The sequence below is a fragment of the Thermobia domestica genome, chromosome 10, assembly GCF_964235325.1.
Source record: "Thermobia domestica chromosome 10, izTheDome1.hap1.1, whole genome shotgun sequence".
Classification (NCBI taxonomy): domain Eukaryota; kingdom Metazoa; phylum Arthropoda; class Insecta; order Zygentoma; family Lepismatidae; genus Thermobia; species Thermobia domestica.
Window position 1 is genome coordinate 59,503,732 of NC_137463.1, and position 72,089 is coordinate 59,575,820.

Consider the following 72,089-nt stretch of genomic DNA (forward strand, 5'->3'; position numbering starts at 1 on the left):
GTCAGATGATAGTGGTGGCAGGAGATGTCACCGTAACGAGAAATTACTCTCCCCGGAAAGGTCTGTCGCAAGAAAACTATCTGATTCCGTCTGTATGCGATGTCGCTCCATCTTGTAGAAACCACAATTGGTCTATATCCACAATGAAAATCCGTAATTGGGAGCAGCAAGGTTTTGAAGCATCCTTAGATAGCGTTTACTGGTAATAGTTACAGCTGCACCTGTATTGTTCAAAAAAAAAAAAAAAAAAAAAAAGACCAATAATCCCAAAGGAAGCAACACCACACCACGCTCTGACGCGAGAGCTGTGCAAGGGCTTGATGTGCAGTTCATGCAGGTTTACATCACACAAGTGCTCTTTATTCACAGAACCACATCTCGAAATGCGCTTATCTGACATCATTATGGTGTACAACATTTCTGGATTTTCACGAAGATCATGCACAGTTACGTAAAACTGTTCTCTTGAAAGTCAATCACGAGGCTTAATATCATGAACAATTTGCAGCTTATAAATGTGAAGATGGAGAGATCTTTGTGGAATATTCTTCTGAATAAGCGAATGGACCCGTGTAACGTGGGTTCCTGTCACCACGGCATGGCGCGTCCTCAGGTTGCGGATCGAGGAGAAGGCCTCTAGATATAGAGGTTAGCTGCGAATATACTGAATAAGCAGTCGCGGACAGACGACTAGGAGTGGTCCTCCAGTTTGGGGGTTTGGGTAAGGCTAACACCCTCATCCTGTAAAAAAAGGTACTTGTTCAGAAACTTTCACAAAAGCCTCGGACAAGGACTGATAACTTGGCACGACATCAGCAAAAGAAAATGGACATGAGATTTGGAACATGGAATATTAGAAGTCTTTATAGGGCAGGCGCGTTAAAATCTGTTACGAGTGAGTTAGAGAAATACAGGATGGACCTAGTAGGAGTTCAGGAAGTTAGGTGGGAAGGAAATGGAACTGAGAATTCCGGAAATTTTACGTTCTTTTACGGGGAAGGAAATAAAAATCACCAGTTAGGAACAGGGTTTTTCGTTCACAAACGAATATTACCAGCAATTAAACGGGTTGAATTTGTTACTGACAGACTTTCTTTTATTACTCTTAAGGGACGGTGGTGTGATATTATTGTTTTAAATGTACATGCTCCAACTGAAGATAAGGGTGACGATATAAAAGATAGTTTTTACGAAGAAGTGGAACGGATATTTGACCAACTCCCGCGATACCATATGAAGATTCTATTAGGGGATTTCAATGCGAAGGTAGGACGAGAGGATATTTTCAAACCGATTATAGGGAACGAAAGTTTACATAAGGAAAGTAATGACAACGGTGTTAGACTCGTGAACTTTGCAACATCCAAAAACCTAATCGTGAAGAGTACAAAATTCCCACATCGCGACGTTCATAAATACACTTGGACATCACCAGACGGAAAAACACATAATCAAATTGATCACGTTTTAGTAGATAGAAGAAGACAATCTAGCATAATTGACGTCCGGTCGTTTAGAGGGGCTGATTGTGACACTGATCACTACCTGGTAGCAGCGATAATACGGGAGAGATTATCGTTGAATAAATGTAATACTCAATGTCCGAAAACGGAGAGATTTAATTTAAAGAAATTAGAAGAGAGCCAGGTAAGAGAGGAATACCAGATTGAAGTTTCTAATAAATTCTCGGTTTTAGAAGACTCGGAGTGCACTAGTGTTGAGGATACTTGGATTGAAATTAGAGATAGCATTAAAAGTTCAGCAATAGAAAAATTGGGACACGCGGAAATACGTAGGAACAAACCATGGTTCGACCAAGAATGCATTAAACTAGTAGAGAAGAGAAAACAGGCAAAATTACGGTGGCTACAAAATCCGAATGAAATAACTACACACAATTTCGCAGATATCAGGCGGGAAACTTCCAAAACTTTTAGAACAAAGAAACGAGACTTTTTGAAAGCTAAAATTAAGGAACTTGAAGATAATAGTAAAAATAAAAATATTCGGGACATGTATAAGGGGATCAGCGAATTTAAGAAAGGCTATCAACCTCGTGCTTATATATTAAAGAAATCTGACGGAACAGTTCTCACTGATACGGATAGCCTCTTAAATAGATGGAAAGATTTCTTTGACGATCTGCTGAACACGCAGCCAAAAACTAATGTGCGTGGAGAAAAGGAGATACACACCGCAGAACCGTATATTCCAGAACCCAATCGAATAGAAGTGGAAGCCGCTATAAAGAAATTAAAGAAACACAAATCTCCGGGTGTAGATGAAATTCCGGCTGAGTTAATTTTAGCTGGAGGCGAAAAATTGTGGAACAAGATACACAAACTCATTATCCTTATCTGGAACAAGGAAGAATTGCCACAAGAGTGGAAAGAGTCAATCATTGTTCCAATTCACAAGAAAGGCGACAAAACTGACTGTAATAATTATCAAGGCATTTCTCTTCTGTCAACATCCTATAAAATCCTTTCAAATATTCTGTTAGCAAGATTGACCCCATACGCAGATGAAATTATTGGAGATTATCAGTGCGGATTTAGACGAAATCGATCAACTATCGACCAAATATTTACCATTCGCCAAATACTCGAAAAGAAGTGGGAATACAATACCCCGGTACATCAACTATTTATTGATTTTAGAAAGGCTTACGACTCGGTTAGGAGAGAAACATTATACAACGTTCTTACAGAGCTTGGAATACCGAGAAAGCTAATTAGATTAATTAAGATATGTTTAAGTGAATCCCAAAGTAAAGTCCGGGTAGGAAAATTTTTGTCCACGAGCTTCCACGTCGAAAATGGCCTGAAACAAGGAGATGCGTTGTCGCCATTATTATTTAACTTTGTGCTGGAATACGCCATAAGGAAAATCAAAGATAGCAACCAGGGCCTAGAGTTGAACGGCATTCACCAGGTTATGGCATATGCTGATGATGTAAATTTAATAGGGGATGATAGGAGAACAGTAGAAATAAATGCAGAGATATTATTAAACGCTTGTAGGGACATGGGTTTAGAAGTAAATGCAGAGAAAACTAAATACATGGAAGTGCGTCGGGACCGTAATACGGCAAATTGTGGAGGCGTTAAAATATTAAATAATACTTTTGATAAAGTGAATACTTTCAAATATTTAGGATCAATATTAACAGACGAAAATCATATTCACGAAGAAATTAAATGTCGACTAAAAGCAGGGAATTCGTGTTACTATTCGGTTCAAAATCTCTTGTCGTCGCGAATTCTGTCGAGGAATTTGAAGCTTAAAATATATAAAACGATAATCATGCCTGTTGTTCTGTATGGTTGCGAAACATGGTCGCTTACTCTGAGGGAAGAACATAGACTGAAAGTATTTGAGAACAGGATCCTGAGAAGAATATTCGGACCCAAGAGGAACGAGAATGGGGAATGGCGGAAGCTTCATAACGAGGAACTACATAGTTTATACGGTTTACCCAACATTGTTAGGGTCGTCAAGTCTAGGAGGCTTAGGTGGGCAGGTCATGTAGCTAGAATGGAAGAAAGTAGAAACGCTTTCAAAGTCTTGACTGGTAGACCCATAGGAAAACGACCATTAGGAAGACCTAGGCGCAGATGGGAGGATAATATTAAGATGGATCTCGCAGAGATAGGAATACAAAGTAGAAACTGGATCCAATTAGCTATGGATAGAAGTCAGTGGAGAGCTTTTGTGAACGCGGCACTGAACCTCCGGGTTCCATAGGCCATAGAGTTAGTTAGTTAGTTAGTTAGTTATAAGCGAATGGACATGTGTAAACATTGGGAATGACGACGAGTAGATCTTTGCAGCATAAACATTTGTCAATGACTTCTGGTGTCCGCATAGTTCTTTCGCTTCTTCCTGGTTTGCGATTGCAAGCAGAAGCTATTAATCGAAATGAACGAACCCACTTAACAATGGTTCATCCATCTAGAATTTACCCATGATGCCTCACGTTGAAATGTTGCCCGAATAGACGCTGGGCAACAACTACAGAATTATTATTCTTGACGTGTCACAAAGACACGTTGCTCTGCACTCCACCGATCCATGTCGAACTAACAACCGAAATGGTAGCTCAGTAGTACACGAACGCTATACGAGATGGCGCGTATTCATACATTACGTCATTATATTATGCGAGTCACATTACGCTATGTACACTGTCGCACCTTGTATATATAAGTATATGCACAGATTATCCCCTAAATATTTGTTTAACTTGCCCTTGGACAAACTTTTTTGAATTTTCCTCTATTGAATTTGATTGAATTGTATTAAATATTTTCGCTCTCTACAAAATACATTGAAAAAAAAAAGAGGTACACGTGCTGCCATCTAGTAGTAAAGAATAATCAGACCTTTACATTTACCTCCGGAACACTTAGCTAGTGGGGATTCCGGTTTGCTCCAAAATTTTTTAAAAAGAAAAAGACATTAAAGGAAGGATTTTGAACAAAAAGGATTTCATATTAAATATTCGATCTTTTTTTACTACAGTCCAGTCCACTAAAACATGTTCTGTTGTTCTGTAAGTTTGACACTAAACACTTTGGAGTAAACAAAAGAAAGAACGTAAACAAGTCTGGTTCAACCAGTTCTTGATATTATGTACTGTATAAGTAATCAACGAAAACACGTATATCTACATCAATATGGAATATTTTACTCCAATGATTAGTATTAATAGTTTTCATTTTTTCCCCACATTTTATTTTATTTTGATAACCTGTTTCTTCGCCCACGTAACATCATTCATAATTACTTTTCTTAAGTTTTATTTTTCTAACTTTTTTTCTGTATATGTCGCTATGTGATTACTAGAGACCGGATGTTAGGCAAAATGCCTATTCTTTAATATTAAAGATATGATCAAAAATAACATTTTAAAGTTTATATAGGGGGTTATAGTTTTGATTTAAGCCAATTTTATTTTGCCTATTTTGCCTATTTCGACCTTTACTGCCTAAATAATTGCTTTAGTGCCTAATGTTACCTATTCTATGCATTTTCTTCAAAATAAGCCTTCATTGGAAAAATATATAATTTATATAACATAAATAATACATACATATGTACGTATATTAGGTGTTTGTAAACACAAGCACGTGGTACGTTACAATATATACACAGGGTGAACTTCAAAGATGTGCACATACTTCCGAGGTGATGAATATCAAAAGAAGACAAAAAGTTCTCTTGTAGTTTGTCGAATTTTGTGTCGTGTGCGAGTGATAATGATGCCAACTTGGAATCGAAAATCGAATATTGACAATTGGACTGGAACAGATCAGGGGTGGACTGGCCATAATCAAGTACCGGCCCGATGGCCGCTGCGCCCTCCTCACATCAGTGCCTTTGCGCCCTCCTTGGGAGGGGCTAAGACCCGTCTTAGCCTCGGGAAGGCGCACAGTTTCCTCTCTGAACACAATTTTAAAAAAACGCTACATAGGCCTAATTATTTTATAAATTCGCTAGCCTTTGGCCAACTAGGGCTCCATCCCAGACTCCGGTATTTGCTCGGCCTGCAGCCTCGCTTTTTCTGTTTTTGGCTTTGAGAATCATTATAATGATCTTAGGGACCCTGAAATTTATAGATTTGACTCTAATATCAATCATTTTGGATGATTTTTATATATCAACCCTACCACCTCCACTGCTCCGCCCCCAGATCCAGTCTTTACTCGGCCTACGGCCTTGCCCTTTGGCCGAGTTTGGGTGTTTATATATCTTTCTTTGGGCTTCTCCAGGAAATTTAGATATTTTTGAAAGAATCCCAGAAACGACTTGAGGTGTACTTGGAGCAAAGCCCAAGCGTTCGTCTTGAGGCTATTGGGATAACTCGATGAAGAAGTAAAAGCAACGCTGCTGTAAAAATATTTGGACACTTTCATTACTGGGCACCCGAATCAAAGGATGCCAGACCAAGAAAATCAAAACCAGTATATGTGGAACTCGTAGCAGCTTTAAGTGTGATTGGCAACTCGCAAGAATTCAACTCCAAAGTCAGACATGATACAATGTCTCTCATTCAAAACTTGTGCTCCTTTGAGACTATCATTGTGGCTATGATGTTTTTATTGATTTTTCAGCATACCGCACCTTTATCAGACTACTTGGAAACAGAAAACTTAGACTATGTCCAAGCATGGCGCCTGATATCCTCAACTCAAAATAAGTTGAAAGAAGCTAGGGACCAGTTTCATAAAGTCTACAAAGCAGCAGAACACTTTGCAACAGAAATGTCAAATAGTATTGAAGGACTCATTACAGATGTTCCTAGTCTAGAACAAGTTATTATAGAAACAGAATTGCCTGAGGTAAGATGTAGAAAAAAAAAGAAAATGGCAGGGGGAATCAGATTTTGATGAAGTAATTGAAGACAGTAAATACGGATTTGAAGTAACAGTTTTCATCTGTGTTCTAGACCAAATTTCTAACAGCATGCAGGAACGATTTGCTGAAAGTCAAAGCTTATACTTAGATTTAGAGTGTTTTGATTCTAAGAAGTTCAAGAGTTTAAGTCTGGCTTCGTTGTCACTGAAAAGAATCACTGAATTAATTCCTGGTTGTGAAGAGGGAAAACTTAAAGAAGAGCTTCTTTCGTTTTCATCAATGTGGGAAGAGTTTTCAAAATCCCCTTATGAGAACCAAGAAAAGAATCAAGAAGCTGTTGAGGTTCGTACGATTGAAGATTTGATTGAAGAGGACAAGTTTTCTGAATATTTCATGGAGGATGAGGAGGAATGTTTGGGACCAACTGACGATATTGTGGATTTAAGGTCTATAAAATGTGATGGAGTGAAGTGCAATTCTTGCTTTAAGTGCGCCTTCGATGTGATTCTGCAGTACAATATGTACACAACACTCTACACAGAATTATTATTTAAAGTTTATAAATATCTCCTTACATTACCGGCAACACAAGTGTCCTGTGAGCGAGCATTTTCAAAGCTCAGATACATAAAAACAAGACTCCGTTCAAGACTTACAGATGAACATCTGGAATCATTGTTCTTGATGAACTCAGAAAGAGACATTCTGACCAAAATAGACAACAATCTTATTATTGACAAAAATGTGTGAGAAAAGCAAGGAGATGCGAAGGCTCCTTCAAGCATAAAGCAGTGACTTTACTTTTATTTTCCAGTTTTGTTTTTGAATTTCTTTTTTCACTAGGTAGGTATATAATTCTAAATTTACTTTTGTTAATTTGTAGTAAATGTTTCATGTATACTTTTTAGCAAAAGTTTTAAAAATAGATGAAAAATAAGTTAATGTTATGATGAACATAGCTTTAAAAGGACGGAAGTATGAAAAATAGCATAAGCCCCAAACTTAACTCAAATCTTCAGTTATAATTAGGCTGTTAACAAATGTAGCCGAAGAATTTAAACAACTGGTGCGATTTTTGTAGCCTCAGTTAAAGTGTGCAGATTTATATAGGCCTAATATATTTAATACTCAAAGTCTCTTTGTTTGTTTATGAAAATATTGAATTTGTATAATTCTATCGTGATTAACTGCAATAGCTACTTAATCTTTTGTTGTTTTTTGTGTACTAATTTTCCGGAGGAAGCCCCCCGGGACTTCCTTTTATTAGGAGGGGGTATTCCATACAAGCGAAAACGTCGGATGGACGGCGCCCTCCCAGAGTATGTGACCGCGCCCTTTTTACATAGCCAGTCCACCTCTGGAACAGATAGATGTGCACATACGTTGGGAGGTGATTCGTGACATGAAAAGAAGACAAAAAATCCTGTTGCATGTGGAATTCCGCATCGTGTACGATTGACAGGGGTGCCAACTTGGAATCGAAAATCGAATCCTGACAATTGGAACGGAACAGATAGATGTGCACATACGTTAGGAGATGATTCGTGACATGAAAAGAAGACAAAAAGTCCTCTTGAATGTCACGAATCACCTCCCAAAGTATGTACACACTTTTATATCTCGCTCCAATTGTCAGGATTCGATTTTCGATTCCAAGTTGGCCCCCCTTTCACTCGTATACGACGCGGAATTCCACAACATGCAAGAGGATTTTGTATTCTTTTGGTGTCACGAATCACCTCCCGAAGTATGTGCACATCTTCCAGGTTCACCCAGTATATATGGAATGCATAGCAAGCTTCGTTTTTATATATGCAATAAAAGAAGATATTGACAAAGAAGTATGTTTCTATATTCTTTGAGCATTATTTATGACTTGAATCTATTTTTTAATGGTATTGAGTATTTATCTTCATTATTTCGAGCTACATTTTAGTGCCTATTTTACTGCCTATTTTTTAAATTTTTAGTGCCTATTTGCCTGCCTATTTTCTAGGTTTTTAGTGCCTAAACATCCGGTCTCTAGTGATTACTTATCCGTAGAGCAAAACAAAATGGAAATAAAAAAAATGAGTAAATTAATCCCTTGAAGCAAGTGTATTCGATTGCCACATTCACACACAAAAGTTTGTTTCTTAATCTACGTATGTACTGTATTATAATTAATGTGTATATGTCACTTTTAAAAGGTTTTCTCACACGTTCGTTTTCTGCCCACACGTTCATTTCTAGATGATTATTACGCTGTCTTATATACAGTATGGTAAATAAGGTGAGGTGAGCTGATTTTGAGTTTAACGTCCCGTTCAGCAGCGAGGCTGTGAGACGTGGACCTACTGATTAACGTGGAATCCGAACCATATGAGCTCCCGCCGGGAATCGAACACGGGTCTCCCACGCCAAAGGTGAGTATGGTAAATAAGTACAGTAAATTCAAATAATAATATATTAGCGTCGAGCGAAAAAAAATCTCTAAGAATAAAATATATAGACACGAAAAGTTTTGAGCTGAACGTCCCACGTTTATGCCCGTTAAGCTAATAGAAGACGATGATTACAAGCGAGTGAATGATAATGGAAGAATTGGTGAAATGAGAAAGAGGAAGGAAACGGGAGTACCCTGAGAAAACCCACGAGAACGATATTGTCCACCACAAACTTACTTGGCCGGGGATCGAACTATGGACTCCACGCACCTGAGGTAAGCACTCTACTATTGAGCCACTGTGCCCCCATATAGATTCGAATCAACACATATTGAGGTGACCAAAATAATATGCATAACTTTAAAAAAAACATGCGTAAATTTCGAGAAAAATGTGGAAAATGCAATTAATTTGTAAAATGTTAAAATTGACGTTGTACGAGAATGACGTCACTTATTGAGGTAAAACTGATATTGAAACATACCCTTATTAGCTACTTCATTATGCCACTAGCAAGACGACAGCAACCAATGTCTGTTCTATTTTATATACGTATAAAATGAAAGGGGCAATGTTTGTGATTTAATAACTCTTCAACCAGCCGCCCGATCTCGATCAAATTTTCAACATAGATGAGGTTCAAACCTGAGATAGATTTTATGAGTTCACTTTGACGATGCAACTTACAGGAGGGGGAGGGAAAGAGGAGATATATAAAAACGATCGGAAATGACCGATATTAGTATGGAATCCATAGTTTTCAGGGTCTCTGAGACGAACAGTGATAGTGTTGCCACTGGACGGGACGAGGTGACTGGTGAAACTTTAGGCTGTCTCGTGTCATGCAAAGCATGTCTCGTCTCGATGTCCTTGTCTCGTGTCTCGTCTCGAAAAGATGTCATTGTCTCGTGTCTCGTCTCGAAAAGATGTGCTTGTTTCGTGTCTCATCTCGTCTCGTGGCAACACTAACTTTGTTTCACAAACATGAGTTTTCTTTTTTTTCTTTCTTTTTGTTACAAAAATTTCTTGATACAGTAAACCTTAAGTTGAAAATGGCATAGGTATTCACGCAACAATTTTTCTAGAGGGAGTTTGGCTACGGGCATATAACTTGAAGTACTCACCAACTACCTCTATAAAAATTGTTGCGGGAGTACCACAGGATTCTGAAACATGGATATTTGGATAGAGCACATATTAGTTTCCTAAGTGAAGTCTTGACCCGACTACAATAGGACCCATAGTTTTGAAGCTATGGACCTTTAAAGTTCAGTTTTTGAAGTTTTCATCAGCCTATAACTCCGAAAGGAAGCATTTGTGCACCCAAGTTGGTCTATACTTTTTGTCTTATCTTGGTGTGAGGAATCACCTCCGAAACGTTGTCGGTGTTGTTTTGAAACGCCCTATATATATATATATATATATATATATATATATATGATCACCATGCTATCTTCTCTCTTTTCATCGTTCGAAACTAAAAGAGAAACATGATGTAGAGGAGCCGTGCTATTTCAAATAAACAAATATCTCTTCATATTCTTTTTCTGTGTGCATATTAAGGGAATTCTATCAATATACTTTGAGATTATATATTTATTCAAAATAAAACCGTGAAAGGAGAATTCTGTGTCTGGAACATCGGAAACCCGCTAAGATCAGAGTCATAAAACGCAAAGGTAGAAGCAGTTAAAACGAAGTTATGCCTTGGTAACAGTGGGATATGAGAAGTTACATTATTGTAGGATCAATAGCGCACTACACGTGTCTATGAGTCTGTGGGCTATATTTGCTACCGAAGAATAGATTTAACTTTTTCCCCTAATATTTAGAACAATTCTTTCTGGCCAATTTCAGGGTATTTTTTAAAAATAAAAACAAAAGCTGACAACTCATCTGTTTTAAGTTTATAGGAGAAATTCTTTTCGAATATAGGTAAGGTTTTAATATATTTTCGGTTAGTTTCGTCTTAGTTTCGGCCAACTGAGTCATGTAGATATATCAATATAAAGTAATTCCAGGATTATTTTATATTCAACGAAATTGAAAAAGCAATGAAAGTAGAAGGCGTTCTAAAGTCTCTTATAAAGCCTGAACTTTATATAAAGTTTAGATTCGTTTTCTATTCTGTATGTAAATTATCATTATATTTTTCTATACAGGGTGTTACAAAAAATGTCACAGTATTATGGGAATCGATTTCTGACATCAAAATAAGAAAAAAAGCTCATATGAACCTGTTGTGGTTGTCGGAAGTGCGTAGTTTCGTAATGAACTTTAAAAGCCCATAGTTTCACTACTATAGGACTGATCGTAGTCGGGTCAAGACACCACTGAGAAACAAGTATGTGAACTATTCAAATATTCATCTTTCAGAATCTCTGGTACTTGCACAGTCATTTTTACAGAGGCTGTTTGGGCGTACTTGATCACTTTCCACGTACCTCTCTAAAAATTGGTGTACAAGTATCGGAGCATTCTTGAACATAAACATTTGGATAGTTCACATACCAGTTCTTCAGCGATGTCTTGAGCGACTACGATAGGTCCCATGGTAGTGGAGTTATGAACTTGTAAGTTTCACTTGTTTCACGTTTTCGGCACCCTATAACTCCTAAACCATCCACTTTTAAGCACACGTCCATATTAACTTTTTATCTTATTTTGATACTAGGAACATGTTCCCAAAATATTGTGTGACCCATATTTGTAACACCCTGTTTTTAAGAAATAACCAACTTGACAATTTCTTGAACTTAAGTTCATAGATATCAACAGTGGCGTATTTACGATTTTGTTTCGGGAGGGGCTTTTCCTCTTTGCCTGAAAATGTGAAAATTCTGCAAGTTATTTCATATACTTTACTATAGGAAGATTTCGGGGGGATTAAGCCCGGAAGCCCCCCTAAATACGCCACTGGATATCAAAAATATTGCTAAAAATGCTGGTACGAACTTTTCGTCCATTCTGGTTTATTTTACAACAGCATTATGATCAGAGTGATATTTATTCTATCTCAAGGTGAGAAGAAAGAATATAAGGTATAATCGTTGTCAGAGATCAAAATAAAATGAAATATTTCAGTTTTACGTGCCGCGATTATGTCGGCTAGGCTAAAGGAGACGGTGATGATGAGAAATTAATGAAATGAAAAAAGTGTGAGGAAATGGGAGAACGCCGAGAAAACACATACACACAATGTTTGTCCATCACAAAGTTCATTTGGCGCGAACTGGAATAGAACCAGGGACTTCATGCATCAGAGGTGAACTCTCAACCACTAAGGAAATCAAGATAAATCAATAATAATAATAATAAACATTGCCTTGTAAATATATTTTTAAAATAAGTACCGGTAATTCTTATAATATGTTTTGCCTGAATGTCACCCGAATGCAGGATTCAGCCCAGTTTTTTCAGTCTCTTTCATGGCGGACAGCATAATGTCCCTGGGTTTCCTCGGGATACTTCTGTTTCCTCCTATATTATCATTCCACCAATTCTTCCATCATCATTCACTTGCCTTAATCATTCGTCTCCGTTAGTCTAATGGCCATAAACGTGGGACGTTAAACTAAAAAAATTTCATTTTTGGATCAGAAGACCCAATATCAAGAAATTTCTTGTACGCCTTATATCTGGAAAACTACATATCGTGTAGCTAAACCCAAACTATTACTTAACTCAGTATGATGATCCTATTCCGTTAAAAAAAAAAAAAAAATAAATAAATAAATAAAACTCGATTTAAGGACAGTTCAAAAATTTTGTTGCCATTGATCCAAAAAGTAGTTATTCGCCAAGATCACAATCTTTTGATGCATTTCTTTTATCTTTCCTAAAATTTTTGGGCAAGATCTCAATCTTTTGATCCATTTTTTTTTAAAACTTAGATTACATCGTCGTGCGTTAATTTGTATATTTTCCAAGAATGCAGTATGTAGAATATGTATGTTTACTAATGATGGGGTAAAATCCTCTAATGATTTTTTTTTTTGTATAGGCTTAAATTACATATTATATACACATAACATTGGCGATAATTCTGTAATATACTGTTTACATTTGCCATCTAGTTTTCTTCATTCTTTTTTTAGTTTTTAGTTTCTTTTATGTGTCATTCTTTACACTGGTAGCCGACCTACACAACGTTGTCTGCAAATGGAAAACCATTGTCAACCGCCTTGTATCCTGCCTTTGCGCTTGAATATCGTGTGAATTTATTGCTCCCATTATGAGAATCTCAACCTAGTTTTTTTTCTTTCTTTTGTTTTATGTCTTCTGTCTGTTGACATGTATTCGTTCCTGTATATGTCACTTGAAGTGGGAAATACATTGTAATAACAACAACAATAAAAAAGGGACAAAAATGAATAATATTTTGTCGATATTATGTTCCTTTGTTTAGTTTCTGTGAAATAAGTATATATTCTCTATAGTACATTTATGGCACAACATATATGTATTAAATGTAATGTCATCTCTAATTCTTTTCTTCTTTACGAAATTACATTTCAGAACAATTCTGTAAAGCGTTGGTACATGTCAGTACATGTTATTACTTTCATAATATTTATTAGTAATGAATAAAATATTTTTTTTCTCTTTGCTATACTAACATTCAAAAATAGTTTGAACACGCAGGTAATTGAACAAACACTTTCAAAACATGTAATAAGCCACCAGTAGTGACTTGACGCCTCAAAAAGCAGCGGTTACATAAAAGGCACATGTGCACAATGTGGACGCACTCTCTGCTCTGCTGGTTGCTTCAATGTCTGTATTATTATAAATATGTTAATAATTTATCTGCAACGTCGTAACTTAGATTTTTTTCTGGGAGGCAAGCATTAATACGCGTATTTAGGCCCCCTAGAAAAAGTTTTTCCCAATTCTTGGGCCCCCTCTTTCCATCTTTCTCTTACTCTTTATGGACCCCTTGGAGCCTGTGGGCCCTTCCGCACATCAAGGTCTGCAGGGCCGTTAGTTACTCCCCTGGGACCGTTCCATACATGACAAATTAATTAAAGGAACAATATTGACAAATCTCAAAGCCATACGATAAATATTATTTCTAGGGCCCCTAATATATATCGAAATGGGCCCATGGTTCATTTTTGTTTTATTTGCCTTTTGTTTGCTGTTTTGTTTATGTAATGTAGTGAACCTGTTTGATGCTTCATTTATGATTTCGTGTTCGTATCGTATATACAGTAAGAACATTTTGTCTTAAAATGGGCCCCCTCGAATGGCGGGAAGCTTTCCTGGGGGCAGTTGTCCCTCTGCCCCCCACAAGTTATGACCCCGTTTATCTGCTAAATAAATGAATGACTCCTACTGATATATGGATGGTATGGTAATAAGAAACAATGCTCTAATTTGCGTTTGTCTGATGCAATATGCTGTAGCTAATTTAGTCCCCTTTAAATTTGTGTTATATTTTAGAGGACTATAGATTTATTTTTACAGATGGGTCCGCCTATAGTTGTCGTCGCTATGCCAATGCTGGAAAGAACTACAATAATTACTGGACATTCCAACAAAATACGTAAGAGAATTATCTTATTACTTGACAAATAATCAAGACTGTGTCAAGAATAAACATTTCTTTTTTCCTGTGGGGTAGGAATTTAGAGAAGTTGCAGGTAGAATTTCAAAGAAGTTATTCCTCTGAAACGAAAGGGAACATTTTAAGCGAAGTTACAATAATTTAGCTCACATATGTTAAACCGGTAGAAAGTCTGGTAGAAAGTCTGAAATATTGTATAGAAATGAATATACTGTAGGTAGGATCCTCAAGAGACTGCTGAAGACCAGTGCAATTAATAATTATTTTAAAAGAAATGAAAATAAAGACCCTTGCAAGGAACTGCCCTCCATCAGAGATTATATTTCAGGACGTATACGGGGTTTTGTCATGTTAGAAGAGGTAAATAGTCGATTATCATTTTTATACAAATATTACGATCATTAGTTGAACTATGCATACGTTTCTTTCTTCAGTAGCATACTTCTAAATCTGTCATTTTTAAATTTGTTTTTGCAAAACAGCAAAATAACTTAAATCGAGAGTTGGAATATACGAATCTAAAGTGTAACCGTATCTAGTATGTCAAAATGTTAGCTTTTAAAACTTATTTAAATTAAATTTGGTGCTTTTGATTAAGTGACACCTGACAGGCAAAATTTGAATTCTAGAAAGAAAAAAAAATCCTTGAGTAGGACGCAATACATTGTATGTACGTATAAAAAGTTCCAACGAAATTATAAAGATTTGATCCTTTTCTGTCTCGGCTTGTCTTGTAGGTAATCCTAACTATTGACATGTTTTGAATCAATAAAACTAACCAATAGCGTCAAAGATAAAACGTAATGTGTAAATGATGGTTATTTTACAAACCACTGTACACGAATACACAATATATGGCCATTTTTGATACACACAATGCGAATATACCATCCATTTGCATTAATTTAATACAGAGGCCACAATCGGTAATATTTTCATTAAAAAAAAACAAAAACATATAGGCATATGCATCTTGACATGGTAAAATTCTCATCCTCACGAACCTTGATATATGGGAACATTTCTATTCCCAATAAACTTGATATATGGAGACTCCCATACTTAAAAAAACATGAATGGAAACATTTCTATACCCACGAAATTTGATATGTGATGACTTTCCTATCCTCACAAAAGCTGATGAATGGGGACATTTTCATATCCACGAAACTTGATATATGCTGACTTTCCTATCCTCACAAAAGCTGATGAATGGAGACATTTCCATACCAACAAAACATGACATATATGGCGAATTTACCATACTTACAAAACAAGATGAATGTTGAGAATATTTCCATACCAACGAATCTTGATGTGTGGCAACTTTCCCATATTCACAAAACAAGATGAATGGGGACATTTCCATCCCACGAAACTTGCTATGTGGTAACTTTTCAATATTTACGAAACTTGATTTATAGTGATTTTTTCGAACACCACTTTCACTTACACAAATGTTAGAAATTTCATTCCAAAATGGTGGTGAACTGAGAGAAATTTAATATGGAGTACACAGGGGAAAAGAAAGAATATTTTAACCGATAGTTGAACTTGAAGGTATAAACTCGGGTGCATGCAGGCTTTTTGGTACCACAGAATGAAGAAATCTGATTCATTGCAGGGATTTTTGGGTACATCATCTCTCGGGATAGAAGACATATGTAAGACAAATATATGAGAAGCGATCAGGTTACTCACACTCAAACATACAGAGTGGCACTAAGTTAGCATTACAAAAATAACTAAATGAAAAAATAAATAAATAAATAAATAAATAAAATGAACAGCTTTCACTTTAGAACCAGCAGAAAATTTCTGCCCGGGCAGGTCGTTTTTCAAATGTTTGACCAAACGGAAGTCCCTGTGGGGAAAATCTGTGGAATAGAGGATGGGGCACCAGTTGAAATGATGCATGTGAGGATGCGTAAGGTGTGAACAATTGTATTGTCTTGGTGTAATTGCACACCACTGTGGTAGGAGCTGGTACCACACGTTCTCGGTGTGGGATCTGGCAACACTCCTAGCCACGTGCTGTCTACTACCTATAAAGTGCAGTCCAAGCATGACTCGCCCTTCTTCTTCGTCTTGGTTCGAGTCCGGCAGGCAGCAGCGGAGGAGGCGGCGCATAGAAGATCCTAGTTTGGAATGTGTTATTGCAAAGTGGCAGTGCTGAACTTGTGTGTGAAAATGTTACAACCAACAAAGCGAAAGTGGACTATTAACCTAGCAGTTTCCGAAAGTTAAGTAGCTGACTATTATTTTTTTCTTTTCCTTTTTTCAGAATATCATTCCTTAACTTTGTAAATGTATAATTCGCAAATATATTCTCGAAAGTCGAACGAAGTGTTTCGTTTCCAATTGCATCCCTGGATTTCATCATCTACTTTCATCAGAATATTTTGTAGGTAAAAGACGCGGGTGCTCCTCTCGTTACCAGGCAATGTGCTCGTTGAACGGCCTTGTACGTTGGACGGCCACATGTTAAGATTATGAGACTTAGTGTTCGTGTTCTTTTCTTGCTTAGTGATGCAAGTGGTTGATGGAATCTCGTGGGCGACGAATGAATTGGGATGCCCGACTTTGTGTACGCGTGACTCTTTGTTCCAGTATAACGGTGCGTCGCATGGTATAGTTGGTGCCTTGCACTTAAAAGTTTACTGAGAAAAAGGTGTGGGCCCTTGCATGGATCGTGAAGCTTGTATCTTCATATCATTTTCTTTGAACGCGGAAATATTAATATGCACGCGGCAATGGAGTTTTATTTTGTATTCAGTACCGACCACTAGAGGTTTACTATGGGAATTACTCTATTATTCGCGGTAAAATTAAATCAAGTCTCCTGCGCTCGCGATTACCTATTCTGTGGTTTGCAGGCATGTAATTTTACAGGTGTTGTAGATATTTTTGCTTCATTTTATTTGTGTGTAGATATACCATAGTAAAGTATTATCCGTAAACTCGTCTAAATATTAAATTGTTTTCTCTGTCTTTATATGAGTCGTAATTCAATTGTTTTTTTTTCTTTGTGCAACGCAGGATTTGCTACAGTATATACGAGTTTTCGGATTATTACATTACTATTTGTGTATTTAGAATATTCTTTAGTTAACCTGTGCCCACTTATATTAGATATATTTGGTTATGTTTGTTTACATGGTTATTGTAATTTATGTGTCTTTTGGTTAGTTTTTTTAATAGTGCCTATATGTCGTTTAGAGACTATGCATATTCATTATTTGTTGTTTATAGAAACTAGATTTGCTATCATCTAACCGTGTAAGTTTTTTATGTGAGTCTTGCGCGCCATTGTATATACATCGTCCCCTTTCTATACGTACTAGTTTATGCGTTTACATAGCGGTAGAGATACAAGCAACATGGATTCTGCTGCTCTAACCAGTATCTTAGACGCTTTCAAAGAAGAAATTCTAACTGCTCAGCGTGCAGAGCAAGAAAAATTGTCACAGAAGTTTGAAGCACAATTCACGGGTGTTTCCGAGCAAATATCATCAGTTCGAGAAACGCTAGATAGTAATGCACAGGCATTAAGTAGTGCACAAGAAACAATTAAGAAGGAGATTAGCGTCATTCGTGGAATTGTGCAAGAGCAGGTTGCTGCCCATGATAGTTTAAAGAGTCAAGTGCAGGAATTAAACAGTAGGGTAGAGCGTGAGAGCGAAGCACAAAAAAATGAGGCACAGAAATTCCGAGAATCTTTGTGCGAAATTCGAGATTGTGCGAAGCAATTTTCAATGAAAGCCATGCACTATTCAAGAACAACGGCGAATGAGGCTGGGCAGTACGTAGATGCGGCTTTGTGTGATGTAAGGACTCAGGTTGAGAGTATTCAACTGAGTCACGATGATTTGCACTCTAATCTGGTCGAGACAAACCGTCGGATGCGTGCTTTGCAAGAAATTGTCTCCCAGGTTGTGGCTAACCCCATTAATCCTAATGGATGGAATCGACCGTCAGAACAGTCGGGACAATTACACTCACACTCTACCGCTAGCATTTCCGGAAGTACTGCCCTGCCAACGTCTGAACGTGCACAGCCCGATTCCCGGCCCAGCCGTTCGTATTCACCTCCGCAGCTGATAAAGGCCCAGCATTCTGTGGAGGACGAGGTACATAATAGTGTGATTTCAGAACATGACAATGAGGAGAGAGTTCGTTCTCAGCGTCCCCCCCGCCTGAGTTTGTCAGATTTAAAATCTCTCTCAAAATTTTCAGGCTCCCCCTCGGACGTTTTGCCGTCTATATTTTTGCAGAAATTTGAGCGGGAAATGCAGTTTTTAAGCATCCATTCGTCTCAATACTTAGAAATGGTCGAATTTGTGTTAGAATCGGATGCGCTGAGATGGTTTATGCTAAACAAAGAGAAATTTGTGACATTTGCACAATTTCATTATCAGAATACATTTGTTGTCGCGAATAAGTTAACCAACCTGCGAACTGAGAAATTTTCTTCTGGAAAACATCAATCCGTCGAATCATTCATTATGAGTAGGTTTCAAGAAATGAAAGCCTTATCCCCATCCATCTCTGAGGTAGAAATCATTTCATCGTTGATTCCACTTTTGCCAGTGAGATTTCAAAATTACTTAGTCGCGTCTCATCATGAAAAATTCTCAGACTTCGCAGCATGCATTCAGCGACTAGAGTCATTGTCTGTGCATTCTACGGATAATCGACAGTCACATGTCCAGAATCAGCCTTACAGATCGCGTTGGCAAGGTGAACGTCAGGTGGAACGGCGTACCGCCAATATTCGTACAGATAATTCCCAAACAGAATCGCGCAATCGAACTCGTCGGAGGAACCGGAACCGGGATCGCAACCAGTCACGACGGAGTTCCGATTCTTTGGGGTCTGATCGTTCCAACTCACCTGATCCTGACACGCAACACTCTCGTACGAACGAAACATCCACTAACACAAATCAACGAACTCAAAATTCTTATCGCAATGATAATTTAAACTAGTAAATGGCTCGGGTAAGAGGGTTACCGCGGGTCCAGCATTTTCAAGTCAGAACAATCCCTCATCTTCTGAAATACAAGAAAGTGTGAATTCAGTTACTTATAAGGTAAGGGCTGCACTATTGTGTCAGCGTGCAGATATCTCTTACTATGAAGATGACGTGAGTGATGAGCAGCAGAGTAGAAATGGTGAACAGACTTTGGAGTTTTTACGGCGTGACGCTTCAGCTCGTATTAAAATGCGTGTTTTGCTGAAAGAGTATATTGCATTATTAGACACGAGGTCCGATGCGTCACTGATAAAGGAAAGGGTTTGGAAAAGTGTTAGTTCATTTGTTTCCTCGCCACGGCTCACACCAGCACCTAACGTCACTCTTGTCGATTTTTCAGGCCGAAAGAAAAGTATTGTCAAGGGACGAGTTCTTTTACCTATTCATTTGGGTGAGATTGAGCTATTCGCACACTTTCTTGTAGTGACGGACTTGTCAGAAGATATTATTCTGGAGTTAGACGTAATGTCTTAGTTACGCTCAATACTTAATTTTCGTGATCAGACTGTACAATTTTCCACTGCTGAATTTGAAGCTATTTGTAGGCTTCTACCTGTGGCTGACCCTCAGAGGCCAGTGAATAAGATATGCATACAAAGGGTTGAAACATCCCCTCCTGTGGAAATCGTCAATGACAATATGGATTCTTTAAACAAGGAACCATTAAGCGACGAAAGTGATCCTTCCTACTATGAAGAAGTTTTGAGTGTAGATCGCGAAACTATTTGCAATATTTCTGTGTCGCGTTTTGTTAATGAAAGTAGTGCGAAAGAAAATCAGGGTGGAAGCATTTTCAATGGTAGAGGCGTGGATTTTCATGCGTGCCCTGAATTACTTGCATCTGATGAGGAGATTTTTGAAACGGTAGCCCGGTCTCAACTGGCTACCGGAAGTGACAGGAAGCGTCTTTTAGATATTTTGATGACGCACAGGGAAGTGTTTCCTAAATTCCCAGGACAGTGTGTTAATTTCGAGTATGATCTTGGTATTCAAGCCACAGGGCCTATCGTTCGACGCCCATACCCCATATCTCATAAATATAGGGATGCGGTAAGAGAGGAAATATCCAGATTAAAATCATTGGGTATTTTGGAACCTAGTAAGTCTTGTCATTTGAATCCTTTACATGTTGTTCCAAAAAAGCCTCCCCCTGGCTCCGATAGTATATCTTGTAGGCTTGTAGTGGATCTAAGGGCACCAAATGAAGTAACACCGTTACAGCATGTTAGGTCAGAGCGTATGGAAGATCTATTAGCTCGTTTCCATGGTAACGTAGTCTTCTCTTCGTTTGATTCCTATTTACAACTACGTCTTACTGAAAACTCCCGCCCTTTCACCGCGTTTTTATTTGAGGGAGAATTGCTACAATACATTTCGTTGCCTTTTGGTCAGAAAAATGGTTCTAGCGCCTTAAACATGTGTTTGCAGCAGGTTCTAGGAGAAAGTTTAATGTGCAGTATAATTCGTTATATTGATGATGTCTGTTTAGTGAGTCAGTCGACAGACGATCACTTGAGTGCATTGGACACTCTCCTTGAAAAGATAAAAGTAGCTGGCATGACTCTCAACATTGCAAAATGTTAATTTTTTGTGTCTGATCTTAAATTCCTTAGTTTTATTGTTTCCCCTAGTGGATACAGGAAAGACTCGGATGCAGTGCAATGTATCAACGCTCTTCCCAAACCCACTAATCTTAAGGAGCTTAGGCACATATTAGGCATATTCTCGTGGCATTCTCGCTTTATAGAAGGATTCGCAATCATTGCTTCTCCTTTGTATGATCTTCTCAAAGCAAAGAAGAAATGGCTGTGGACTAGTGCTCACGATGAATCTTTTGCACAGCTTAAAGACGCCGTCATCAAAGATGTAATGTTATCATATCCGGATTTCAAGAAACGCTTCTACTTGCAAAGTGATGCAAATTTACGGGCGATTGCTGCAGTGCTCTATCAGTATGAAGGAGAAGACAAACGAGTGATTGCTTACGTCAGTAGGCTATTAACTGACTGTGAATCCCATTATTCGATCTCTGAACTCGAATGCCTTAGTATCATATACGCAGTAAAAAAGTGGGAATCGTATTTGGACGGACACCCGTTTACAATCCGCTGTGATCACAAAAGCTTACTGTATCTGCAGAAAAAAATGGAATAATCGTTTGTTGCGTTGGTCTCTGCAGTTATAGAAATTCCATTTTGACGTCGAATTCATCCCAGGTAGGCTGAATGATAACCCAGACGCTCTTACGCGCGTGTTGCCAACCCCCGAACAGAAAATAGTTCGCGCACTCGCCCTTCAAGTTTTAAGAGAGGACGTCATCAACGTATCTACGCAACAATTAATTGAAATGCAGCGCGAAGACCCAGCGTACGCGGATAAAATTTCTTTCCTTACGCCGAGTCAGAAGAGTGAAAAAAGTTGTGTCCCCACTGCTGCTAGCAGGCGAAAATGGAAAGACCAATATAAGTTGGAACGTGGTGTATTACTCATAAGAGATTTCCATTTCCCGGGACGCTGGAGAATTTGTCTTTCTCGTGCTCTTGTCAGCAAAGTAATCGAATGTTACCATAACAATGGATATTTTGGTCGAGATAGATGTTTCAGCCTGATTTCAAAAGCGTTTCACTGGCCCTTCATGAGTCGAGATATTCGTAATTATGTGAGGGATTGTGTGATCTGCATGCGCACCAAATCTTATAAAATTCCAGTTGCTCTGCCTATGCAATCCATTACACCTTCTCGCAAAGGTGAATTGGTCTCGTGTGATTGGTATGGCCCTCTCCCTCGTGGACCCAGAGGCGAAAAATATCTGTTGACTGTGTTAGATGTTTATACAAGATATTTGCAAGCATACTGTCTCAAGTCTGCCACTAGTGTTTCAATTGCCAATCATTTGGAGTCGTTTTATTTCACTCATCTCGGAACCCCTGAAATTATTTTGACCGATAATGGAGCACAGTTTACGTCGAAACGTTTTCTTGAGATCATGCAGAAACATTGTGTCAAAATAAAACACTGTTCCCCCTACCATCCTCAAAGTAGTCCGGTAGAGAGGGAACACTCGAACATTTCCCGTTTATTCCGTTTGTTTTGCTCAGACACACGAAAAATAGCCAGACTATGTTGCACAAATCGTAATGCTGCTTAACAATTCAGTATCAGCATCCTTGGGAATTTCCCCCGCCGAACTGCACCTTAATCAGGATCCCGTGTGGGATGTTGAGAAATATTTTAAAGTCCCACTGAATAACCACAGTCCAAAGGATGAAACAGAAACATGGGATCGCAAGCTACTTCTTGCAGACTTTAGAAGAAGAGATCGCAAGCGCAGGCGAAATGAACGGATCAATGCCACAGAAGACATTAAACGGAAAGTTGAAACATTCGATCTAGTCTTTCTCCGTCAGCACCCGACGAGTAGTTTTCTTGACCTAAAAATTTCGAAGTTTTTCGATCTGTTTCGGGGACCGTATCTTTGTTTCAGAGAAGTAGGCACCAAAGTATTCGAGCTCTGCGACGCGCTTACAGGGAAATCAATAGGAACTCATAGCGTGCACAACATGAAGTTGTGGCTCCCATTACCTTCAACCAAGTTGGCTTGGTTGAAACTCGCTGCAAAATGCGTGAAAGGGGACACACTTCGACAACTTGAGAAGAAGATGGCGAATATACAAAATGTACCCTGAAACTTCCTCTACTTCTGTCTCCTTGCACAATTTCCTGCCGTCTTTCCACTTCCCAAAAGTTATTGTCAGCTACCATAAGGAAGTTTGTTAATGCAAATTAGAGTATTTGAAAATTGGATGGAATTTCTAACAGTATGAAGCGCCCAGACGTGAATTGGACACCCCCAAAGTGTCAAGTTTTCTGTGAACTTGTTATCGACAAAAAAATCTATGGGTTACATACGCTTCCTAACATTAAGCAGAATTTGTGTCAGTGACAGTAAAAAAAAAGTGTTAGATAGTTTAAACAGAATTCGTGAGTTTCAGTGTCAAAAAAAAAAAAAAAAAAAAAAAACAAACTTGAGACCTTACCTTTAAATATATAAGATACGACGGACAAAATAGAAGGAACTGTGGAATAGTGTGTGTTCAATTTTACTATTATAATCCTTTGTTAAAAAAAATTACGTTCAACTGTGAAAATGTACTGACTGTGTATATACAGTGTGTGTATCAAAATTGCTAAATGTTGTGTTTTAAACAAATTTTTCACAGAGCTTAACCGTGAGTTCTCGCCATGTCCAGTGGATGGCGTCCTCTGGGAGCACCATCGTGTGGTAGGAGCTGGTACCACACGTTCTCGGCGTGGGATCTGGCAACACTCCTAGCCACGTGCTGTCTACTACCTATAAAGTGCAGTCCAAGCATGACTCGCCCTTCTTCTTCGTCTTGGTTCGAGTCCGGCAGGCAGCAGCGGAGGAGGCGGCCCATAGAAGATCTTAGTCTGGAATGTGTTATTGCAAAGTGGCAGTGCTGAACTTGTGTGTGAAAATGTTACAACCAACAAAGTGAAAGTGGACTATTAACCCAGCAGTTTCCGAAACTTAAGTAGCTGGACAGTGCTGAACTTGTGCATGAAAATGTTATAACCAACAAAGCGAAAGTGGACTATTAACCCAGCAGTTTCCGAAAGTTAAGTAGCTGACTATTATTTTTTTCTTTTCCTTTTTTCAGAATATCATTCCTTAACTTTGTAAATGTATAATTCGCAAATATATTCTCGAGAGTCGAACGAAGTGTTTCGTTTCCAATTGCATCCCTGGATTTCATCATCTACTTTCATCAGAATATTTTGTAGGTAAAAGACGCGGGTGCTCCTCTCGTTACCAGGCAATGTGGTCGTTGAACGGCCTTGTACGTTGAACGACCACACCACAAGTCAAAATCTCTTTTTAATAATGGACTGACGTAATTTCTTGATTAGATCACTATAATAGATGTCCCTGATGGATGACCTCTGTAGATAGTTCACAAGAATAATATCCTTGCAGTTCCAGGCCATCACTTTCTTAGCTGATGATTGCACCTTGAAGTTTTTGGTGGTGGAGAATGGGGATATTTCCAATACATGCTTTGTGTTTTAATCTCTGGATCAAAGTGATGCACCAAAGTTTCATCTATAGTGAGAAACAGGGAAGGAAATCGTCTGTTACCACAAAACTTGTCAAGGAGGTCGGAACTGATGAACACTCGGGTACTCTTCCGATATGCGGTGAGGTTTCAAAAAATCTTTTTGAATATATATATTTTCTTTTAATTTGAAGACCTGGGAAACCGTGTTTTGCACACTGCCGAACCGTGTTTTGCCACGCATCTCAGCGACATAATGAATAGTGACTTGATGATCGTGCAGCACAATGTCGTTAACTTTGATGATATCTGCCTCGTAGCGGTTTTTGGTGCTTCACCGACCTGCATGTTGATCCTAAGACAACTCCCTATCACTTTCGAACTCATGACACCACCTCTTCACCACAATATATGATAAACAAGAGCCTCCAAGTGTCTCTACTAAGTCCCCATGAATTTTGAATATAGGCCACTCCTACTTCACAAAATATTTTATGATTGCTTTCGCCTCATTCTTCTTAATTCTGGCACGTTGTTATAAATTCACTCAGTTAAACCTCTGAAAAATAAAACGGGACATTACTCATATTTAAAATTCACAATGGAAGGATACAAAGGATCACTAAACAATAATAATATAAAAAACTCATTCATAAAATACTTTTATGTTATGATCTGCCAAGCCTGATTTCACCTCATATATAGGGCTAAAAGGGCTAAAGATATTCGTTTATGCGTCATGTTGTCCATTGTAAAGTATATTCAAGTGTCATAAGTAGTATTTATGTAAATTGGGATCTTAAGAAAGTCATGGTCCCTATAGTTCCCAATAAGACCGCATCCAGTAGCGTACGCAGGAATTTATTTCGAGAGAGGCCCAAACTCAATATGAGGGTATTTTATATTAAAATTCCTAAAATTGCTCCTAAAATTAGGCTAAATTAACACAAAAGTCGAAATTTTTTTTGGGGGGGTCCGAACACCCAGGACCCGCCCCTTGCGTACGTCCCTGACCGTATCTGTGTGTATACAGAGGTTGCTTTGTGTATATGTGAACAAATAGCTACGTAAATCCATACTCACGAAGAACAGCAGTGTCTGATGGGAGCCCCCTGGTTCTGAACGATAGTCCGCCCCAAAGTCCTTTTAAACAATTCAAATACACTGAAGTACATTATCGGTACGACACTTTACAGGTATATCGTTAAGCATTCCAGTAGCCTCCTTCATACCCTGGTAGAACGCAAGAGACGATCTTGAGATGTGTGATGAAGCTTTGTCTTGATGGATGGGAGCCTGGTGATCTCGTTTCCGTACATTTCTGGTAGCTCCTGCTCGTAGATCAGCTTCAGGATCTCCTCCTGGTAGTACTGCGAGTTGATTTTGAGTTCTTCATCCTGTGGATCTACAATTTCTTCAGTAATAGTTAACAATAATCACCATGAATCCTGCCCGGAAAGCCTTTTTTTATTATTCCCTCCACAAATTAACAAGCCTATATACACCTCGCTGAGATGCTCAGTCTTAGCTTAGCAACAGTTTGTAATGGAGCTCCCGCTTGACAATACCGCCAAATACGAATTTCACGCAGTTATTCGGTTTTGTATCATGTAACGTTCACATTTATAGGCATTCTGGATGAGCTAAAATTTATTTTTAAAATCTAAAATTTTGGGAATATGCATGTGTCGTGAAATCGCCGGTTGGGAAAGCCTGGTGTGTGAGCTAAGTCAATAAAACTAAGGTTGTGACGTGACATTTCCATGTGGTAAAGAAGTGTGACTAAGCAATGCACTACAACACAAACAAGTGAATAGGTGGCAGATATCTCGTGGCAACAGTGCAGCCCTTTGCTTGTAAACAATGTAGGAAACTCAAAGTGTCATCCATAGCTCACACCAGTGACGTTCGCAAGAGAGCTTCAGGGTTAAATCCCTTCTTGAGCAAGGTATTATAGAAAAATAAAATGTACTATATATACACAATAATGACACCTGTTCTAAAAAGTAGAATAATGAGATTGAGTGCTTCAACCCCATTAATGAAATTCTGCGTACACTACTGTGACGAAACACATTGCAACATCCTTTCGTATTAAATATTGGACACAGGGCTGTAACTTGTGGGGGGCAGGGGGCAACTGCCCGCAGGGAAGCTCCCTGTCGTTCGAGGGGGTCCCACTTTAAGACAAATTGTTTTACTCCATATACGGTACGAACATTAAATGAAATGAAATGAAATCTTTAAGTTTTACGCCCCACGGTTATGCCGGTTAGGCTAAAGGAGACGGTGATGATGAGAGATGAGTGAAATGGTGGAATGAAGAAGGTGGGAGGAAACGGGAGTACCCCGAGAAAACCCACGAGCACGGTGTTTGTCCACCACAAAGTTCACTTGGCGGGGGCTAGGATCGAACCCGGGACCCCAAGCAGCAGAGGTGAACGCTCTACCACTGAGCCACCGCGCCCCCCAGTACGAACATTAAATTATAAATGAAGCATCAAATAGGTTCACTACATTACATACACAAAACAGTACACAAAAGGTAAATAAAACAAAAATGAGTCGTAGGCCCATTTCAGTAAAAAGTATCTACTATTAGGGCCTCCAGAAATAATATATATTCGTATGGCTTTGGAAATTGTCAATATTGTCCTCAATTAATTTGTCATGTATGGAATGGGCTCAGGGGGCGTAACTAACGGCCCCGCTGACCTTACCGTGCGGCAGGGGCCCATAAAGAGTAAGAGAAAGATGAAAAGAGGGGCCCAAAAAGTAGAAAAACAACTTTTTGTAGGGGCCCAAATACGCGTATTAATGCTTTCCCTTAAAAAAAAAAAAACCTAAGTTAAGGCTCTGATTGGACAAAATGGCTAAATGATTAGCATACTCTTTACTGGATACTAGAGTTCGATTTTTCTTAAGAGATATCATCTTTAAGGCATTACTGCTGTATAGCCGGACCAATTTGAAAATGGAAAAAAAGTGCCAAAATGTACTGCATTCGGTTATATTTGGTTGGTTATATTAAGTTACGTTAGATTACGTTATTAGGTGTGCAGGTTTACTATACGGATCCATAGTATAAGAAGTAGTAGTAGTAGTAATAGTAATAGTAGGAACGGGTTAGAAGCCCCGCAGGGGTTGGTTGGGTTCTGTTCTCGACATGAAATGGGCAAATTAAAGACTTGCCCAAATTTTTCTCTACATTTTACAATCTATTGATCCGTATAGTAAAACAAATTTACCTCTCCGCGAAATAGTCCATCCGCTTCCACATATAGTGCCGCTTACAATATCAAAACAATCGGCAAATACAACCACTTTCTTAACTTTTACTGTTTCCCTTACCTGACTTTCACTCAATCATCCTCCTTTAAGTTCTCCAATTGACCCGGTAAATTTCCTAAAATTGGTCCGACGATACAGCAGTTAAACCATCTTTAAGATCTCAGACTTCATATAAGCCTACTCTCTGCATTGGAAAGGGGTTCCTTTTTCATTCTATGGTTGCTAGATGGTGTACTAGCAATAGAAATATTAAGCAGGAAATTATTTCTTTTAGAAGCTCTACAATCTTACATGTAAATACATGTGCTTATGGCGTAGAATTCTTTTCTTCCTTCACTTTGTTGCAGTCTTTTGCTTGATAACCAAAAGTATCAATGATCCTCGTACTTTTTGGCACTTGCGGCTGTACAATTTTCTTTTCGAAGGATAAGGACAATCTTACGCACACAGTAAAATTCAATCTGTATCATCCCTTTCGGTATATAATAAAGCCCTTTGATACAAAAGTTGAATATAATTTATTTGAAAGGAATACGTACAATTATACTTTTAATATGTCGTCGAATTGGGAGTTTTACGTTTCGTTTAGCACCTGGGCTTTATGGCACTTGGACATACAGCTTAACGTAGCATTTGAAGTATACGATCTCCCTCTGAGAATCTTAAAATAAATTATCCCTGAAGAGGCCCTCTGGTGCATGGGATCCCTGGTTCGATCTTAGTTCGCCCCAAATGGACTTTGTGGTGGACAAAGACCGTGTGCGTGGATTTTCTCGGGATTCTCCCATTTTCTCTCCCTTCCTTCCATCATTTCATTCATTTCTCATCATCACCGTCTCTTTTACCCCAGGCGACATAACCGTGGGGCTTAAAACTGAAAAATTTAATTTAATTTGATCTAATTATCTCTAAAAGTTTACGTTCCTACTTGTGCCCTGTAGGCGAAAGAAACGGATGATCAATAAAGGTGAATGATCATGAAACATAATCGGTAGAATGAGAATGTGGAAGGACACGTGTGAATCCCTTGAAAACTCATGAATACGATGTTCTCCACCACATGAGCTGGGATCGATCTTAGAATCCACGTACCAGGGATGAGGATTGTTCCACTGATCCACACTGTCCTCTCCCACAGGAAATCAAAGATATGGGTCTATCTGTGGCGTATTTACGATTTTGTTTCGGGGAGGGCTGTGCTAACTTTCGGGGGGGGGGGGGGATTTGCCTGAAAATGTGAAAATCCTGCAAGATATTTCATATACTTTACTATAGTAAGATTTCGGGGAGGGGCTTAAGCCCGGCATCCCCCCTAAATACGCCACTGGGGTCTATCATCATATGCAAATCATATAGCACAAAGCAAACTGAGTATCAGTTAATCTGACTGGAGAACCATTAAACGGGTACATTGTTAGATTCTGAATATATGTATGACGTCATTTCACATCGTTAATTTTTGTGTCATCTTTTTTAGATTCCAAACACGGGTAGATGTCGTGTACAGCTTATCTCTACAACATAACACGAGGAATTTGGAGTTAACTGAATCAATGAAGTATAAAAACAAGAAGTTACGTTTTTTGCAAAGACAACCTAATGATTCTGTTGGCGAACCAAAAGGCGAAACACGTTATTTACCTCTCACTCATATGTGTAGTAGGGTATGCTTTTTTAAAGAAAACGATTTAAGATTCTCCAACCATCGAGTTATTCATAACAGTGAGAGAACTCCACCCAAACAACTATAGCAAAACAAGAATCATTATGAAGGACTCGAACAGGTCATGGAAAACAGGCCTATGAAAAGAGAAAATAAAAAAGTTTTATAAGCTGTATGTCTGTTAATTCACACATAGAACACTATTACTGCCAATTCTATGGTCTAATGCAACTTGGATCTTCATCATTGCTTGAGCGCCTTTGGAACAAAAGCTTTTACTTTGGAGTAGTGTTGTAATAAAATTTCTTCTGCTGAGCCCCTGTGGAAGCGGATATTTGTGAGGTCCCCAATCAACTAGTTATTTTCAACTTATTACAGTTGAAGTTATACAGTGTGTTATAAAAATGTGTTACAATACCTCGGGAACACATTTCTCTAATCAAAATAAGAAAAAAAAAAGTTCATGTGGACCTAGTAGATAGTTTCTTAGTTATAGACAGGCCGGTAGCCAGTCTAAAAGTGTAGGGGGGTCCAGGGTGAAGTTAAAGGGGAGGGCGATCCAGCAATATTATAGTTCATCGCCATATTGCAAGCCTATCTTGAAAATTTTAGAGGGACCAGCAAAAATTTAGGAGGGCCCGGCCCCCTAGACTCCCCTGGATACGGGCCTGGTTATAGGGTGTCGAAAACGTGAAATAAGTGGAATTTAAAAGTTCTTAGCTCCACTACTATGGGACCTATCGTAGTCGGGTCAAGGTATCACTGAGATATCTCTTAGAATATCCATGTTTAAGAATGCTCCCCAGTAGTTGCACACCAATTTGTAGAGAGGTAGGTGGAGAGCGATCAAGTACTCCCAAATAGCCTCTCTTGTGAATCTACAGCTTAATCTGGGGTTCCGCCCACATAAGTTTCCAGCAGAAATCGAATCGGTCCCTCTCACCGAAGCCTGTACGCTTAGCCATGTAGGCATGCATTGATGGGAGTTCGACATTTTTTTTAAAATTGAAGTTATTTGAGACGAGACCTACTGTTAACTGTTGGAATCAGTGGCGGATCTAGCCCAGGACCTGGGGTCTAGATCTCCCCGAGTTTTTTGAGTGACAAGAATAATTTGAGCTATTATTGATATAAGGTAGGTAACTGGTAAATACACCATTTTAAGGGTGTTGTACTTTTTATGGCCTTAATTTTCATGAAACACAAAGAACAAGACATGTGCGTTGCAGAGTAGCTTTTTCCGCGTGTAGAAAAAAACGTGGCAATGATGCGTCTCGCTTCTGTTTTGTACATAAGGTAAATTAAAAAAAAAAAAAGTGTTACAAAGTGGCGTATTTACCAAAACGTGCAGGTAATTACGCCAACTCTAGGATACTACTAAAAGCATGTAATAAATTTTGCAGCTGCTTACTTCGTCTGTATTAAACGAACTCAAAAATTAATACACAGCATGGCTGAAGCAAAAAATAAAATAATCAAAGTGCAAGATGAAGATAAAAGGATAAAATATAAAAAGGATAATCTCCAAAATTGAAATGAAGTTCCAAACTGAAAAGTTTTAGTTCATAAGAAGAAAAACAAACAGTGTCACTGTGTTGTGACTAGGGATGCGCACGAGTCGAGACATGTCTCGAATCTCGACTCGACTCGACTCGAATTCGAGTCGAGATTCGAGTCGAGACACACTTTGTAAAATTCGAGACGAGTCGAGACAAACGTGTTTCTCGACTCGAATTTTCGAGTCGAGACACGAGTCGAGTCGAGACAGCTCATAAAAATCTCGACTCGACTCGAATGTCTCGAAAATTTTTCTAAAACTTTTAATATTATTATGAAGAAATTATTCACTCAGGAACAGCCTTGAAACCAATTCCAGCATTTATTACTTTAGAAAGGTACAGAACGTATAAATTTAATAGTTAATCTTCCGAGATCAAGATCTAATTTTCAGCTCAATTCAGTTAATTAAAACTAGTAATTAATGTCGTGATATTTGATTGTACTTCAAATATAATAATAATAATAATAATAATAATAATAATAATAATAATAATAATAATAATAATAATAATTGATTATCTAGTTTGTATAAAACTATTATCCGTAGCCTATATCTAGTCTGTATAAGAACATTGCAATAAAGTGAACATCATAAATTCTCTGAATGAGCAATTGGCAGTCTATAGTAATTTAGCATAGTTATAACTATTGTGTTTTTATTTCCATGAACGATATAGGGCTACATAACTTCTGGACAGGGCCAGATTTAAGGGGGTGCAAAGGTGCACGCTACCCCCTTTGTTGTAAATATACCTGTCTAAAATGAGAAGCTAGCAGTGAAAATACCGCGACATTGGTGTGTCGTGAATGGGCCACTGATGTACCGCGAGGATATCAAAACAAAATTATTAATTCTATAGCAATCAAATTGCAAAACGTAGGGGAAAATGTATATTTGTAATGCACATTACTATGAACCTCTACTATGAATCTACAATTTTAAGTTTCATGCAGTGTTACTTTTCTGTACATTTCTAATGTTGAAAAAAGTATTTGTTATTGTTATGACCATTATTGCTTCTTTATCGTTACAGACTATTTCGTAACTTGAAAATTTAAAATATCATTCAATCCTTTCGATAAATTATTTACATTTGTGTTTTAAAAGTAAAATAGATTTATTTGTTCGTTCGTTATTTAATGATCTTCATTCTTAGTAAAAGGTTGGATACAGTTTTCGAAAGAGTAAGCGTATTTTTAATAACCTGAGTCCAACATTTCATTGCAGTAGTTTTTTCCTTTTAAATTAGAATGAAAAATAAGCATAGTGATTTACCACGAGGAAAACCCAGTGATCGAGCTTTCTTCTCTGTGCGAAGGAGATCAGTAATCAAAGAAAAAAATACCAGTGTGTTTTATATTTACAAATAATAATATCTATAAGTGTGCCGCGAGAATCCATGTTACACCCATAGTGTGCTGCAAGTTGAAAAAGGTTGGGAAACGCTGGTTTAGAGGAAAGAATAATTGGTACACTCCCTCCTCCCTGCTCTCTCTCTGCCTAGTATATTTTCTTTATTTTATTGTCTCCGAAACACCATTCCAGACAAATGCTTTTCGGTAGAAAAGTTAGAAACAAACCATCCCGCTCTTGGACAAAGTGGGCAACATGCGGTAGTCAGGTCAATGAACCTGCTTTGCAAATTTTCGTGCAACTCAGGTTACTGAGAGGGTGTAGTTTCTTCAACTAAGCCGCCTTCTACTATGGCTCGTGCCATAAATAAGTCATCGTCTGATCATATGGGAAACACCGCTAGTTGTCCTTGCCTGACATCTGTTTCATATTCATATAGCACAGGGGCGGATCCAGGACGGACTTCTGGGGGGGACGGTCGGCGGTAATACTGCTACTTTTAAGAGCTCCAAACTTGTTATGGATGGGTTTATTTATATATATAAAATAAGAAAGTTTCCTCTTGTGGGGGGGGGCGATCGCCCCGATCGCCCCCCTCTGGATCCGCCCCTGATATAGCAAATGTTTTTTTATAGACGGTGTTGTATCTATCCAGAGAAATATCATCCGCCCCTGTTCCCATTTGAAATGTTGCGGTTGACCCCCTTGAGCCTTATGATGGGGGCCCTGGGGGACTTGCTTCTTACAAAGTTCTCTTGGCCCTCGACATGAGTACATTCCTGTGCAATTGGATTTGCAACATCTCTTTTCGCTTCGCAGCAATTTGAGATCACATTGTTCGATGCCATGTTAAGACAGCACATATTTGTGGCGGCCATTTTGAAAAACATGCTTCATATAGCAAATGTTTCCTATATATGTTGTTGCACATTCCATGATCAATCGAGAGAGGTAACACTCGGTCCCTGTTTCCATTTGAAAATTTGAAGTTGGCTCCTGGGGTCCTATGTTGGGGATCCCCCTGACATTGATACATTCCTGGACAACTGGATCCGTCACATTTTTGTTCGTTTCGCAAATCTTTCAGGTCACAAAGTTTGATGGGACACCCTGCATATTCCCACATACGACCCAACCATGACATTGTTCACTACTTCTATTATCGGTTGTTGGCTCAACCCAACCATTTCATGTTCCCCGACTTGACATTGCCTCAATCACTCTAACATTGATGCATTCCGAGTGATGCCTGTTGCCGGAATTTTCTTTTTCTGAAGCGAGTGGCCTAACTATATTAGACTTGTCTGGATGTCCATGGCCAGTCTTGCCAACTTTGGAACTCGTTTTTCTTTTCGACTCTAGGTACGTCGGTTTCGTGCATATTCGGTGCTTCTTGTTTTGTTCATTCTAATATGTACAGCCCCTGATCAAATGTGGCGCATTATGGCCAACTCCGTTTTTTCCGTATTTTTCGTACTTCTGTTTTTTCTATTTTCTTTTGTTAGATTGTACCACTGATTAGACACGCCATATCTTATGTTCTACATGACAGGTTGACACTGAATATTGCACTCACTTCATATAGTGCTCTTTGCAAAACATGTACTTTTCATTGCAGTTGGCAACACTGTTAACCCCACTTGTGGCCTTCATTTGTTCCCTATTGTGGCAAGTCTCTTTCTATACATCACTTGTCAGCATTGTATTTTACCGTGCCCCCCCTTTTTTTGTGGAATTTGCACTTTTCCCCCTTGTCCAGCCTTGCTGTTTCCCGAACTTCCACCCCTTATATTTCCTGAGCCTATTGCTATGGGCAGCTAATTTTTTGGGAATGCTCATCTCTGTTACAGCTCTTTCAATTGGCATAGGCCACACCTTTCACTGCAGCTATCATTTTCGGAAGGTTCCCTTGTGAGATCCGAACGAGACAATTGTGTTCGCATTGGATATGTTATAACTAGACAAATCCCGAAGTTATACGTGTCACCGGGCGGGATATCGTGAGTTACAACATATTCAACGAACTTAAAAAAGTTCGTTACTGAATTCTCTATTCTGTGTGTCTATCTGTCCGTCTGTCTGTTATTTGCAATTTTTTCAATTTTGTACACTGCATTAGATAGAGCATCAAAAACTATTAGACAAAATGATTAAATTTTTCGCGTCAATCTAACCGTTCGCAAGATAGTGGCCAAAAAATGACCGATTTACAGAAATTTAAGCAGCCATATCTCGGGAACCGTAAGTCATAGAGAGATCATATTGGTGTTATCAATATCTAAAAGGATGGTAAACATTTTGGTACCAAATAGTAACCGGTAGTCACTGTCCAACTGGTCAATGGCCAGTTGGCCAGTGGCCACCAATTAATATCAGGACAAAAATGTTTAGCATTCTATTAGGGATTGATTACCACCAATATCATATCTCTATGGCTCACCGTTCCCGTGATATTGGCCAAAAACATGGCCAATTTCTAGATATTTAAAAAGGCATAGCTAGGAAATTACCTGCTAGAATAGTTTGAATCGAGTCATTTGTTCGGAAACGATTGGGTAAATGGAAAACTCGGTGAACATGTATCCCATCATTTTCAAGGCCACACTTTTTTGGGGTAAAAAGTTTGCCTCAGGGTTCCCCGCAGGGCCCCAGACGGGATCCAACTAAAAAGTTTCAAATGACAAGGGGGATTAAGTAGCACATCGTTTGAAATATGTTGTAAAATGAAGGAAAATGGAGCAAGTCTCAACTCTCTACGACAACCCTGTGCAAAATGGCGGCGGGTCAAAATGAAAACAAAAACTTAATTGAAAAGTCCACGGCCACCCGTATAAATCGAAAATGGTGAGACAAATGTAAAAACAAGAAAGGACGTGTGGCATTACGCGATCGAGCTGAAGAGAATTTCACAGTAAATATCAAGCTCAAGCTCGAATTAGTGAGAAACTTGACTAGTGTGATCCTCATTGAGATTAGCGAACGCGTGCTCCATTGAGGATAGAGAGCATGAGCCCGAGTGAGTCACGGTTGCAAAATTACCAATTTTACTTCTTTCTTTCTTTTCTTTTCTTTTTTTTCCTACTCCAATGCGTAAGGTTTATGAACAGCAGAAGTGCTTGCTAGAAAGACCTTAATTAGCATTGCTTGAATTATCCATAGACTAGGAACTGCTTAGATATCTAATGCAACTTACGTTCGCATTTTAACAATTCAGGTTGTAATTAAAACCTTGAATACTGAGCAGATGAGCACGCAGAATGTTTTGTTGGGGTGTATTTCTAATACGCAATTAATTCTTCGTAAACAAATACAACTCCATAGTATCTGAAGCGGCTTGAGTTGGATTGAATGAAAATGTGAACATGTATTCGAACTGCGCAATGTATTGTTAATTATCATGAACTGGAACAATTAGAAAAAAATGGAAGCGCGACTGATGAGCACCAAACATCGAAATTTCACAAGGCATGGTCAAAGCTCACACCTCAAAGACCAGAAAAAAAGATTGCCCCATCAACTAACCGTTGTCTTGTCCAAGTCAGTTGCTTCTTTTCATTGTGAAATTTCCTGCAAGTTAATCAGAATGTTGAAAATTTCCTACATTTTAAATTTATTTAGTATGTACTGATCAGTCAGAACATTATGACTACCAACCTACTATCGATATAATTTCCGCCCAGGCGATATCTGTGTCACCTGCCGACGAATGCCTGCTAGTCAGTCACGCGTACGGTGCATGTAGTATCAGTGAGAGTGCTGGCCGTGTGTAGAATGGGGAAGGGGCGCAATCTGAGTTTGACCGAGGGCAGGTTGTAATGACCCGCATACTCGGCAGGAGAATTTCGGAAACTGCAAGACTTGTCGGATGTTCGAGGAGTGCTGTGGTGAGTGTCTTCAACAAGTCGCGAAACCAAGGGAAAACGACGTCCAAACGTCGAGGGGTTGGGCGCCCCCACCTCATTACAGATGTCGGACGTCATAGGCTGGGCAGACTGGTAAAACAAGACAGGCAGCGAACTGTGGCAGAACTAACATCATACTTTATTACTGGGCAAAGTACAAGTGCGTTTGAACACACAGTGCACCGAACACCCCTAACGATGGGCCTCCGAAGCCCATGTCCCATCTATGTGCGAATGTTAACACCACGACATCGGCAACTACGACTGAAATGAACACATGACCATCGTCATTAAACCTTGGCACAGTGGCAGAGCGTTGCATTGTCTGATGAATCCCAATACCTTCATCATGACGATGGGAGGGTGCGAATTCGTCGTGTTTCAAGAGAACAGTTCTTTGACACCTGTACTGCGGGACGGAGACAAGCTGGCGGTGGCTTAATTATGCTCCGGAAAACATTCACGTGAGCATCTATGTGTCTAGTGAAGCTCGAGCAAGGCACCATGACGGCCAAGGCGTATCACACACTGCTTCCAGACGACGACCATGTTTCCCAACGGTAGTGGCATTTTTCGAAATGCACCATATCACAAGGCCAGGATTGTGCTGGAGTGGTTCGAGGAACACAGGGACAAGTTCCAAGTGATGTGCTGGCCGCCCAACTCGCCTGATCTGAACCTAATCGAACACAAATGGGATGTAATTGAACATGACTTCAGAGCGCATCGCCCCTCTTCCCGGAATTTACGGGAATTAGATGACCTGTGTGCAAGGGCGCCGATCCTGGGGGGCCGAGGGGGCCCGGGCACCCCCAAAGCTCATGTGAGCCCCCGCATTGTATTTATGAATATACAATATTTGGCATAATTTGAATACAATTTGTCTTAAAATCCTCATATATATGCCTTCTGCATGTGAATGCCCCCCCACATTTACAGAAAAATCGGCGCCCTTGCCTATGTGTACCAATCAACTCTCTCCAGTGACCTTTCAAGGATCATTGCGTCCATGCCAAGACGCGTCGCCATTGATATCCGTGCCAAAGTTGGACACACTGACAATAAGGTACGTAGTCATAATATTCTGGCTGATGTGTGCGTATATTTTAACTCGTATATTTTGTCTCGACTCGAATTTCGAGACGTCTCGACTCGAATTCGAGTCGAGTCGAGACAGAGACTGTCGAGTCGAGACACGAGTCGAGACAGAAACATATTTTCGAGTCGAGACACGAGTCGAGACAACATTTTCTCGAGACGAGTCGAGACAGGCTTATATCTCGACTCGACTCGACTCGAACGCATCCCTAGTTGTGACTTTAAAAAACTACACCGACATTACATTGAACATGTGGGACAAATGAAAACATCTTTGTCTTCTGCAGTCCGTCCTCCACAAGCCTTGGCGTATTTAGCTGCACCATGCTTGGTATTGATTTAGTAGCCACGGAATTACAAATACTGAAATTACACTTACAAAACTTACTAGACGGACATAAAATAAGGCGCACATTGCTGTAAACAATCGGTAATGTTCTAAGTTAGCACAGTACTAATTAGAGACCTGCACGGGCCCGGGCCGGCCCGAGGCCCGAAGCCCGGCCCGGCCGACTCTGTCATTTCTTTGGGCCGGGCCGGGCTTGGGCGGCCCGACACTGTTATTTCTTTGGGCCGGACTCGGGCCGATCAATTGCAATTCTTTAATAATTATTGACTTTCGTTAAACGATAATTGGAATAAAGCCAAACGTTGAAGAAGTATGTCCGTGAAAAATGTTATAAAGAATGCAATATATATTTACAGTTTGTGTTGCTTAGCGGCTCCACTTTCACTATAGAGGATTGCAGGCATTATGCGGTAAATTGAGCTCTGACCTTGACCTTCACTGTACTCAAAATATAAAAAGAAGGGGTGGGAATGTTTTGCCTGTCGCTAAACAATATTGTCATCTTCACTTTATGCTATAAATCAATTAAGTTAGATTTTTGTTACAGGGAATGGAGTTTTTGTTCTCTCGATGACAGGCAAAGTTCTAGGAGGCAATGATACCATTTGGGAGGCAAGCGTCAGGTTGTGAACCAGAGTTTAGAAAATGTTTCTGAGGGTTAGGTCAAATTTAGTACTAAATTTTGAGAAAGATTGGGGCTCGAGCTAATTTTTTAAAAAAAATTATCGGGCCGGGGTCGGGCCAAAAACTTTTAAAATTTATCGGGCCCGGGCCGGGCTTGGGCCAAGAATTTTGAAAAACTTATCGGGCCGGGCCGGGCTCGGGCCGAAAATCTCCAAAACTGTTCGGGCCCGGGCTGGGCCGGGCCTAGGACGTTCGGGCTGGATTGGGCTCGGGCCGAAAAATTCGGCCCGTGCAGGTCTCTAGTACTAATAACGGATTCTTACCTCTATTGAAATAATAAAGTCCTTCTACGAAACTTTCCCGAAGCAAACAACACTGCATGGCATGGCGGTCAGCGCTGTCTCCCGGAGTATTCGTCAAATCGGACTTGTTCAAGGCCGTGGCACATATTGGAGGAACATTTTAGCGGATTTTGTCGGAAAAGTCCCAGCTCTGAACACTTGGCGTATTTAGCTGCATTGACGTATATAGTTTTTACCTTTTAGATCCGCTTCTGCTTGATAATCAAATATCAACTGGGATTATTTCCTCAAGTAATAGGGTTGTACATGATAGACTTTCTTTAATAGATACGGATACACTTTAAGAGGCGAGACATTACTCTTACGACACCTTTTCGAAACAAGACAGCCTGAACTCTCATCTTGTAGGTAATAAGCAATCCTCCATATGCAGAATGAAACCAAGGATCACGCGCACTGAAAGCATGTTCTGTAACTAGTTTTACTTGAAAACGGCAACTAACAATCGCTCTTAGCCTATCCTTCTTTAAGACTTTTTTTTTAATGCTTCTTCCATCTACGTTTTCGCCTACCTATAAGTTTATTTCCCAAAGGTTTCCTAAATAATGCATCTTCATTGTCTATGCAAGTAACATATTCCGCCAACCTTAGATGTCTTGACCTACTAAAGCTACTTAGACTTTTCCGTGAATTCACGACGAATTACTGTCAAATGTACTGCCATTATAACATTAGAAAATTTACAGTTAGTGTGAACTCTCGAAATACATTTTATATTGTTAAAATAAAATCAATCAGTATACGTTTCCAGTATTAAGCTTCGTCATAAATTAACAAAGGTATGATGACATAATATTTGACAGTGGAGCATTGTAATTTATTCTGTAAAGTATTACAATTTTGATAGGTAGAGTGTGTGGATTGTACTGTACACTCCTTTCCAATGTTGAGATTTCACAAAACTGGACCTCCTACTTGAAGTTGAATGCAAATTGTTACTCGGATTTTTATCGGAGGGAAGTATTTTCACTGCTGATAAAACCACTTGATAAAACAAACGCATTAACCACTTACAATAGCATTTTTAAACAATTGTCTGGTACTCATGCAACAAGCGCTCAATTAGTGCTTGAAAGTGTATCAAAGTGTATCGTTCTACGCAAGGACGTATGCAAGGGGTAGGTCTAGGGGGTCCGAATCATCCCTCTAAATCCGACTTGTGTGTAAATTTTGTCTAATTTTAGTTGTGATTTTTACAAATTTTAATATCATTTATCTTCATATTGAATTTGGGTCTTCCGAAATAAATTACTGTGTACATCCTGCTCGTACCCAAACTTTCTTTATAATATTCGTTACGCCGGTACCGGAGGATTGAGAGACATGTGAGAAACATACACCAGCTGTCTTTTTACCGTAATAATGTAATACTATATGATTTTGCAGAGAAAAGCGACTCATATTTATCAAAGTGATAAAAGAAAGCGAGACATTTTATATCATATAGTGCCTATCATCATATATTGTCAAATACTGTAGTCAGTAAAACATGCCTAGGATTTGCGCATCTTCCTGCTGCTGTTGTGAGGTTTCTGTGAAGGCTACGTTTAATGTGAAAGTAAATTTCATAGTGACTATAGTGCGTCCAGTAAGAGAACGTCTCTGACAACTCGCAGTGACATTGCCACCACTCGCGTGTCAAGGTTTTTTTTTTCGGTGGAACTGTAGGGGCAATTTAATTAATGGTATAAGACAGAGTGATCGTGGTTGGTAACACTGGCATCAAAGTAGGGGCTGCAATGTCCCACCGTATGTTGTAAGAAACGTCAGAGACCATCTCTTGTTGGCCGTGCTATAACTTGATCAATAAACGTGAAAATCGGGATATTTTAGTCCCGACAGAGGGTCACGCGACTCGGGATATTTTCTCTGAAAATGGGACTGTCGCGACAAAATTGGGACGAATGGTAACTGTACTACTAAGGGTGTTCGTAATGAAAGGCAGGAGGGTATGATTACCGCCCTCGATACTGCAAACTTTTTAAAAGAGAATAAAGCTTGATGGTTAGGAAAGTAACACGCATCTTAGACCCAAAGATTATATCTGAACTGTATGCCGCGACAGAGTTTTCTACCACTATTCAAGTGTAGTATAAGTTAAGATGCATGCAATATCAATTAGTTTAAACTAATATGAAAGTACGCAATATCAAAAATTACGTTGTTGAGTAGTGCAATGAGGCTAGAGAAAGGAGATGAAAAAGATTGTCACGAATAAAAATCGGGCATTCAAGTTAGGTTAGAGCTTTGTATTTCTTTTAGAATAGCATGCACTAAGTACCCGGCTTTTGAGGTGATCGCAAAGCGTATTTATTGCTCATGCGTACGCTTGGAATACGCTGACCATGTATTTAAATGTAGGTGGCTAATCTCAAACGCGAAAGCAATAAAAACGCGGAGAAAACGTCAGCTCGAGTGTATTTTGTGCGTTTCGGAACAATAGACCGCCTGCTGTTTAAAAGATTTCAAAAGGAAGGACAAAAAGGAAAGACGTGTTGCCAGGTAAGGGAATTGTAGCAAGAAACAACTGCTTGGAAGATGGTTTGTGCAGAGTATTGGAACTCTGCTAGTATAGACCTGGACCTGGCAAAAAGACCCGGAAACCCTGACTGACTCACAGTATGATTTACAACTCTGGCAAAAGTAAAATTACTACATAGCCACCTCGGCCGCGTTCACTACAGGGGGTAACGCATCAAAAACGCTTTCTCAAATAGCCATTCTGTAAATGAGGAGTTTCATTACTACTTGTAGATTGGTTTCACGAGGGCTCAGTGTGGACCTATGGCATAAAAACTATAGTGCATAAAACATGAATCAACTTGTGCTATGCGGTTAATAAAAACCACGAATGCTTAGCGCAGCAAGGGTGCTCGAGCGGTAGCGAGGAGGAGGTGCATCCGAAGGGAGCAGGCATTTCTGCGACGGGGGTATACGCATAAACGAGCATATTGGAAGAGCACACACATACAATAATTTCACAGTCATTCAAAATTCATTTCAATATGTTGTGCACTGGCAGTAATTACTTACATTCACACTCTATTCCCTCACATAAATGTTACGCATCGTATTTTACCTATACATTTTCTATTTGGTAGAACCGTCTGCTCGAATGAACCCAAAAACCGGGATAAAATGTAGACCGATGGGACACCGGAACAACATGTTTTCAAACCGTTTATTTCGTGGTCAAAACGGGACGAATAGTAACCCTTATATACATGGAAACAAACTATATGATCTCCCAGGAAACCTACATGATTTCGATAGAAACATGTGAACGGAAGTGGAACGTATTCTTGGGATGCTGAATTCACATTAGAAGAACGTTTTCTTACTATCTGTTATTGATTTTGCTGTGATATCTGTCAACAGACAGACAAACGGATAAATGGACGTTGTTCTATGAACCTTCCTATACACTTGTGCATATGGTATATAATACCTACGTATTTTCAATGGTATAGCGGGAGAAAGTAGAATCAGTATGGAATATGATGCACGCCTTATAGAGAAGTCTATTACTTACTGTATATATTTCAAATCGGTAATAATAACTATTTTTCGTTATTTGATAGTCAGACAATTGCAGTTCCGTACTGTTATGATAAAAAATATATACAAACTTGGCATTAACTATGCAATAAATAAATAAATATTTTTTATGGGTGTGCAGTAATATAAAAAATATGAAAAATACTTATACATAAGAACAATAAATGGCAGAGCTAGTGACAGCGAAGAACAACAACTGTGCAAAGAAACAAGAATGAGTGTGACAATCACGGCGAAGTTTCCATCTGCTTTAAGGAACGGGCTGGAGGTTTCTGTCTCTGATTTGTAACTATGGATGAAATGTGGGTACACCACTTTAAGCTCCTCCGTTAGGTCTGATATTCTGTCAAGCTACCAATAACAAATCTAGCTTAATTCTACCATAATATGTGTTACTTTAAATTCTTGTTTATTTATTTATGTATTGCAGTTTAATGTTACTTTTCTGCACAAGGGTATATGAGACGTGGACCTGCAGTTTAAACTGGAATCCGAACTACTGTAATGAGTTTAAATTTTTAATACTTTCCCATCGGTAATGGAACCCGTGACCACGTGCACCGAAGGGTTATACATTTACCACTAGACCAGGGGAGAATTCTTATTGTCACTTCCTGCACTCAGTCTACGTAAGATGTTGAGCTTAACGTTGGACCAGAACCACATGAGCTCCCACTGGGACTTCGAATTCTTATTTGATTAGTTGGTATATTCAGGGTGATTCGCTAAGAAATTTTCGATCCCCGGTGGGAGCTTATGTGGTTCGGATTCCACGTTAATCAGTAGGTCCACGTCTCATATAGCCTCGCTGCTGAACGGGATGTTAAACTTAAAATCAACTAACTCGCTAAGGTATTTCCAGACTACAAGAGATGATTCCTTTAATGACAGGCAACAAAAAAATCGGATCTCAATCTCATGGAGGTGCCCTGGATGTCTCTATCCTGTACTGTGCTGTACCTGTTATAATCCCTTGCTTTATCATCCGCTGATGTGTGCTGGGTCTTCTAAGAAGAGTTTGAGTAAAGGCGCTGGCTCATTCTCACTCCATTGGTGAAGCTTAAAGCTTATTAGCTTAGACTTAACATTTTCAACGTCTATGGCGGGAGGTACTTTCTAGATTGCGTTTACACGTTAATATTAGCCGTTTATGCTACGTTTACTTGTATTCTTGTTTCTTCTTGCTTTGTACTTCGCCATCTTCTTGTAGTGTTGTTGGATGAGTTAAGAGGGAGGTGGAACAATAGCAAAGACCAATAGGAGAAACATATAATAGTTGCAATCTTGGGGATGAGACATGTCTCTCGGGAGGGGCAGGAACAAGGTCCCACACCGTGTACAACGTATATAGACTTTTTTGTTGCAACGTTTCTAAAGGAACCACTTGCTGGACATTATCATAGCGAACCACCACATATATAGGAAAAATTCACCATTTATCATGGACCGGGAATATCATTTGAGATGTATTTAAAAATTACCACAAACGGAAGCGTCATTATATCTAGACTTGTTCTAATAAATCATACATATATATACACTCAATCTCGATTTGTTAAAACGTTATGAAGTGAATGCATCATAACTACACATATCTAACGCAACGATCAACATTGTGTCTTATTTATTTCGTATTTATTTATGAAGTAATTTTTCAAAAAAAAAAAAACTGATGATATTAATCGAGCTAAAAAGTCATTACATATTCTACGTAGCTCGATCAACGTTTTCCTGTGTGATTACAGGTACTTTGACCATAAAATAAAACTAGTAGCCTTTAAAAAAATATTATCTATCGGATCAGTGCTCATATGGAACAACCAGGGAATCAAATTCATCTTTTAATATATATATATATATATATATATATATATATATATATATATATATATATATATATATATATATATATAATATGCTTCTAAATATCTGGAAGGAACTATTTCATGGATGAAAGCATATGCAGTACGATCATATACTTGTTATCATTACGTATTCCCAATTTAATACGTATATTACATTTTTTTTTGTTTCCTTATTATTACTAAAGGACTGACTTGAAGGAAAATCTCTTAAAAAAAAGGAAGAAGAAAAAACCGGAGACAAGTGAAGATCGAGTTTAAGTCGCCGGGGGTCTCTGTTACAGCACCACACCCACCAAATACAGTCACTACGATCGTAGCTGGCTCAGCAGGTTATTATAAGGCGCCAAAGAGGACCCACACCCCTTCGACATGCATCCCACGTTAGTAATAGTCATCCGAATGTCAAGGCTCATCTATTGCTACATTTGAAGTCAAGTGAATAACTGACGGGGAAAGAAAAGGAAGTGCTACAGTATTCTGAATATAGTATTAGTATACATGCTTGTTCATTTATTTCATATGCTCTGAAAGATGCTTGGTAGAATAGAAATTCTCTGTAACTTGGCCTTCTTTTCGTGGAATTTGCAGTTTTTAATAACTTACACTTCGTAAACGGTCCAATTGTGTGTACCTAAACATTTTTGATCGCATTACAGCAATTTCATTCTTCATTTTACTAATGTTAAATAAACCATAGCCGTGTTTAGGATAGCTAAGAATAAACTTGTCCCCAGGTATGTTTCACTGTGCATTGAAAAGTTAACATTTCATTGTTTTGAAATTAAACAAATGCATTCCCAAATGCTTTTTGATGTATTGTTGCAGGGGCATCATTTGACAAGAGCAAATGAGGGGGTTAAAAAATCGTCTGAAAGCAATCTCACCTCTCAATTTTTCTCAGAGAAATTACTTATACCACACAATGAGATTATTTTTTTAAAAAATTATGAAATATGAACAAAATCCTTAGAGCCGTTTTTGAGAAAATCGCATTTTTAAAAATTTTTATCCTTAAGTAAATTACCTTTATTTTTAGGGATACGAAGAAAATTCGAAAAAAAAAAAAATGGAGGCTCATATAAAACCCTTAGATCTAAACTTAATATGTGGTTGAAGTACGTTGAACGGTATGGCCTCTAGTGAGTGTATACCAAGACGAATTGACGAACAGACGGCAGATGTCGAAAAATGACTCTTTTTTCGGTATACATGGGGAATGAAAAGTGTAAATCCATTGAAATCTGGAATTCCATTTTTCACAACCAACATACATTCTTCTTTCGTTTCGTTGCTTGAAAGTAATAAAAGGGCGAAACTAGAACAAATAACTATGTACTCATCGGCAAGGGCGCCGATCCTGGGGGGCGCCGAGGGGGCCCAGGTCCCACCAAAGTTCATGTGGGCCCCCTCACATTGTATTTATGAATATACAATATTTGGTATAATTTGAATGCAATTTGTCTTAAAATCCTTATATATCCCTTCTGCATCTGGATGCCCCCCCAAATTTACAGAGAAATCGGCGCCCTTGCTCATCGGCACTAAAGCTAAGTTAAAATTGGCTTCTTGACACCTATAAGAAGTCAGAGCGAAATGACTGTATAATGAAGCGAGGGATACCCACAGATGGATCTTAGGGCTCAGGTTTCTACCATTAAAATATTTAGGGGAAGATATTTTCTAAAATTGAAAATGGTACTAGAAAATTTGGGGGTGAAAGGTATATTTGCAAGCCAGAATGGTAAATTTGGGAAGAGAAAAGTTAATTTGGTGCTAGAATTGAAAATTTGGGAGAGAGAATGGTAAATTTGGGGAGAAGAAAGGTAAATCTGGGGTAAGAATTGTAAATTTGATGAAGCAGTATACTAAATTTTGGGGGTAACAATGGTTATTTGGGAAAGGGAAAGGTACATTTGGGGAAAAGAAAGGTAAATTTGAGGTGAGAATGGTAAATTTGGTGTTGCAGAATAATAAATTTGGAGAAAGAATGATAAATTTGGGGGAAGAAGGATAAATTTGGTGAGAAGAAAGATAAATTTTGCAGTGAGAATGGTAAATTTGGGAGAAAGAAAGGTAAATTTGGAGAGAAGAGAGGTAAATTTGCAGAGAAGAAAGGTAAATTTGGAGTGAGAATGGTAAATTTAGGAAAAAGAAAGTCAAATTTGGGGAGAAGAAAGGTACATTTCGAGTGAAAATGTTAAATTTTCGGGAGAGAATTGTAAATTTGTGGAGAAGAGAGGTAAATTTAAGGTGAGAATGGAAAATGGGAGGAGTTTTTGTGTAAATTTTAGAGCATAAATTGTAAATTTTGTGGGAGAATGATAAATTAGAGGGGTTGGGCTTAGGCTCTCGATTGGCTGATGGGCACCTCTGAATGAAGCCATAAGAAAGTAATGATAAACAAGTGATGAGATGAAGTACATATTTTCATCGAATTTGAAAGTGAGAGGAGAAATCGACAAAACTCGCAAGAATATCCATAAACAGGATATATTTTCTATCAAATGGCTTAAAACTGAGCCTACCATATTCAGTTCGATTCCGCGAAATGTTAAGTATGCATATGACATCCACTTTTCTTTCTTAAATTTGGTCTGAATACCGGGTATATCAAAAGTCCGGGGCCATAGGGCAACTCCGTTATGAGTAAAGACAGGAAAGAATGGAAAGAGAGAAAAAAATTGGTAGTAAAATGGTAGAATTTTGCCAATTGCACCAGCCGTTTGAACTCTGCATAGTAAGGCGCCCTATGTTATAATGGCAAATGTGCATTGTAATGTGAAGCAATCTACAACATCTCTAATCCGTTTCCTAACAATGCTCTATTCAGTGGCGTATTTACGATTTTGTTTCGAGAGGGGGACTTTGCTAACTTTATTCCTAGAAATAGGAAAATTCTGCAAGATATTTCAATTACTTTAAAATATCTAATAAAATTTCAGGGGGCTTAAGTCCGGAAGCCCCCCTTAAATACGCCACTGCCTGTATTATTGGTATAGTCCCTGTGATGAGAGCCCAAGGGAACCGCATGTTGAACTGGCAATGTTGTTTTTTTCATTTAACATAGTGTGCATTAGAACCCAAACGACTGGTACAATTGGGAAAATCCCACCATTTTAGGTTTCTTATAAATTTCTTATCCTTCCATTTTTCATATCTTCACTAATAATGGAGTTGTCCTATGGCCTCGGACTTTTGATACACCCTGTACGTTAAGATTCGTCAGAAATAAAGAAGTGGTGGTCTCTTCTTCCTTTCCACAAATTTTCCCCGTAACCCTTCGGTGGTTTTTATGCCGAAATAACTTAAGTACATTTACTAATGGAGACAACCAAGCCGAAAATACAAAATCAAATATTGGTTCGGAACCCATTTTAAGGAATGAAACCCGTCTCATACAGTATTGTACTGAAAAGGGATTTGAAACAAACACAAAACAAACAAATAAATAAAAAAAACTCCAACCCATTGCACGTGAATAATTAAACTGAACTGCGTAATATTTGTCACATATCAAAATGAAATGAAATGAAATCTTTGAGTTTTACGTTCCACGGTGATGCCAGGTGGGTTAAAGAAGACGCTGATGAAGGGAAATGAATGTAATGGTGGAATAAAGTAAGTAGGAGGAAACAAGAGAACCCCGAGAAAACCCACGCACACGATGTTTGTCGATCACAAAGTTCACTTGGCGCGAGCTGGAATTGAACCAGGAACTCCACGCACCAGAAGTGAACGCTCTACTATTGAGCAACGCAGAATCACATATCAAGGAAGATGATTGCTTAGACTACATATAGCTAATGTGAAAATAGAAATTTGCTAAACTGCAACGTGCTTTAAGTAAACCAGGCAACACTGTAGATGCAGTATTAGACTATGATTGGTACATCTATTGGTCCCTGTATTCCTTTAAATTTTGTGTCTCATTTATTTGCAATGAAGTATCAAAAAGTTCTGATTCTCAAAAATATATTTTTTCTTTCTTGGTTTTGAAATAGGGCCGCGGTAGCTGAGTGGTAGAGCGTTCACCTCTTCTGCTCGGGGTCCCGGGTTCGATCCCAGCTCCCACCAAGTGAACTTTGTGGTGGACAAACAACGTGTGCGTGGGTTTCCTCCGGGTTCTCCCATTTTCTCCCACTTTCTTTATTCCACAATTTCATTCATTTCTCATCATCACCGTCTCCTTTAGCCTAACCGGCATAAACGTGGGACGTAAAACTAAAAGATTTAATTTCATTCCATTTTTTTTTTTTTTTGTTTTGAAATGTTGTGAATTAATACTATGTACGCAATTTAAGTTCAGCACACTCATATATATGACGGGTAGTTTTATGTATACCATACTGTCCTGGGTTTTAAACGTCTGTGCAGAACATAGCTTCTAACCACAATGGCGCCAATTTCCACTGGTTTCCCAAAATTGGTCTATTACAACTTGTCTGCAACTAGAACATTAAATAAGTTATACGGCATTGTTTTCTGATTGTGGTTTGTGGTGGAGGAAAAAAAATACTATTAAAAAAATAAAAATAACAAGTTTCCCATGTTGACGATCGCAGTGTAGGGTTCTTTTAAGAGGACATAAAAAAAGTCTGCTTTTAATATTCTCATAAATAAAGTTCCAATCTTATGGTTTTTTTTATTTGATAAAATAACATGCAAATACATTGTTTTCTCTTCTTATTTTCCTTTCTCATCTTGAAAAATGTAATCAAATTAATGAAAACATATTGATGTTTCAGATAATTTTTCTTTCAGGAAATAAAATTAACTACGCATATTGTTCCCCGAATAGGAAGATTGTAATATAGAAACTACGAAACCATAAAATGAAGAAATTACTGTTTTCTTTCTTTTCTTTTTTTTTCCCAAAAGAACAGAACTATCTCATGCATTTCGAAAGCTCATAAAAGATATATACATACATAAAGCCACCGAAAATTTCTAATCAAAATATTGTTGATTACAAGACGAGAAATAAATATTTAAATTTGAGACGAGGGATGAGACGAGAAATAAATACTTAAATTTGAGACGAGGGATGAGACGAGAAATAAATATTAAAATTTGAGACGAGGGATGAGACGAGAAATAAATATTTAAATTTGAGACGAGGGATGAGACGAGAAATAAATACTTAAATTTGAGACGAGGGATGAGACGAGAAATAAATACTTAAATTTGAGACGAGGGATGAGACGAGAAATAAATATTAAAATTTGAGACGAGGGATGAGACGAGAAATAAATATTTAAATTTGAGACGAGGGATGAGACGAGAAATAAATATTAAAATTTGAGACGAGGGATGAGACGAGAAATAAATATTTAAATTTGAGACGAGGGATGAGACGAGAAATAAATACTTAAATTTGAGACGAGGGATGAGACGAGAAATAAATATTAAAATTTGAGACGAGGGATGAGACGAGAAATAAATATTAAAATTTGAGACGAGGGATGAGACGAGAAATAAATATTTAAATTTGAGACGAGGGATGAGACGAGAAATAAATACTTAAATTTGAGACGAGGGATGAGACGAGAAATAAATACTTAAATTTGAGACGAGGGATGAGACGAGAAATAAATATTAAAATTTGAGACGAGGGATGAGACGAGAAATAAATATTTAAATTTGAGACGAGGGATGAGACGAGAAATAAATATTTAAATTTGAGACGAGGGATGAGACGAGAAATAAATACTTAAATTTGAGACGAGGGATGAGACGAGAGATAAATATTAAAATTTGAGACGAGGGATGAGACGAGAAATAAATATTTAAATTTGAGACGAGGGATGATACGAGAAATTTCGTGAGGCAACACTAGTGCACACGACTTAGGTTTTCAAACACTGTTTTAGTATTTTAAATTGATAATCTGATTTTTACGAACGCAATGAAGAGCATTTATCAACGTCTACAGATACATACGTCATTACCCAATATAACACAACATAAATGTTGTTGGGGGCTGCGGTGGCTCAGTGGTAGAGTGTTCACCTCTGGTGCATGGAGTCCCTGATTCGAACCCAGCTCGCGCCAAATGAACTTTGTGGTGAACAAGCACCGTATGTGTGTGTGTGGGTTTCCTCGGGGTTTTCCCGTTTCCTCCCACTTTCTTCATTGCCCCATTTTATTCATTTCTCACCATCATTGTTTCCTTTTTAGCCTATCCGGCATAACCGTGGGACGTAAGGCTCAAAGATTTCATTTCATTTCATGTTGAAGAGCACTTACCAACGTTTACAGGTACGTAAAACATTAATACAATACTAGCTGAACCTGCGCTTTCTACACAGCGCATCATTCACATATGAGCATGAATCTCCTTGTCATTCCTCACAATATATGTACTGTACATGTCTCTTTACACACACAAGTGAAAGACGTCTCGATAAAAATCTGCGAGGGGCATCATAAAGGGGAGATTTTTTTCAATTACTTTTTCAATATCTCGCACCGTTTGCAAGACTTGAACCTACTTCCCGTTGCAGTTTTTAATAGGGATGCGCTCGAGTCGAGTCGAGACAGAATTTTCCTGACAAAATTCGAGTCGAGACACAGCTCTTCCAATAAAAAAAAATATATATATTTTTCGAGTCGAGACATCACTTTTACAGCACCTTTTAGAGACGAGACAGTCTCAAATCTTGTCCGCACCCCTAGTTTTTAATTCATGTATGATTAGTGTTTCCTTTCTTCTTGGTGCGGTGGCTCAGTGGTAGAGCGTTCACCTCCGGTGCTTGGAGTCCCTGGTTCGATCCGAGCTCGCGCCGTGTGGACTTTGTGGTGGACAAACACCGTGCTCGTGGGTTTTCTCGGGGTTCTCCCGTTTCCTCCTACTTTCTTCATTCCACTATTTCAGTCATCATCACCGTCTCCTTTAGCCTAACCGGCATAAGCGTGGGACGTAAAACAAAGTTTTCATCTAATTTTTTTCTCATTGACTCTAACCTTGCTTCATGATTTCTTATCCTTCTTTCTATGCGTATTGCATTTTATCTCATACTATGTAAAATGTGTTCTACGTATGTTATATGTTATGTTTGTATTATTTTGTATGTTTACTAACCCAAATGCTAAGGCTACAAAAGCCTTAAGTCCAGTGTTTATTTATAGATTTTAATAAAGATATTTTTTATATCTACCTTCCCATAGACCACCCTTCATACAACAAGTATCCCATTCTCCAAAAATTCCCTTCCCTAAAAGAGGGCGTAACCCTCTAATAGGGTGCTAGCCATCGGCTAGCTTGTGAAAAAAAGAGCGCTTTTGTTGCTACTGTAGGTTTTTAATAGATAGATACTAATATAAATGTTGTTGTATCACACTCTTTGTGGACCTCTCGTGAAGCCTTTCGTCTAGAAAATGTGCTGTAAAAGTGATGTCTCGACTCGAAAAATGTATATTTTACTATTGGAAGAGCCGTGTCTCGATTCGAATTTTATCAGGAAAATCCTGTCTCGACTCGTCTCGTGCGTATCCCTAGTAGAAGGATTCTGATAATTTCTAGATGAAGTTATTTTTTTTAAAAAATGGGGCTCTTGATATAACTTTGTAACTTTTTTAAACTAATAGATAAAAAATATGCTGAAATTTCGTATCATGCAAGTATGAACAGGGGAACTTCGTTTGACGTACTATTTGATGTCAATAGCTCAGTGTTAGAGCGTTTCTTTCTAGTTAATTTCTAGATGAAGTTATTTTTTTTTAAAAAATGGGGCTCATAAGCTTTGTTCATAACTTTACGAAACGAGACGAGAAAAAAAATCTTCGAGAATAGAGACGAGACGAAATTTTTACAAAATTTTACGAAAAGAGACGAAAAATAGCATTTCTCGTTTCTTTTCATCTTGTGGGCAATACTGAAAGAAAGTCAGGAAGAAAAAAAAATCGGGATCAACCGCTTAACGAAGGGTGTCCAGACATACTGTCAGGGGCTGTATTAGTTCAGTAAATATGAAGAAAATTAGGACTGTCCCCTAAAAATTGGCAACAAAATGTTTTATGTTTTATTTCTTTTTCTTGCTCTCTTCAGTGTAGTCAATAACTCAGCAAAAGACGGCCATAATTTAAAGACTGCATGGAGTTAAAAATAAATAATAATGCTTCATTTTTTGATACAAAAAGAAAGTTTTCAAGAATTATTTAGTTTTCTTTTCTATACCTATTTCATTTTTAGTTATTTCATGTTCCTTCTCACTAAATTTTTTTTATGACCTAGTAATGCCATTCTGCAAAAATAAAAACAATGTCTATTTTCATGCAAGCTTATACATATATGTTGTGATTAATTGCAAATTTGAAGCGAAGCGATCCACCTCGTAGCCAGCCCAAAAATGTAGGGGGACGGTGGAAGTTAGGGGGCCGGATCCAACCCTATTATACTTCATCACCACATTATAGTTCATTTGAAAGCCTACCGTAGAAATTTTAGGGGGCTCCAGTAAAAATTTAGGGTCCCCGTAGTCCCCTCCTGGATACGGGCCTGTCTTCATTGATTAGTCATAGGATTTTTCTGTGCATCAATTGCCTTCGTGAACGAACACGACATCCAAATAGTTGAATTTGGCACATCAGCGTAAAGGATAGTGGCTTTGCAAAATCGTGTTCGCAACAACAACACGAAAAGGGGTTCGCCCTATTTCTAATGATGCAAATTCTAGTTTCTATTGTTTACAATGAACAGTGGCGTATTTACTATTTTGTTTCGGGAGGGGCTTTTCTAACTTTCGGGGGGGGGGCTTTGCCTGAAAATGTGAAAATTCTGCAAGATATTTCATATACTTTACTATAGTAAGTAAGATTTCGGGGTGGGGGGCTTAAGCCCGGAATGACGCCACTGACAATGAGCATCCGCGCACCAAATGCTTTTCCAAGATTAAGTCTATAGGTCTTCGGTGAATTTTTCTTCAATTATATGTCATAAGGGGTCGCACGTCCCGCCAGGCATCTCAGAGGAGTACCCGGACAATCGAACGCCTAAGTCAAGTAAAAAGAAGCTTCGTTCCAATTATAATCATTACAACACAAATATATGATATAATTATAATCTATAATAATTGTACTATATATATAGAGATGCAAAAAAGCCGGCTTTTTTGGGAAAAAAACGAGAATTTTGGAAATTTTGGCTTTTTTCAACTTCATGATTTTTCTATCTAAATAGCTTTCTTATAGTATATTCTATAGTTAGATAAGAATTCCATGACCTGAATGTGATATTTCGCTCTGAAATTCACCATCAAGATGGATGGAGCACATGTTTTACGAATTAAAGCTAACATGAAGAATGTAGTATTTGAGGGTAATTTTAGAGGCTATTTAACTTTATTTTAATTTTTGAGTTATCGACATCTTTTTTCTTCTTTAGTTTGTCATCCGTGTTTCATTTCTAAGAGCTTTTAGTACTCTAGCTTCTAGCGCAAAAGTTAAACTTGCCCGTTTTTCTATTTATCCGTCAAAGCGTACGTTTTTCAATATATCCGTCAAACCGTACTTCCACATTTCTGTTATACTGTAGCTGTGAAGTGATTTAGCAATAATTTTCCGGACACAACCTTGAATACCAATTTATACAAATAATCAGTAGCGGATTTAGAAAAGTACTTTAGGAGGGTTTTTTCTGATTGTTTCGTTTCCTAAAAAGTCCTAATTTTATTTGGGAAGTGCTTGAAGTTTATGAGTACAGGCATAACTAATATTTCGTTTCGTTTATATGTTTAGCAATAATCTTCCGGATACAACTTTAAAAATCATTTTATACTGAGAATCAGTGGCGGATTTAGAAAAGTATTTTGGGAAGGGTTTCTTACTAATGTTTAGTTTTTTTTAAACATTCGTAATTTTTATTTGACGGGAGCTTAAAGTTTATGAGTAAAGGCATAAATAATAGATATTTCGTTTGTTGCAGACATTCCGTAACTTTGGGGAACGGGCTTCAGTCCGAAAGACCGCCCCCCTAACCTTCGCAAAACCGTCACTGCTGGTAATTAGTAATAATAACGATTTAAAAACAATAAAAAAGGAAGTCGCCCAACTCAGAGTACACGCACTATTTCTACATTCACAGATGGAATGAAGAAAAGCTTTGTCAGAATGGTCGAATGCTGGTTGAATCCCGGACTTCCCGATAGAAGCGCAAAAGCTAATCACTCAGTCATGTTTGTTGTGTAGTTGTATTTAGCTTAACTTAAATATATTCCGTAGTCTTTTTTTTTTTGGGGGGGGGGAGAGTTCCGTAATGATATGTTGAATCCCTCTTGTTAAAAATTCAGAAAACTTGAGGATTGGGTAAACTGTGATGGTGGTTCTATAAAACATAACTGTAGAATTTCAAGAATATACAGAACCAAAAGCTCTAGATGTGCAGCCTTTAAGTGTATCATATAAATCTAAGTATTTCTCGTATGTTTTATTTTAATTTTATTTTGTTTCAAAAAGAGGGTATGGAATATTTTGAAGTAAAAATACTACATACTATTTTGCTAGTTATTTGTGTATTCTTTAAAAAGAAGTGTTTACTTTTAGGGTTGTCTGATTTACACCAACTTTTTTTTTTAATAACTGGTTTAAACCATAAAAATAAAAAGAATGAAAAATGCGAATCGTGTGAACATCATGGTAACGTTTCCAGATATCAAACCACCTGCAATATGTAGTTTTATTTCCCTTTCACCTTTTAATCAAGGTGTCCCATGTTCAATTCTCGGTCGAACCACAATCCTTCTTTCATGCGTAACCCAAGTAGCGGTTCGGATGTCAGTTTAAGCGAAAGTCTTCTCCTTGATAACCTCGGTATTTCGTAAGGATGTTAAGCCTAAATATACGAAACAAACCAAATTGTATATTTCTACATGCCTAAATGCGTGTTGTTTTATAAAGAAGCCAATATTGCTTAAATATATTGATAGAAATTGGCAAAATTTATCGATTGCCTACGTAGCTTCCAACATTAGCTTGGATTGGACTTTCAATGATATCTACGTACCGGTACTAAATTTGTAATTTAATACCTCAGTTTTAGCGTACTGATTATGGTACGTTGACCTTTAAATTTTACATGCAAAGCAATAACAGGATTTTCCCGTTATTGTCTTACATTTCAAGTAATGACGGGATTTTCCCAATGGCTAGGGCGGGAGATTCTCAACTTAAGAAATTTACTGACCGCACTTCTTTAAGCTTATGGGAGTTCTTCCGGCATAACCCCGCTGTTGCATAATAACATCAAGGCGAAACAAACTTAGGCTATTTCTGTGAATATGTAATATAAATACATAAAGCAAAAAATCTAAGTCAAAAAAGCCTGGTTTAAACCAAAAAAGCCTGGTTTAAACATCCCCCCAAAAAACGGGTTTTTGGCATTTTCAAAAACAACCACGGTTCTTGCCAACTCTGCTTACTTTTGTATATAGGAGGTTAAAATGTGTTTATTATATACATTGGTTAATCCTGTGGAATTCATAATGTAAATATGTTGAAGAAAAATTGTTTGAAATATTTTTTCGAAATTCATAGTTTATTTTCGATGTTTTATATTATTATCAGTATCAACCACTAATTAAATGATTTTTTGTGTTATAGAGAAGCGATACAAAGTCTGTTTTATCAATTTAAAGCAGTATTTTGAAAAAAGCCCAAAATTTCCGAAGCAAAAAAGCAAAGCAGAAAAAACCGAGTTTTTTTCCAAAAAAGCCGTTTTTTTCCGAGCCCTTGCATCTCTAATTATATATAATATAATAATATATAATACAATTATAATAATTACAATTATACATACACAGGTACCGAAAAATGACAGTAAATCAGGAACCGTGCATTTTCCTCGTATGCTATGCTGGAGAAAATGAAGAAAGCATAGTAACTCCTCAGAAATATGCTGAGGTCATTAATCGTGCAAGTGTTGCTCGAGCCATAAAAAGTGTTGATTGTACTTTTGCACTATATCATATAAGCAAGAAGGATATTAACAAACTTATGATTTTTTCTGTCTTCTATCCAGAAGTTGAAAGGTTTGAAGTGAATGCTGCATGCTTGTTGCACTAGACATGTTAAGGGGTGAAGAGCCCTTAAATGTAAAGATGTTGTTATTTGCTACCGATAATATTAACTACATCATCATGATCCCACTTGATGGAAAATGTACTTTTCATGAAATGGGGATAATTGTAGCTGCAACACCTAGTAGTAGATAAGTTGGCAATACTGTTCCTAGGAAGAAACATGTGCACACTAAACATCAGAATCAAACCGAAATTCTCCTCGTAGAATATAATTTTTGAAATCAATCTACACAAATATAAAATTTAAACCTCTTCCTGTGCCGAAGGATAAACATCATAGAATTAATATGCTATGGTGGTATCTTTAACCAATTGGGGATCCTATGGTACAATTTGTACCATATGCACTTTTCATGGTATATTGCGTTATTTCTCTTCTATTTGAGCTTTTTCGTCCGGTTTTTTTTTTTTTTTGTTTTTTTGTATTCCAAATCCAGAGGCCTTGTAGAAGACATTACGTATGGTTTCAGACCGTCCTGCGTCCAGACATAGGAGGTGATGACGTCATAAGTCAAAAATTTATTTTCTCATTTTCTAAGCCTATGTTCAATATTTTTTGGCGGGCTTATTTTTCTACGTAGAAGATTGAAATTTTGCACAAGCATTCAGTCCACAGAGTAGTATTTACCAGATTTTTTGTTCCGATGTCAGTGCTAAAACAGGGGGGTCCAGAGGGGCAAAAGTTGAAAAAAGGGAAATTTTGCCCAAAAAAATCCCTTTTTTCAGGAATTTCCCGCCTTAGATACATGATGGAGACATATGAATGGTACCGCCTGAAAGACAGTCCTATTCTGAAGAGAATGATTGGCGGATTATGGTCCTAGAGTAATTAGGGATGTCTCAGGAATTTTTTTCCCTGAGATCATAGTGTTTTATGGTACTTTGGGGCACTGTGGGAATTTTTGATAAAAATTCTCCCGCCCTTACTATTCAAGATAGAAACTTGAAATTTGGCACACACATTCAGTATACCAAGTACTATTTCTCAGATTTTTTTAGATGGCTACGATCATACAGGGGGGGGGTCCAGGGGGGCCAAAGTTGGAGAAAAAAAATTTGTCCCTCCGAAATTTTCACTTTATTTTTTTCCCGCTTCTGGTATATGGTATGAGCACGCAAGTGGTACCATTTGCAATCCAGCTCTATTCTGAAGAGAATGAGGTATGAACCATGATCCTAGGATAAATAGTGACGGATACAGTAGCTGCTTGACTGAAAGTCTAAAAAATAGCCCAAAAAGCCAGGATCCGGAAAGGGTTAAACTTTAGCACTCAAGTACCTAATTGGCAAGGAATGGTGCACATACTGACCAGTAACCATATTCACCCGGATTAGTCATCTGTGCCAAGGATCTTATAAAATAGAGGATCTGCCCTTACAAAAAAATCTTGAAACCATACGTCACAGTTTCTCCACCCCTACTCTGCCCACTCCGCCCAATAGGATCGCAATGTTTTGAGCCAACAATCATGGCGGAAACGAAAGTAGCCAATCAGACGATGGCGGAAACGAGAGTAGCCAATCAGACGTGCCTATGCTCGGTTGTTTTTTTGGCTTCATCGATTTAATAGGATGAAGATACATATGGGCAGATCCTCTATTTATAACATCCTTGATCTGTGCAGTTCCTGCTCATGATTGATATCCAGGGGCGTCATTTAGGGGGGGCAGGGAGGGGCATTTGCTCCCCCTGAGTTTGAGATGTATATAGATTTTATCAATAGAATAGTAGTAAATCAGTGAGAAACGCGAAATTTTACTAATATCAAGGGGTCTTGCCCCCCCCCCCAAGCAAAATGTGAAATGACGCTCCTGTGACATGTATCATGCAGATGAGACATGCATCCTGTCTGCTCTCAAGTTCATCTGCCAACTATCAGAAAGATATGGAATTTCAGTTATAACGACCACAGTTCGTATATTTATAGAACTAAGGCTATTGATATATCAAAATCCATTTTACACAATGCAAGATATTATTTTTTTTTATTGTAGTACGTAATCTTTAAAAATTGTACATACAGTTGTCACGAGATGGATCCTTTCCTATACATTATTTATTTTTTCGTTACTATGACAACTAAAATTCACGTCATCGTATCACTAACATAACAAAATATAATCGCATAACAACAGAAAGGAAATTAATTCTATTTCTCTTGTCATATTCTTCTTGAACAGCTTGTGCATAATTTAAAAACACATTTTGCCCATAATTACAAATAAAGATATAATAAACATGTTAAAATACAAGTATCGTTGTACAGTAGCGTTAACCTTTGGTGGAAATTTCTGAAATTATAAGTGATGCTGAAGAGAATATTGGAGTGAAAGATGTCATTGTCATTTGGAAGCTTCCATACCTTAATGGATGAATTGGGGGCTGTAGGTACGTTAATGGAAGACAGTGGATTGAACGAGATATTAGCAATAGTGAAAATGCAGTCTTCCATATGGTCGTATGAATAACCAATAGACGTATATCAAAATTTGCTATTTTGAGTTAATATCGGTACATTATATAAGTGTACGAGATATGCAGGGCCGGATTTCCCAATAGGCCCGGTAGGCCCGGGCCTATGGGCGCAAGCTCCCAGAGGGCGCACGACCGAGAGAAAAAAATAAAAAAAAATCTAGAAATAAAAATAAATAGCCATAACTTAACATATTTTTTGAATTGATTTTAAAAAATCAGGCTAATAAAGCATTCTGATTTTGAAGTTCATTGGAACAAATAAATGTTGGTAAAGTTAAACTATTTTTCAACATTATGCATCAACCTCGTTACAACATTGATCTCAAATACGGGAGGACTGGCTGTAATTTTTTAATAAAGGTTTTTAGGAAAGTAACTTTAACCAGACTAGGGGGCGGAAAAATTATTGGGCCTAGGGGCGCCAAAATGCTAAATCCGACCCTGGAGATATGCCGATCGCTCTGCTTTCTCATTTACTCGCCATCTCAGAAATAAAGTATCCATCGACTATGATTCTTACAGCGATAGGTAGGTCTCGTAAAACCATGTAGGGTATCAATGTTAACTCAAAATCGCAATTTGTGTGATACATTTTTGTTTATTCCAACTATGATATTGTGTCAGGAAAAACAGTATAACTTGCATTACGTGGGCATCTTATGATGAACCAATATCTCACGAATCTAATTATCTCTAAGATTATTTGAAACTGAACCTGAATTTGAGAGCCACATTCTCAAGGTATAGCAGTTATACTGTCAAGCTGAAAGGGTGACTTAGAGTTGGATAACATATTTAAATCAGATTATATGGCAAATATAGTTTATGCTGTTAATGAAGTGCTGGGTGTAGTCAAGGAGGTAATTCATGCTGATCGTTCAGGATCATGGACAATGTACCTATATGTTATTTCAGCTTGTTTGCCCCATATTTGCTGCTGTAGATCACCAAAGTTACATAAAATCTGTTTACCTCCGCTTTCAAACCATGACAAGTTTGGAGATAACTAACCCTGAAGCTTATGATAAATTCATGGAGGGATGCCATGTCATCAGACGAAGGAACACATTCTGGGCTAGTCTTGGTTGGCAAGCGCTAATGAGCACATTCTTACAACATTACAACCTTTATGACTTTCCTTGGGGATGATGTATGTACAAGTTTGTTATTTTGCCCATGCCATCAATTGATCCGACGGAGCTTCACGAACTTTTTTTGGTACTGAAAAAGTCAGTTTTTGAAAAGATTAACAAAAATGTTCTTTGGCATGAATATTTACAAATTTTCTGTTCTCCAAACACAGATCCCAGAAAATTGATAAATAAATAAAATGAAAAAATAAAAATTTAAATTAAAAGTGGTAGATGCTAATTCATTTGTAACACCAGAGCGATTTTCACCCATAGCCTCCCCTACAAATAACTTATCACTCAAACAAATTTACTTTCAAGTTATGACATCCACCGGTCTTAGACAAGATATGGATTCTACTAACTGAGACTGGATTAATTAAGTATGTAAACTGATATAAATAATGACAAATAATAAATCTGAAAATAATTCATTACTTCTTTTCAGGCGGAAGTATTGCACTTAGATGAAGTTGTACGAATTATAGTGTTGATTGAATTGCAAGAGTAATGAATGCCAACAAGATAAACGATGAATTACCAGATAGTATGGATGAATAAAGCCCTTCATATAGTGCAATGTATTAGTGGATTGCTAGAGAGAACATCAAGCGAAGATGAAGACATTTAGGGCGACCCAAAGCTGCAGTAACTTATCAGAATCTTGACCCTGTCATACTTTCAAATAGACAAATTAAACTAAATGCCATGCCAAACATCTTGGCATTTGAAGGCGGCGCTTCAAGTTCCCTTTAAATGCTGCTAGCAAATGAGAGGCCTGCGGTATTGCCACGTTTATTTTGTAGACATTCACTTCAGTCTAGTCCCTGCCACTTGATCGCGCTGTACTTCGTCTGCTTAGCCAAGTCATAGTCGCACCCCTTTACCACTTGGCAACGTCGCGTCAGAGCTTGCGTTTTATTCGTTTAGCTGAAATGCCAAGATGTTTGTTACAGGCTTTAAAGAAGTTTGTGAAGATAGTAGAGAAATCTGCTGAACATTTTCATCACAAAGTGGATCCCGAAAGAGCCGAAATCCGATCAGAAAAGTTATTGTGTGCGTCCATCATGCGCAATGTTGGTACATTTTGAACGTAATTCACGCATTTTTTTGAGTCGTTTGGACTCAAAAAAAATGTTCCATTATTTCTATTCAGAAAACAAATGCAGTGGCGACGTACGAATTCATCAAGACACAAGTAATTTCGAAAGTGGCAGAAACCCGCTATCAAACTGATGGCTATTGTGTTTTGGGATTGCGGAAGAAATCACCCATATCGATTATGTTGAACAAAGATCCACAGTGAATGCCAATTACTACTGCGATGTTCTGGATAAATCACATGTAGCGATCCGAAAGACACAGCAGGAAAAGTTAGCGAAAAGCATTATGTTTCAGAACAACACTACATTTAACAAGAAGCATATAAAAATGCAGATATTGAACCTGCTGAGCCATAAAGTAATTGACTGTCTGTCGTATTATCCAGATCTAGCTCCGCAGGACTTGCATCAGTTCTTAAATTAAAAATGGACTAGAAAGAACACATTTTGCAGAGAATGGCGCGGTCATCAATTTTGTTAACATGTGAAAGGAATATATTGAATAAATTGGTAATTATTTTTGATCTACTGTTCCCTTTCCATGTTTAACTAGAAACTTCTCAAATATCCCTCGTACATATATTTATTAATCAATACTTTTCGTATGTATTAAGTACATCTGTACCAACAAATAACAAGTAACAAAATTTTAATGAAAATGATAAGTAGAATTTCGTTAGCGTTTCTATTTCATTTGTAGTAAGAAATTTAAAGGACAAAATTGCCAATTGTTACCAAGCCTAAAGTAAATCTGCACCCAAACGTCAAAACGGCCTTTATTTACATTTAAAATCTATGACGATTTGAAAAGAAAAGAATAAAATAAGTATTGAATGAATTTGCTCTAAAAAGAAACAAATCAACAAATTTCTTTTGTAGAGACCTTCTTCTTCTTCTTTTTTTTTCATAATGTCTTCTTGTGAAATGGATATAAATTTGATACGAGAAAAGAAAAAAATGATAGATTTCATTTAAAAAAAAACAATAAGAAAAAATTGATCACCAATCATCCAATGAACGATACAAGCTGGCCAATTGATCAATGTCATTTCGGGCAAACGTTAGAAATGTTACGGAAAGAAAAAAAATCTATGAAAAAAAGAATAGACTTTTTAAAAATGGATATTTAAAAAAAAACATAAAAGCAGACAAGGGTGCATATTGATCCTGAAAAAAAAATGTACATTTTTTCCTTTTTTAAAAAAAAAAGTTTGAAAGAATGATAATTTGTTCGGATTCTCTTTCATCTTCGAAATTACAGCGATAAAATAAATAAATAAATCATCGACATGACATCCGTACCACGCGTAATTGATAGATTTTTAAAATATTTATTTTTATCGTCAATTATTTATGAAAGATGGTAATAGTGTTGTTAAAGAGTTTGTGATTGAGCTGAAGGTGAATTTTACTACATAATGTTATTTTAAGCTCTTTCAAGTAAATTTCATAATAATAGTCGTACTCGTTTCTCTTTCTGGTAAAAAGAAAATATTAAAACTGATTTGAAAATCATAAAAAGTACAGTTAATTCTCATTTCTATTATTTGAATAATGAAACTTTATAAACTATGTTCCTATTATCTTCTACAATAGGAAACCAGTAGTGAGGTAACATTCCGATGCTAGTGTTTCCAAAAGTTCTTCGTCTCAAGACATTTAGCAACATATCCAGGGCTGCCACACTCGCGATGATGCCAGACACGGGTCTGAATTATGCTAGATTTTTGTAAATTATGCCAGATTTTCAAATTTTCTTTCCTAACTAATTTTAAAGACCCGCCCCTACTTTTCTTCATTATTTTAATGAAGTATTTCAAATGTATTCATGTACAAAGCTAATATGACGCTGTAAGGACTGATAATGAAATAAATTGGTAAATGGCACATAGGGGAGGAAGGTCGAATTTATATTTTATGAATGGATAACATTTTAAGAAACATATACACAACATGCCGCTTCCGACACAGCCCTGAAGCATTTCTTTTAGTATATTACAAGCTATCCCCTGACGCTCATATCCCTCCCCTCTCAAGTTGTAAATTGAAAGGGACAGAAACATTCCAGATAACCACACATTCAGGTTTCAGTTGACAGTAATAAAACTATGGGTAAGTAAATGTTTTGTAGGGTCACGTTTTGCTATTTTTGAACATTTCTCTGAATTCAACAATAAATTATAACCGCGAAAATAGACTGGTTTCATTGCTCGAACCATCGTTTCAACTAAGAAGAATACTTCCAGACAATCCTTGAACCATCTAAATTTTCGTTCCTTTTCTGTTCACCAGAGGAAAGAATGAAATTATGCTAGATTTGGCCAATATGCTAAAGTCAAGATGCTAGATGCTAAATGTATGTAAATTATGCTAGATCTAGCACCAAGATGCTAGATATGGCTTCACTGAATATATCTAAAGTTTTAGTACAAAAATTTTTGGCTCTTTAGGCAATGACTATTTATCTATTATCTCCATCACAGCCAAACCATAACACTATTTCATTCACACCTATTAATGGTGAGGGCCTTAATTCTACATCGACGTCAGCAGGCAATATCGATCGGCAATGCATAACGCTTACCAAATGTCCACCACCATTCAGTTGTGTACGCAGAATTTCGTCGAAAGAAGTTTCAAGACCCCAATCTTGTGTTCTTTCACAAGCGTAATTTTTGTAAATGTATTATAATATAGTAAATGTTTATTTTTCCATAAAACTTTCAAGGGGAGAAGGGTCCGAAAATCCTCTTGCGTACGCGACTGCCAGTATAGTACTAAGCTTACCGTTTGTAAATAATCTCAAGCTGAGCACACCTTAACTTATCTTCTCACATACTGGATATTCTAGTGTCATCGCAGGAGTATTTATATAAATAACACCATACTTCATCTCCTTCATCTACACCTACACTTCCAACATATCGAAAAACATCTCATTATTGCAAGGAAGCTTTTCTCAAAAACATGGACCATAGGATGTACTTCTAGTTGATGGCGCCGCACCGGTTACAGACTTTGACGAGGAACGCACCTTCCCCAAACATTTTGAAAATGTCTTTACTCCACGTTCAGCCCCCTATCTTCATTCATCCCTCACTTTGACACATTCTTCCACTGCTGAACTTGAACAACATGCATTTGTCGCGACGATTCACTCCCTGCTAGCTCCCGTAAGTACGAAACGACATCTTGGTTGTTCTCTCTAGGTGCAAGGGCGCCGATCCTGGGGGGCCCGCGGGGCCCGGGACTCCTCTTGTATTTATGAATATACAATATTTGGCATAATTTGAATGCAATTTGTCTTAAAATTATCATATATATATACCTCTGCATCTGAATGGGCCCCACAAATTTACAGAGAAATCGGGTGCCGATAACATCTTTTATCATCACCAAATATTTCTGGATCTCTTTGCTCAACTTTACTCCATGATCTTATCAACTGGCTACTTTCCCACACAGCGAAAACTTGCAACAATAGTTGTATTCTTAAAACGTAAGAAAGATTTATCGGAGTATGTTTAGTACAAGGGGTCCAGAAGCACGTAAAACAAACAAAATTTACAGGAGAAATCAATGATGCAAGTACTTCGACGTAACATAACGTAACCAAATCTAACCTAACCTGCCATAAACTAACTTAAGCTAACCTTAACTAACCTAAACTTACCTAATATTAGTAGAAATAAGCGAAATCCTATCGTTTTTTGGAAAATTATGCGGGACCCCTACACTAATTTAACATAAACTAACCTAACCTAAACTAAACTAAACTAACGTAAGCTAGCCTAAACTAACGTAACGTACTCTAAACTAATCGAATGTGAACAGAAATTACCAAAATTGTAACATTTTTTAGAGAAAAGAGCTGGACCCCTTCTGTTAAACATAGGCCGATTTATCTTCAATAAGTTGCATCAGTCACTAACGTTTTCAGGAAAAAGTTCTAAAGAATTTTAGTGAAGCGACTCCGTTCCTATCTTCCTGCAAATGCTGTATTATAGTCTGGCAGCCATTCCATAAGATTTGCAGAGTACCTTGCATTTTGGGGTGACCAAGGTTTCTTGATGTTTTCTTATAGATTTTGATGTGCTGAATCCAAAACTGCCGGGTGCAACTCTAGCACCCTTGAGCATTTCCCACAAAACTCACTAACGATTTCCCCTCCCATTTTTCATTAAAAAATCGTTGACTTCGGGAAAATTATCTGTAACTTCTACAGTAGTTAACGTAGAATAAAAATTCAAACCTTGTTCTGCTTCTAATGAAACTGTCTTTCCAACTATGTTAATCACTTGGGGCTGCGACGAACAGGAAAGGGAAATAAAATGGGAAATTCTGGAAAATTCTCTCCCAAAGCATCTTTCAGCTCTTAATATTCAAGAGCCATACTTCGAATCTCCTTCCGAAAAGGAAATATTTTTATATTTTCATGAACTTTCGACACTAGTAAACAATATTAGGACGGGTACCGCCGTGGCACCCTTGAACATTTCCCACAAAACTCACAATTTCCCCTCATATGTATTTTACCAAAAAAATATTGACTTCTGGGAAATTATCAGTAACTTCTACAGTAATAAACGTAGAATAACGGTTCAGACCTTGTTATGCTTCTAATGAAACTCTCTTTCCAACTATGTTAATCACTTGGGCTGCGACGAACAGGAAAGGGAAATAAAATGGGAAATTCTGGAAAATTCCCTCCCAAAGCATCTTTCAGCTCTTAATATCCAAGAGCCGTACCTCGAATCTCCATCCGGAAAGAAAATATTTTTATATTTTCATGAACTTTCGACACTTGTAAACAATATTAGGACGGGTACCGCCCTGGCACCCTTGAACATTTCCCACGAAACTCACGATTTCCCATCATTTGTATTTTACTAAAAAACTATTCACTCCTGGGAAATTATCTGTAACTTCTACAGTAATTAACGTAGAATAACGGTTCAGACATTGTTATGCTTCTATTGGAACAGTCTTTTCAACAATGTTAATTACTTAGGCTGCAATGAACAGGAAACTAAAATAAAATGGGAAATTTCGGAAAATTCCCTTGCAAAGCATGTTTCAGCTCTTAAAGTACAAAAGGGATGGGGTTATCTCCTTCCGAAAGAAATATTTTTATATTTTCATGAACTTTCTACATTTGAAAATAACCGTACACACGTGAACTGTAACCGTGTGATACACACTTCAATAATTAAAATTTAAAAGGAATTTACATTTATAGAATTTATAAGTAGCACAATAGATGGTACAATTATCTTCCTCATATAATTTGGGCAGTAGGATATATTTAGTACTTGTATTGTTGTTTTTAAGTTCAGTTTACGATTTCTGGCTAAAAGTTCATGGATTTTATTGTTTAAATTTCCTTTTATCTTTTCATCGTTATTAATTCTAACGTTCCTCCATGTGTTAATTCAACCTTTTTATATATCTACAGTAGAGACCTGCACGGGCCGGGTGCGGGCGGGCCGACACTGTTATTTCTTTGGGCCGGGCTGGGTTTGGGCTGGCCGACACTGATTTATCTTCAGGTCGGACCGGGCTGGGGCCGATCAATTGCAATTCTTTAATAATTATTGACTTTCGTTAAACGATAATTGGAATAAAGCCAAACGTTGAAGAAGTGTGTCCGTGAAAAATGTTACAAAGAATGCAATAGCTATTTACAGTTTGTGTTGCTTAGCGGCTCCACTTTCACTATAGAGGATTGCAGGCATTATGCGGTAAATTGAGCTCTGACCTTGACCTTCACTGAACTCAAAATATAACAAGAAGGGGTGGAAATGTTTTGCCTGTCGCTAACCAATATTGCCATCTTCACTTTATGCTAAAAATCAATTAAGTTAGGCAATTGTACCATTCGGGAGGCAAGCGTCAGGTTGTGAACCAGAGTTTAGAAAATGTTTCTGAGATTGGGGCTTGAGCTAATTTTTTTTTTTAATTTATCGGGCCGGGGTCGGGCCAAAAACTTTTAAAATTTATCGGGCCCGGGCCGGGCTTGGGCCAATAATTTTTTAAAAACTTATCGGGCCGGGCCGGGCTCGGGCCGAAAATCTCCAAAACTTTTCGGGTCCGGGCTGGCCGGGCCTAGGTACGTTCGGGCTGGATTGGGCTCGGGCCGAAAAATTCGGCCCGTGCAGGTCTCTAATCTACAGGTAGCAGCCATCACATAGACATAACAGTTTTTAGTGAACATGTGGGTGAGTTTACAACTGACTAGTGCCAAGTGAATAAACTGTTACTGTTTTATGTGTGTTAACACGTTTCAAAATAGTGTTTCATAGTGCACTTTTTAAAATCATGACGGATGAAAAGAAGTGCATTTTCACATGTCAGAAAACACAAGAGCGGCTTATAACTGGAGGACCAGCTCCAGTTCGATCAATTATGTTGGCAAGTAGTCTTAGAAGTGACGGACGGTTTATTTCTCTTGATGAAGATGTGCCAGTATACTTTCATAAATACTGTGTATCAACATATACTTCGCAGTGGCATATCAAAAGAGCCAAAGAGCAATCAATTTCAACCTCCTCTGAACCACAGGTGAAACGGATTAGAAGATCAGACGCAAAACCTTTCAATTTTCGTACTGTCTATTCTGTGGAGAGATCTGTTCCGATTCTGATCCAAAAAATCCAAGTTGATGGCGCAGATATCACCTTCTTAGAACGGTCGATCGTTCAGGGCAACCGACTATACAAGAAGCTATCCTCAAAATATGTGATGTTAGAAATGACGAATTATCCGTAGCTGTTCGAGTGCTTGTAAGTGGAGCTGTTGGAGATCTACATGCGGCAGACGCTCGTTACCACAAAGACTGTTACAATCAATTCTTGCACAGTAAGTTAGCTAAAATTTGTTCACTGAAATGCAGCATAAATAAAGGAAGTGACGGAGATGGAATCAACAGCTTTAAAAGAGGGTAATCTCGTATTTGGAACTCCATCGAAGTTTACCATCTTTATCAACAGAACGGTGGATCTAGAACTGATCGTCTTGCAATTATAAGAGATTTTCAGGAAAGAATAGGTAAAGACCTTCTAGTATTGTCCTCTCCTGGTGTATCCAGCATTCTTGCCTTTAAAAATCAAGCTGAATATTACCGAAGATAATGACGATGATGATGGAGAAACAATAAAAGAACTAAGTACAAAGATAATGAATGAAATGAAGAAGCCTGTTGGTAGATTGAAAAGTTACGAAATTACCCTCTCTGAAGACAATATTAAAAATAATGTTAGTGAAACTTTACTTTCCCGATTAGAGATGCTTCGAATTACTGAGCTACCTGCAATACTCATTGGAAATATCGTAACTGCAGCATTAACAAAGCAGCCAACTACTCTCTAGATTGCTCTTGCTATGCTTCTGAACAGCAAACTTCTCATTGACGAATTCTGTAAGTTTGGAATCACTTGTAGTTACAGTGAGACCCTAAGATTTAAAGCGTCAGCTGCAGCAGAAGCCAGCAAAGCACCAACTTTGCAAGGACTTAATCCCTCAACAGAGGGATTTGTGCAAGCTGTTGGTGATAACTTCGACACGTCTATTTCATCTCAAAATGGCCTACGTCAAACTCACAGTATGGCTCTGCTGATAACTCAAGTGGAGAAGTCAGGGAGTTGCAACAGTAACAAAATTTGTCGCATTACAAAGGAAGAAATGAAAGAACGTGTTACTAGTGGAGTGCCTGTACACCGGTACACAGGGCCAAAAAAGCCACCAATGCCCCAACATTTCTCAGTGAAAGAAGTGCCAACTCTAGCATTACTTGCATCTCAAGTTTATTCAGTGTACAGAGCACAGAGAATAGATTTCGAGTTTTTAAAGTCGATCATTAGGAGTCCTGAAGTCACTCCTAAATATGCTGGCTATAATACAAGAATATCAACAGCCATTAAACAAGTGTTAAAAGGAGTTAGCTTGAAAAAATTGGGGTCTCAGGAAGAGATAACCAATGATATAGAACAAGAAGCAACTGACTTTGTAGCTGCGTCCTATGGTGTAGCGAGTGTGAAGTCTATGATAGAAGTTCGTATTAACGTTAGGAAGAAAAAAAATTGCATCTACTCACACAAGAGCCCCACTACTTTGCTCTCTTCCACGGACGTCGCAAGCTTTTATACTAAATGTAAAGCGCACACATCTACAAATGCTAATTTGGCTGAGTGCAGACAGGACAGACCCACCAAATGTTGATCCAACTTGTTATGGATGGACACGTGATGAAACAACCAAATCGTTAAGGCCAGTTATGCTTCCTCCAAATGTTGAGCCAGCTCCTGCCGATGTACTTCACCTCATCAAATGCTCCTGTTCGTCAGAAAAACTTTGTTCAACAAGAAGATGTAGTTGTATAGGTAAACTACCTTGTACAATGTTCTGTAAATGCTTTGATGGTAGATGCTACAACAAACTAAACACGTACTCACACGCTGACGAGAGTGAAGAAAGTGGTGAGGAATAATATTACAAATAAACATGACATACTTAAGTCATTAGGTAAGTTTATCTTGAATAACCATTTTTTACAGATAAGTGTGGCTTTTAGAATACCACTAGAACATTCATTTCCTAAGTGTGCGAAACCTCTCGAATTACAGGTGCTAGATTTTAATCAAAATCATAAAAATCGAAGAAAGTTATAAGAATATTTTTTTTTAAACGTACGATTTATTAATACACTTTACTGATAATAGAAAATTTTGGAACAGTCTAAATGCATTACATTCCTGCTTAATAAAAATATCTCGAAATTGCAAATGTTGCCCTAAGGGCTGATATCGTTGGAAAGATTATTCGAACAGAAGCAAAAAGGGATGAAACATTATTCTTTGTTAATTTGTATAGAAGTTCAAGGTACATTTCCCGCAATGAACTATTTTTAATATAGACGATGGGAAATCATGAGTTTAATGGGAAATGGTCAAGGTGGCAACCTTTCTAATATTGTTTACTAGTGTAGAAAGCTCATGAAAATATAAAAATATTTCTATCGGAAGGAGATACACCCCATCCCTTTTGTACTTTAAGAGCTGAAAGATGCTTTGGGAGGGAATTTTCCAGAATTACCCATTTTATTTCCCTTTCCTGTCCGTCGCAGCCCAAGTGATTAACATTGTTGGAAAGAAAGTTTCAGTAGAACCATAACAAGGTCTGAACCGTTATTCTACGTTTATTACTGTAGAAGTTACAGATAATTTCCCAGAAGTCAATATTTTTTTGGTAAAATACAAATGATGGGAAATTGTGAGTTTTGTGGGAAATGTTCAAGGGTGCCACGGCGGTACCGTTCCTAGTATTGTTTGCTAGTGTCGAAAGTTCATGAAAATATAAAAATATTTTTCTTTACGGATGGAGATTCGAGGTACGGATCTTGGAAATTAAGAGCTGAAAGATGCTTTGGAAAGGAATTTTCCAGAATTTCCCATTTTATTTCCCTTTCCTGTTCTTCGCAGCCCAAATGATTAACATAGTTGGAAAGACTGTTCCATTAGAAGCGTAACAAGGTCTGAACCGTTATTCTACGTTAATTACTGTAGAAGTTACAGATAATTTCCCCGAAGTCAACGATTTTTTAATGAAAAATGGGAGGGGAAATCGTTAGTGAGTTTTGTGGGAAATGCTCAAGGGTGCCAGAGTTGCACCCAGCAGTTTTGGATTCAGCACATCAAAATCTATAAGAAAACATCAAAAAACCTTGGTCACCCCAAAATGCAAGGTTCTCTTGCTCTGCCACCAGACTAATTATCTCCTACACAAGCTGATTTCTGTTCTTTATTCGGCACCAATGACCAACTACTGAAATCTTTTTGATATAATTTGACACGTTATTCTCATTTATGAGCTTTCACTGAACCGCTAATTTGTCTGCCCATCATTACCAACTTCCTCCATTACAGATTTCCTTCCGTGCTTCCTCATCAGGTGATTTGTTAAGTTAAATCCCACGAAGACTTCGATTTTCTTATTTGGCACGAAGAAGCACAAATTCTGTTTCACAGCAAATCCTGAACGCTTCAATTTTTCCCTGATGGGTTCATCTATTACTCGACAGGTCATAGTAAAACGTATCGAGAAACACCTCACCTGAAATGCTCATCTTAGAATCTTGGTCACAAGACAGCGTCTGGTGGATCATTAACTTCGTGCGTGCTTTATGTGCTGGCTTGTATGCTGAAGTGAGAGTTCTTTCAAGTCTTTCCTCCTATGATGAAGATATTAGTATTTCATTCATTTCTGTTCCTATTCTTGACCCGAAACGTCTCTTACGATTTTCTAGAAATGGTGATAATTTTCCAATAATAGAGACCTTTATACTAGTTGATTGTTGAGAAGGAGATTCAGATTCCTCTGTACCATGGTATTAGATTAACTGCAGAGAAAAGGAATATTTCTGCAACAGTGACCACAAATTTCTAAAGAACTATCTTATTTGTTCCATACAGGCCCGTAGCCAGCCCAAAATTTAGGGGGGGGGCGGCTGGTTAGGGGGGGCCCGATCCAACCATATGTTAGCTCATCACCATATTCTAGTTCTTTTGCAAGCCTACTGTAAAACTTTTAGGGGGCCAGCAAAAATTTAGGGGGTCCGCCCCCCCTAGACATCCCCTGGATACGGGCCTGGTTCCATATTAAAACCAGCTTGTAGGCTTAGGTGTCTTAAGTATGTCAACTTCATAAACTCATAATAAAAATCTTTCCGAGCAGCGAGCACTCTGTTTTTCTTTGTTGAACCTGTGACTAAGTTCTAGTTCTTCAGCTAAGTCAAACATTAGTTTCAGAAATTATTTCCAAGATAATGTTACAATCGATCAACTAGCTGTTTTACATGGAGTTTCAACCTTTCCTCATAGCTACCAGATAAAATACTTTTAAATCTGCCTAGCGTAGGCAAGGGCGCCGATCCTGGGGGGGGGGGCGGGAGCCCAAGCCCCCAAAAGCTTATGTGGGACCCCCTATTGTATTTATGAATATACAATATTTGGCATAATTTGAGTGCAATTTGTCTTAAAATCCTCACATATATATATATATATATATATATATATATATATATATATATATATATATATATATATATATACCTTCGGCATCTGAATGGGCCCCCTCCCAAACTTACAGAGAAATCCACGCCCTTGAGCGTATGTAAAGCTAGAAATTCCTCCAATTGGTTTCATTTTTAAATTATGTCTTC